This window comes from Mauremys mutica, unplaced genomic scaffold (assembly GCF_020497125.1).
Source record: "Mauremys mutica isolate MM-2020 ecotype Southern unplaced genomic scaffold, ASM2049712v1 Super-Scaffold_100404, whole genome shotgun sequence".
Taxonomy (NCBI): Eukaryota; Metazoa; Chordata; order Testudines; family Geoemydidae; genus Mauremys; species Mauremys mutica.
The window spans coordinates 235-70,088 of record NW_025423332.1 but is presented as its reverse complement, the minus strand read 5'-3'; the positions used below and the strand labels follow the sequence as shown (position 1 = coordinate 70,088).

Sequence of the window (69,854 nt, the reverse complement as noted above, 5' to 3'; positions counted from 1 at the left end):
AGTAAATAAAGTTGAGGAGATAGTTATTAACCTCCCAAAAATACACTAAAGATCCCTCAACATAACACGTGAAGGTGAAATATGAACAGAGACAAACCTTGTCAGCAAAGGCTCATTTCCCAACCAATCCTCAAAATGACCTGTGCTCTACAGAGGAGGTAATAAGTGAAGGGGGCATTTTTGACTCCTTAGTGTCCCTGGGCTGGAATTCTACATTCCACAGAGCCAAATGAGGGGGTGGTGCCACTTCGTTAATGAAAACTAGTGCTCCAGGTGAAGCTTGAGCTCACAACCTCAGCATAGCTCCTCTCAGCACTGCTTTATAAGTACTGTGCACTAATCAATTGTGCTACTAGAGCACCTGTTAATTGCTATTCTCCCACTTCCCTAGGTTGATAAAGCCAAGGAGTGACCCCAAACCATTCTCAATGGGGTTGAGAGCAGGTAGTGACAAGTGTTGTACTTGTTGGGGTGGATTCTTCTTAAGGGTTCCAGGCACCATTTGGCCCTTTTGTTCTTTCCTGTGTAATAACAGAGCTGGTTAAGACTCAATGGAGAGTCTTGCTGCAGACCAACAGATCTGAAATCACTGATAACCAGCTCTAAGCATTAGTCCTTCTGCCAAAAAACTTACTACGTGGTCCCTGGGAAGGGAGGTGGAAGGATGCCATATCTTACACATATCATATCACCATAACGGGCCTCCTCCAGTATCCCACAATGCCTGCCGTGAACTTGCCTGCCCTGCATTCCTGCTACAGAGCCATGGGCCCCTCCCCTTTCATCGCTCTGGGAAGTTCTGACAGCTGAGCCTGCTGCTCTGCTCCGGCAGCCAGGAGCAAATCACTGCCGTGGATGCTGCTCTCTCCCGCACTGCGAACACAGAGCCGGCAGCAGGAGCTTCTTTACAGTGGAGGGGGGCCACTGGCATCCGAACTGTGACACACCCAGGACATCCCTTCCCTCGAGGAGGCTCTTACCTTCTAAACAGGGACGGCTGGTCTCTAGTAAACTCACTAAAAGGGAAGGAGAAAACTCGAAAGAGGTTCCTCCTGGCGCTCACGTCCGTGAACCCGAATACTCTCTCAGTCCTCAAAGAGAGACCTGGAGAAGGAGACTTGCTGAAGCAAAGCCACAGGGGTCTCTGAGGTTTCCCTGGCCCCTCGCCCCTGTCCTGCCTGGCTGATGTCAGCATCTCCCTGTGAGGTCACCACCTCCCCACCACCTTTGACCAATAGTCTGAGGTCCTGCAAAAGGCCTTTGTGATGTCACTGCCACACCCCTCCCTTGCTGGGCTAATGTCCTGCCCCTGGCCAGGCACTTTGGAGGTTTGAGCTACTCCCTGTGGATCACCCCACTCAAGGAGCGTTCGTTCTAGGAAGCAAGCCGGCTAGACAGGAAAACATCAGACGCTGCTCCCAATGCTACACTCATGGTACGTTTACACTACGGGACTATTCCAAATTTGCATAAACCGGTTTTGTAAAACAGATTTTATAAAATCGAGTGCACGCGGCCACACTAAACACATTAAATCGGTGGTGTGCGTCCATGGTCCGAGGCTAGCGTCGATTTCTGGAGCGTTGCACTGTGGGTAGCTATCCCGTAGCTATCCCATAGTTCCCGCAGCCTTCCCCGCCCCTTGGCATTTCCGGGTTGAGATCCCAGTGCCTGATGGGGCAAAAATCATTTTCGTGCGTGGTTCTGGGTACAGCCTCACCCCTCCCTCCCTCCCTCCTTCCCTCCCTCCCTGACAGCAGCAGACAACCGTTTCGCGCCTTTTTTGCTTGGTGAACCATGCAGACGCCATAGCACAGCAAGCATGGACCCTGCTCAGCTCCATACCGCAATCGTGGATGTTTTAAACACCTCGCGCACTCTCGTGCAGTATATGCTGAACCAGGACCTTCGAACCGAGGCGAGTAAGAGGCGGATACGGCAGCGCGGCGATGACAGTGATGAGGACGTGGACACAGAATTATCTCAAACCGCGGGCCCCGGCGCTTTGGAGATCCTGATGGTAATGGGGCAGATTCTATCCATTGAACGCCGATTTTGGGCCCGGGAAACAAGCACTTACTGGTGGGACCGCATTGTGTTGCAGGTGTGGGACGATTCCCAGTGGCTGCGAAACTTTCGCATGCGTAAGGGCACTTTCATGGAACTTTGTGACTTGCTTGCCCCTGCCCTGAAACGCCAGAATACCAAGATGAGAGCAGCCCTCACAGTAGAGAAGCGAGTGGCGATAGCCCTGTGGAAGCTTGCAATGCCAGACAGCTACCGGTCAGTCGGGAATCAATTTGGAGTTGGAAAATCTACTGTGGGGGCTGCTGTGATGCAAGTAGCCAAAGCAATCACTAAGCTGCTGCTACGAAAGGTTGTGACTCTGGGAAACGTGCAGGCCATAGTGGATGGCTTTGCTGCAATGGGATTCCCTAACTGTGGGGGGGCGATAGATGGAACCCATATCCCTATCTTGGCACCGCAGCACCAGGGCACCCAGTACGTAAACCGGAAGGGGTACTTTTCAATGGTGCTGCAAGCACTGGTGGATCACAAGGGACGTTTCACAAACATCCACGCGGGATGGCCAGGGAGGGTTCATGACGCTCGCGTATTCAGAAGCACTACTCTGTTTAAACGGCTGCAGCAAGGGACTTACTTCCCAGACCAGAAAATAACAGTTGGGGATGTTGAAATGCCTGTCGTTATCCTGGGGGACCCAGCCTACCCCTTGATGCCATGGCTCATGAAGCCATACACAGGCAGCCTGGACAGTGGTCAGGATCTGTTCAATTACAGGCTGAGCAAGTGCAGAATGGTGGTGGAATGTGCATTTGGCCGTTTAAAGGCGCGCTGGCGGACATTACTGACTCGCTCAGACCTCAGCCAAACCAATGTCCCCTATGTTATTGCTGCTTGCTGTATTCTCCACAATCTCTGTGAGAGTAAGGGGGAGACCTTTATGGCGGGGTGGGAGGCTGAGGCAAATCACCTGGCCGCTGATTACGCGCAGCCAGACACCAGGGAGATTAGAAGAGCACACCAGGAAGCGGTGCGCATCAGAGAAGCTTTGAAAACGAGCTTCATCAATGGCCAGGGTACAGTGTGACTGCTGTGTTTGTTGATGAACACCCAACCCCCTTGATTGACTCAGTCCCTGTAAGCAACTCCCCCTCCCCCTTCGAGTACAGCTTACTTATGCAAATAAAGTCACTCTCATTTAAAAAGCATGAATTCTTTATTGATTCATTATAAAAAGAGGGAGAGAAGTAAGGGTGTGCTTTGGGAGGAGGAAAGGAGGGATGGAGAAGGCCATTAAAAAAAATTCAGAGTAACGGCATCCTTCTGGTTGGGCTGTCCACGGGGGTGGAGTGGGCGGGTGCACGGAGCCTCCCCCCACGCGTTCTTACACGTCTGGGTGAGGAGGCTAAGGAACATGGTGAGGGGGGAGGGTGGTTATACAGGGGCTGCAGCGGCACTCTGTGATCCTGCTGCCGTTCCTGAAGCTCCACAAGACGCCGGAGCATGTCAGTTTGATCACGCAGCAGCCCCAGAGTTGCATCCCGCCACCGCTGATCTTCCTGCCGCCACCGCTGATTTTCCTGCCGGTCTTCCTGCCGCCACCTCTCATCTCGGTTGTCCCTCCTGTCCTCACGTTCATCCCTCCTGTCCTCACGTTCACTGGCCTCTTTCCTGTAATTTGAAACCACGTCCTTCCACTCATTCAGATGAGCTCTTTCATTGCGTGTAACTTCCATAATATCCGAGAACATCTCATCTCGCGTCTTCTTTTTCCTCCGCCTTATCTGTGCTAGCCTTTGGGATGGAGGAGGGACGCTTGAAAAATTTGCAGCTGCATGAGGGAGATAAATATTTAGAAAGATACATTTTACAGAACAATGGTTATACTCTTTCACAGTGAAAAGCACTATTCACGTTACATAGCACATGTGATTTCCCTACAAGGTCGCATTTTTCATCTTAATAGTGACTGCTTGCATCTCTGGGGTTACAGATCTCAGACACAGGTCCAGGCATCAGGATTCAGCTTGCATGCGGCCATGGTAAGCCACTGTCTCAGTGATTTACCCCTCCCTCCCCAACGCATGGCTAATACCACGCTAGCTCCCTGCTAATCAACAACCTTCCCCCTCCCCCCCACCCACTGCTTGTCCGGTAGCTTGGGGAAGATCGCCTCGCCGGTGACCAAACAGAAAAGATCATCGGCATTTCACTCCTCCCCTCCCCCCGCTTCGCTACGTGCAGGAAAGTGTTTTTTTTAAGCTGCTGCATTCCACGAACCCAGTAGAAAAATGGCCACCCCCCTTACTTAAATTCCTGATTTTTAACCAGGTTATCCTGAACGATATCACTTTGCTGAGGATAACAGAACAAGATAAAGAGCGGATGCTTCTTGAATGCCAGCAGTCACCGGGACCATACGCTGCTATGCTTTGCCACGCAATGATCCCTGATTACTTGCTACATGCATGGCATGGTAAAGTGTCCTACCATGGTGGGCGGAACAAGGATGCCTTGCCCAGAAACCTTCTGCAAAGGCTTCTGGAGTACCTACAGGAGCGCTTCATCGAGATGTCCCTGGAGGATTTCCTCTCAATCCCCGGACATGTTAACAAACTTTTCTAAGTAACTATACTGTCTGCGAATGCATCCCAAGTCCTCAGGGCAAATCAATCATTAAAAAAGGCTTGCTTAAAAAACACTGTTTGCTATTTGCAAAGGTACACTCACCAGAGCTCCCTTCCAGGGCATCATTCTCTGGAATAGTTGCTTGTGAGGGCTGGGAGCAGGGTAATTCCGTCAGGGTGATAAAAAGCTCCTGGCTGCTGGGGGTCACGGAGTGCTGTGTGCTCTCTGCGAGGTCTTCCTCTTCTTCTTCCTCTTCATCTTCCCCGTCTGCATAATCCTCAGACATGGCAGAGATTACAACCCCCACCTCGGAATCCATGGTCAGGGGTGGGGTACTTGTGGCGCAGCCCCCTAAAATTGCATGCAGCTCATCATAGAAGCGGCATGTTTTTCGACCTGCCCCGGACCTTCCGTTTGCTTCTTTGGTTTTCTGGTAGGCTTGTCTGAGCTCCTTAACTTTCACTCTGCACTGCACGGAGTCCCTGCTGTGGCCTTTAGCCGTCATAGCCTTAGAAATTCTTTCAAATACTTTTTCATTTCGTCTTTTGGAACACAGTTCTGTTAGCACTGAATCCTCTCCCCATATAGCGATCAGATCCAGTACCTCCCGAGCGGTCCATGCTGGGGCTCTTTTTCGATTCTCAGGAGACTGCATTGTTAACTGTGCTGATGAGCTGTGCATGGTCACCTGTGATGATGAGCTCTCCACGCTGTCGAAGCAGGAAATGAATTTCAAAAGTTCGCGGGGCTTTTCCTGTCTACCTGGCCAGTGCATCCGAGTTGAGAATGCTGTCCAGAGCGGTCAGTGGTGCACTGTGGGATAGCTCCCGGAGGCCAATACCGTCGATTGCGGCCACACTAACCCTATTCCGATATGTTAATACCGATTTTAGCGCTACTCCTCTCGTCGGGCAGGAGTACAGAAACCGATTTAAAGAGCCATTAAAATCGATATAAGGTGCCTCCTAGTGTGGACGGTTGTGGCGTTAAATCGGTTTTATGCTCCTAAAACCGATTTAAACGCCTAGTGTAGACCAGGCCTCAGTTTTTCAGAAATTAGTCGACTTTATGGCCAGAAGAGACCATTAGAGCATCTAATCTGACCCCCTGCATATCACAGGCCTCCTGTATGACACAAGAGCTACTTTTGGGGCAAACACATTCCAGAAAGGCATCTAGTCTCCATTAGATGACACCAGGAGATGGCAAATCCACCACTTTCCTTGGTAGCTTGTTCCTGTGGTGAATCATCCTGGTTGTTGAATATTTGTGTCTTATTTCTAATATGAATTTGTCTCTTTTCACCTTCCAGCCACTGGGTCTTGTTATGCCTTTCTCTGCTAGATTAAAGAGCCCTTTAATACCCAATCTTTTGTCTCCATTAAGGCCCTTCAACACTTCAATGAAGTCACCTTTCAATCTTCTTTTGATAAGCTAAACAGGTTGAGCTCATTCAATAGCTCACTAGAAGGCATTTTTCTCCAGCCCTCAGAACACTTTGTGGCTTTTTGGTCATCAGACTCCTGAACTGCAGCTGGATGTGGCTCTTGTTCTTCTGCACAGCACAGCTCCTGGAGAAGAGGGATCTGCAAATGTACATTCATATGATACCTTTGTTTAACTGATGAAAACATAAACTAGACACTTAGAGGACTGGAACTGATTTCAGCTGATGGACAGCTTTGCTAGGTTTTTATGCATTTGGACAGTGAAATGTTGAGTGTTTACATTGATATCAAGCACTCCTGTATAGAGGAGCCCCTGAACATAATGGACAATGGAAATGAAAATGTTTTCCTTTTTTTTAAAAAAAGAAAGAGGGTTATAAGAGAACACTGGGGTTTGAACTGAGGACTATTTGAACTGCAGTTAAGCACTCTACCACTGAGCAATATCCCCATGACACTAAGAGTGTGGAATTGTGATCTCCAGGACTTTGAAGGACAAACCCAGATTCATCGAGCTCCTTTGCCATTCCCAGACCACAGGTGGTTTTAAAAATGGGGTTTGATTAAACTTCTTAAATATGGCAAACACCACAGCTTGCGCACCCACCGATATAGCTTCTCCCACCGACATAGCTGCCACCTCTTGGGAAGTGGATTAACTACACCCACAGGAAAACTCTCTCCCCTCAGCATAGAGCAGTGGTTCTCAAACTGAGAGTCAGGACCCCAAAGTGGGATGTGACCCTGTTTTAATGGGGTCGCCAGGGCTGCCATTAGACTTGTTGGTGCCTGGGGCTGAAACCAAAAGTCTGAGCCCCACCACCCAGGGCTGAATCCCTCAAGCTCTGGTTTTGCCCTCCCCTAACTGGGGCAGGGCTCAGGCTTTGTCTCCCCTGCCTCTGCCCAGTGTAGAGGGGCTTGGTGCGTCTTTCTAGGGTCATGTAGTAATTTTTTTTTGCAAAAAGGGGTTATAGTGAAAGGAAGTTTGAGAAACCCTGGCATAGAGCCTCTGAATATGTCTAGACTTGGCTCCTTGTGGCAGATCAGAAAATGAAAGTTCAGCCATGGAGACACCACACACCAGCCTTGCCTAGCAGGCAAAAATCAAACCTCTACAGGAAGATGCCTGTTGCTTTGTAACCCATCTCCCTAAGCCCTCAGCCACCACCACTTAACAAAGGGGCTTTTCTACACGATGGTTCTGTTCTCACTGAAGGGTCATTTCCAATTGTTTGCTCAGACCAGCATTAGGGAAAATGGTGCCCTGGGCAAAGCTTGTACTTTGGCACTTCCCCACTGCCCCTGGACGATCCCCACTCCCCCTTTACCGCTAGCTCCTGCACTCCCAACCCTTGCACCTCCTTCACCCCAACTCCTGCCCCCTCCTGTGCCCCCTTTGCCCTTAACTCCCTGGGCCACCAGCCATTGCCCCTCTCCTGCAGCCCCTTCACATGGCTCCAGTGCTGGGGGCCCCGCACTTGTTCTCCCTTTCCCTGGGCTTTGGCATCACTAGCCCCTGCTTAGCGAGTAGGGTTCAGTGGTTCCCAAAATGTGGGGCATGACTCCTAGGGGGACACAGAGGAACATTTATGGAGTCAATGAAATCAGTTGAGCTTCTTCAGTCTCTCGCTGGAGACATTTCCCTTGTTTTTAAAGGGAAAAATCCTGATCTTTCCAACGGGAGCTGCTGCTTCAATGTTCAGTTTGGGGAGGGATTTGGCTGCACTCAGAGATCTGCCCGCGGGTTACAATCTGCGATCCGAAGGGTCGAACGCAAACAGCGTTTAGATGGGAGCATCAGTGCCGCCCCCGTGTGGCCAAAGGTTAGAACTGACCAGCAGAGTTTACAGCTGGAGCCTGGGATGCTCCTGAACAAACTGGGCCCAAAGCCTCTCGCGTGGGACCCTCGCTGTGCGGTAGGAGGCGGAGGGAAGCTGATTGTCAGGGCTCAGGGCTGCACCCTGCCATGCTGAGCCGGTGTCTGTGCTAAGCTCGGCATCAATCAGGTGATTCTGGGCAGTTCGGGGTCCCCGGGCTCCCACAGGAGGGTGAAGCAGGTCACCCCTGGAGCAGGTAAAAGCTGCAGGGTGACAGTGGGGTTGCTGCCCCTGGGAACAGCTGCTGTAGCACCACCTGGGCAGGACAGGGAGAGCCAGTCATACCCCACCCAGCCTGTATCGGGGGATGGGAGCACTCACACCCTGGGGACCCACCCACCAGAGATCTACTGGGGGGGAGAGTGGCACCCACACACCCAGGATGTTGTGGGGGAGGGACAAGGGCATCCACACTCCGGGATCCTCTGCAGAGGGACGGACACCCACACAGCCAGGATTCTGTATGGGGGGCAGAGGTACCCGGACACCTGGGTGGGGGAAGGGGGCACCGAAACAGCCGGGATCTTACCTGGCAGGACAGCGACACCTGCAGCTCGACATGAGACGGGGGCGGGGGAAGCAGGAGCATTTCCCAGTCCCAGGCTGTCCCCGTCTGGCCAAGGCACAGAGCTCACAAGCAGAGTTTAAAGCTCCAGCTGCCAGACCACAAAACAAGCCGGGCTCTGTGGCTGGTGCCTGTCATCCCAGCTCCTGGGGAGGCTGAGGTCGGCGGATTGCTTGAGCTCAGGAGTTCTGGGCTGTAAGGGGCTGTGCTGATCAGGTGTCCGCACTAAGTTCAGCATCAATATGGTGATCCTGGGGAAGCTTGGGGTCCCCAGGTTGCCTAAAGAGGGGTGAACCGGCCCAGGTCGGAAACGGAGCAGGTCAAAACTCCTGTGCTGATCAGTAGTGGGATCGCACCTGTGAATAACCCCTGCAGCGTAGCCTGGGCAAGACAGTGAGATACAGTCTCTTTTTACAGGTTTCAGAGTAGCAGCCGTGTTAGTCTGTATCCGCAAAAAGAACAGGAGTACTTGTGGCACCTTAAAGACTAACAAATTTATTTTAGCATGAGCTTTCGTGAGCTGCAGCTCACTTCTTCGGATGCATAGACACCCCTACCCCGCAGAGCCTGGCTGGGGGGATGGGAGCACCCACAGGATGGGGATTCTGACTTGGGGGGAGGGACACCCCCTGCAACACAGATCTTGAAAATAGAAACAGCGACACCCACACACCACAGATCCTGGATGGGGTCAGGGGAACCACACACAGGAGCTAGTTCATGGGGTGGGGGACACACCCTTATGCTCCGTTGCACCATTCTTAATGAGAAGAACGGGGGCATCCACACAACACGGATCCTTAACGGGCGGGGGGTCACCCACACACTCCACTATTAACCAGGAGGGACAGGGGCACCAGACACCCCCAGTAACATGGGGAACACCGACATCCACCAGATCCCTCATGGGGAGTAAGACAGAAGGGATTGTAATGGGGCCCGGCGCACCCACGCACTGGGGATTGTTAAGGGTTGAAGGGACAGGGACACCCACACACACTGAGATCACGGCCTTGAAGGAACGTAAACCCTCCACAGAAGGACCTGGTCTGTTCCATGATGGCAGCCCAGCCTGGGTGAGTCAAAGTCTCTTTTTATACAGGCACGCCCCAGAGATCCTGACTAGGGGAGAGAGACACCCACCCCCCAGAGATCCTTAATGGTCTAGGGTGCACCCACACACCAGGGATTCTTATGGGTGGGAGGAATGGAGACAGCCAGACACACTGAGATCACTTCCTCCCAGGAGCATGGGCCAGACAGGGAGACACAATTCCCCTTTACAGATCTGCCAGACAACCTGCCTCCCACCCCCTCCACACAATGTTCTTATTTGGAGGTGAAGCCAGGGAAATCACATGGAGGATTCTTACCTGGGGAACTGGGGGGACCCACTTACCACCAGAGATTCTTAAGGGCAGGAGGAACAGGGACTCCCACCTCTGTAGCATGGGGGTGGGTCGCCTGCTGGGATCATCTGGGCATATTTCACCTCGTCATCTCCCTGCCATTGCCTTGGGGGCCCCTTGTTCGCTGCCTCTGGTACCCAGTTTAGCCTCCTTCCTGAGGGCTGAAACGCTCTGATCTGTCTAAGGTCTGTGGGATCAATACGTGTCATGGTGTAATTCTGTGTTATTCGGGGGTCAGACTAGCTGAGCTAATGGCCCCTTCTGCCCTTAAACGCCATGAAAACATTTCCCTGGTTTCTCCTTGCGCCTGACAGACACCACGGTGAGGGGCCCAATAGAAGATCCTGGACACAGCGCTCTGGCTCTTACTTTACTTGGGGACGTCAGCGCTTTCCTAGCAAAGCTGCTGCTAAAGCGCTGGATTTGGGGAACTGTTCGGCTCCGATTCAGAGATCTGCCTGCGGGGTGTGAACCTGCCACGAGGAGCGGGAAACGCAACCAGCAACGGGAGGCGTTGGCTGAGCTCCAGGCTGCCCCCGTGTGGCCAAAGCTTAGATCTGAGCAGCGGAGTTTAAAGCTGGCGCTGGGAAGGACCTGAACACACGGGGCACGAAGGCTCCTGCGTGTAACACTTGTTGGGTGGGCAGCTGGGCGTAGCTGATTGCCAGGGTTCAGGGCTGCAACCCGGGGTGCTGAGCAGGTGTCTGTGCTCAGGTTGGCCTTGCTATGATGGTTTCTGGAAAGTTTGGGGTTACCAGTCTCCCTAAAGAGAGAGGAGCCAGGTCAGCCCACGAAAGGAGGCTAGCAAAACTCTGGTACCAAATGGCCGTGGGACTGCCCCTGTGAAGAGCCACTGCAGCCCCGCCAGGGAGAGCCGGTCTCTCTTTATGCAGCCCCACCCCCCCCGCCACCATTCCTCAGGATGAGGGTTGTGCTCAAAGATCTGTGCCCCGTGTTTTCACCTCCATGTGAAGCACACAGTGCAAATAACCCTCAGCGCCTCAGCTCAGTGCCAGGCTCCACTTCCACCGGCTCATGCAAGATGGTGCAGAGGAGCCCCTGGGTGGCTGTGGGCCTGGGGAGGGTGGCTTTTGATTTTTCGGCCGTACCGCTACGGGCAGCAAGGCCAAAAGTCAGATGGCCGACTCTCCCGTCCACCACGCTCATCAGGAGCCATTAGTCGACAGGCTCGGAGAATGCGGGCAGCGTCCCCCACTACCTCTCGCATGCAAAGCGAGCGCTCTGCCGCTTGAGCTAATTCCCTGCAGCTGGCCTGACTCTCAGGCACCGGGCAAAAAAAGGCAAGAGCTCTGTGGCCTTAAGCAGAACACAGCCTGAAATGGGGGGGAGGGGGGCGCTACCCAGAGCTGGGGAAGGGAGTCCGAGTCCCAGCCACGCTCCTCGGCACAAACACCAACGCTCCCTCCCTGGAGTGTGTCTGGGCTGAGAGTTAGCCCCTGAAACAAGCACCAAGCTTCAGAAGACAACACAGGGATAGATCACTTGACGATTGCCTGCTCTGGCCATTGCCTCTGAAGCGCCTGGCATCGGTTACTGTCAGAAGACGGGATAGTGGCCTAGATGGACCATCGGTCTCACCCAGGAGGGCCGTTCCTATCTTCACCACTTTCCTCTAACCCAAGCAAAGCCAGGAGCAGGCCCAGCTCAGCAACTCTAGCAGACTCCCTGGCCCCTGGCCCAGCATACAGCAAAGCGACCCTGCCTCCGCCAGGATAGACAGCCACCAACTCCCTCTTCCAGACCAATGCAGCCCTTCCCCGCTTTGCCTGTCTCCAAGCTGTCTGCGTGCTCTGCTCTGCTCTGCTCCACGGCTGCCATGCTGCCTGAGATCAGGAGGCTGCGAGGTCTCACGGTCTCAGCTGAGCTGGTATCGCGTGCCACCCCGCCCATCTCCTCATTCCCTTCATGGACCCCTGGGATGTGAGTAATTCTGTATTTGAGTGGCTCTCCCTCCCGGCCAATGAGCTTGGCGGTGACTAGCAGGGAGGGAGGAGGAAAGGGATTGTGCTCCAGTGAGAGCTCAGAAAGAAAGGTGCAGGTCCCCCACTAGAGCCCAGCCCAGCAGAGCAAAGCAGAGCAGAGCAGGCTGGAGAATGTGTGTATGGGTCTGACTACTTCTCCCCTGCTCTTCCATTTGAGCTAACTTCCCCCAGCTGTCTCCAGCCTCCCAGTCAGCGCAAGGGGGAGAAGGGCCGGGGAGGAAGAGCTTTGTGCTCCGCAAGGGCTGGCTTTCTGGGAAGCCAAGCGGGGAGAGGGATGGAGGCCACTGGAGGAGCTGAGCCGGCTGACTGTCCATGGCTTCTAAAAGAAGGGCAAGAGAAGCTCCTGGGGCTGCCTTGGCGCTGGAGAATGCGGGCATTGATCCCGCTGCCTCTCGCATGCAAAGCGAGCGCTCTACCACTTGAGCTAATGCCTCTACCTTGGCAGGTAGCGTCTCGATCCATCCATTCGATAACGGAGGCCACATCGTTCCCCGCGCCAGCCAGTGACTCCTTCCAAAAGGGTCAGGCAAGGCAGGCTTTGCCGTTGGCCGGCTAGCTCAGTTGGTTAGAGCGTGGTGCTAATAACGCCAAGGTCATGGGTTCAAGCCCCATGCTGGCCACTCCGGGAGGGAGAGGGTGGCTTCTGCTCTCTTGGCTGACTGCTAGGGGTGGCAGAGGCCAAAACCAGGTGGGCCTGGAGCGGGCAAGAGCCCTGCTGGGCGCAGGCGCCGGGCAGGACCAAGCTCGTGACACTTCCTTGGGCTCCCCTCCCTGGGCACCTCGCTCCACCTGCTGCCTGAAAGGAACTTGGAGACGGGTGAGCCCGGCTGGCTGCCTTCCAGGCTCATAGGAGGCCAGGCTTGAGCTGCCCGCCCACGAAGCCAAAATCGCAGGCCTGCCGGCTCGCCCCCAGTGTCCACAGAGGGTTGACCTGATGGCCCGAATTCTTGCCGGCCGCCAGCTCCACCCAAATGGACCTGACGCCGGATCACGCTCCCCAGCCCAAGCCACAGAGGAAGGCTTAATACTCGGCACCCCAACCTAGGGGAGAGGCTTCACACTCCGCCGGCGCAGGTTGACCTTTGGGACTTCCCTGGACACCATCCTCCCACCGCCCACAGCCAGACCCCCCAAGCCCACCCCTCCGACAGGAAGGAGCAGGAGGACCACTCCGCCCAGGGGCACCACCACTCGAAGTCAGCTTCCCTTGCTTTCTCTTCTACCCCTTTCCTCCCAAGTTATGCGCGCCTCACGGGAGCCGGCCCTGGGAAGACGCAGGCACCGCACTCTGACTGGCGCAAGCCAAACGCCCACACCGAGAGTTTAGCACGGGCTCTTGAGGCACTGGAGGAACCCCATGCAGACGCACTGACGGAGCTAAGCTTTACGGCCAAGGGCACTACCTGTGCAGAAAGCCAACTTGCTTGTGAAAAAGACGCCTCTTTCGGCTCCCCTTCCAAACTTCCAAATGCCTCCCAATGGGAAAACACACACACTGAAACACCCAAACGGTCCTAACGCTGGGGCCAGGCGAAAAAGAAAAGCAAGGAAAAGATTTCTAAATGGCCACCCTGCCAGAGTCGTACAGTTCCGCAAGTGAAACCCATGGGAGGGACATTACACAGAAAAGGGGAATGGAAAGCTTCCCAAATTGAGATGCTGTGGAAAGCTACAGCCCCATCGCTACTCCTACTCTGCACACTTCTTGCAACAGCTGATGAACGGCCAGGTGCTTTTCGCATCCAAGCCCACACCAGGGAAAGACCTTGAGAAGCTTCCCGTGGCTTGCCTGGTTCAGCTGGTCAGAGTGCGGCACTCGTGGAGGCCAGATGGTGCAGAGGAGCCCCTGGGTGGCTGTGGGCCTGGGGAGGATGGCTTTTGATTTTTTGGCCTGACCGCTACGGGCAGCAAGGCCAAAAGTCAGATGGCCGACTCTCCCGTCCACCACGCTCATCAGGAGCCCTTAGTCGACAGGCTCGGAGAATGCGGGCATCGCCCCCCACTACCTCTTGCATGCAAAGCAAGCGCTCTACCACTTGAGCTAATTCCCCTACCTTGGCAGGTGGCGTCTCGATCCATCCATTCGATAACGGAGGCCACATCGTTCCCCGCGCCAGCCAGTGACTCCTTCCAAAAGGGTCAGGCAAGGCAGCCTTCACTGTTGGCCGGCTAGCTCAGTTGGTTAGAGCATGGTGCTAATAATGCCAAGGTTATGGGTTCAAGCCCCTTGCTGGCCACTCCAGGAGGGAGAGGGTGGCTTCTGCTCTTTTGGCTGACTGCTAGGGGTGGCAGAGGCCAAAACCAGGTGGGCCGGGAGCGGGCAAGAGCCCTGCTGGGCGCAGGCGCCGGGCAGGACCAAGTTCCTGACACCTCCTTGGGCTCCCCTCCCTGGGCTACTCGCTCCACCTGCTGCCTGAAAGGAACTTGGAGACGGGTGGGCCCGGCCGGCTGCCTTCCAGGCTCATAGGAGGCCAGGCTTGAGCTGCCCGCCCGCGAAGCCAAAATCGTAGGCCTGCTGGCTCGCCCCCATTGTCCACAGAGGGTTGACCTGATGGCCCGAATTCTTGCCGGTCGCCAGCTCCACCCAAATGTACCCGACGCCGGATCACGCTCCCCAGCCCAAGCCACAGAGGAAGGCTTAATACTCGGCACCCCAACCTAGGGGAGAGGCTTCACACTCCGCCGGCGCAGTGTCCCCTTTGGGACTCCCCTGGACACCATCCTCCCACCGCCCACAGCCAGACCCCCCAAGCCCACCCCTCCGACAGGAAGGAGCAGGAGGACCACTCCGCCCAGGGGCACCACCACTTGAAGTCAGCTTCACTTGCTTTCTCTTCTACCCCTTTCCTCCCAAGTTATGCGCGCCTCACGGGAGCCGGCCCTGGGAAGACGCAGGCACGGCACTCTGACTGGCGCAAGCCAAACGCCCACACCGAGAGTTTAGCACGGGCTCTTGAGGCACTGGAGGAACCCCATGCAGACGCACTGACGGAGCTAAGCTTTACGGCCAAGGGCCCTACCTGTGCAGAAAGCCAACTTGCTTGTGAAAAAGACTCCTCTTTCGGCTCCCCTTCCAAACTTCCAAATGCCTCCCAATGGGAAAACACACACACTGAAACACCCAAACGGTCCTAACGCTGGGGCCAGGTGAAAAAGAAAAGCAAGGAAAAGATTTCTAAATGGCCACCCTGCCAGAGTCGGACAGCTCCGCAAGTGAAACCCATGGGAGGGACATTACACAGAAAAGGGGAATGGAAAGCTGCCCAAATTGAGATGCTGTGGAAAGCTACAGCCCCATCGCTACTCCTACTCTGCACACTTCTTGCAACAGCTGGTGAACGGCCAGGTGCTTTTCGCATCCAAGCCCACACCAGGGGAAGACCTTGAGAAGTTTCCCGTGGCTTGCCTGGTTCAGCTGGTCAGAGTGCGGCACTCGTGGAGGCAAGATGGTGCAGAGGAGCCCCTGGGTGGCTGTGGGCCTGGGGAGGATGGCTTTTGATTTTTCGGCCTGACCGCTACGGACAGCAAGGCCAAAAGTCAGATGGCCGAATTTCCCGTCCACCACGCTCATCAGGAGCCCTTAGTCGACAGGCTGGGAGAATGCGGGCATCGCCCCGTCATATGTTTATTCCCCACTTCGAACTTTAGCATCCACAAGATGGGGACCTGCATGGGCCCCTCTCAACTTAAATCCTAGTTTAGATCTGGTAAAGCTGCCACCCTCTAGAAGTTCCAGTGTCTAGCACACGCCCTGTTCCCCCAAACCTTCCCTGGGGAACACAGATCCAAACTCCTTGACTCGTAACCCTAAGGGAAATAAACCATTCCCCCACCTTCTTCCCCCTCTCCTAGTTGTTGGGAAAGATACCTTGATTCAAACTCCTTGAATCAAACCAAGAGGGATTCACTTTTCCCCCTCCACTTCCCCTGAAAATCCAAACAAGGGAAGAAATCAATCAGGTTCTAAAAAGAAAATGATTTTATTAAAAGAAAGAAAGAAAGTACACTATCTCTGTAACACCAGGATGGAAAAACCACGAGGCGTGCTGCAGGATAGCCCCTCCCCACCAAAAAGCAATGCCGTGACCCGGATTCGAACCGAGGTTGCTGCGGCCACGGCGCAGAGTACTAACCACTATACGATCATGGCCAGGCGCTGGGGGTACAGAAAGCAGCACACTGGAAAATGCTCAGCTCTGTGCTCTCGGGGCGGCCACCTACCTCGCCGGCGGCCACAGGTCTTTCTCAAGTCTCCCCATTACAGTCACAGGTCAAATGCTGAGCAAAGGAAAAAAGACAGGAAGCCAATCCCATGCCTGTCCCTTTTTCTGTCTTCCTCCACCCCTGGACCAAGTCCCTCCCCGTTTGTCTGGGTCATTGTCCTCATGCCCCTGGCCAGCCTATTTCCCTTTGCCGCTCTGAAACGTGCCCCCACGGGCAGGCCCCGAAGCTGGGCCCGGGGGCGGAAGGCCAGGGAGAGGCTTTTGCTAGGGCCAGCATGTCCTTGCGAGGTAATTGTCTCTCTGGAGGTGAAAGTCATCAGTGCGGGGTGTGAAGGGAAGTGGCCGTCAAAGGAGAATGCAAGGCATGTGGTGGGCAGGCCAGGGATTTCTTTGTCCCCCCTTCAAAAGGGGTCACCCTCCCCATCGGGGAATCGAACCCCGGTCTCCCGCGTGACAGGCGGGGATACTCACCACTATACTAATGAGGAAAGGGGCATGGTGAGTGGCCCCAGCTCCCACAGACCAGCCTTGGTCAACGTACACCTACACCGTCGCATGGGCCCCAGCAGGCAACAGCACCCCTGGCCCTCTTCTGCTTCCCAAAGGCGTTGGCCGCAGCAACAGCCCTGGGAAAAGCCCTGGCCCTCCTCACCTGCCCTTGCCCAGCACGACGCCTTTCCGGGCCTACACCGCTCCTCACACAACACCCGCCTGGGACCTTGCCCTCCCCTACCAGCTCAGCAGCACCTTTCTTCCTCTCAAAACCTCCTCTTGCCACCCTCCCCCTTCCACACTTCACACTCACCTCATCACAGACTCACCCACGGCCCCTTTGGCTTCCCAAGCGCCTCTGGAGGGACGCAGCTTCCCAGGCACGCAGATCCGGCTGATGGCTCCCAAGTGTGCAAGTCCGTTCCCGCAGAGCTGCCCCATAGGGTGACATTGAAGAAACTGTGGAAAATGGGACAGGGGTGGGGGGGGTAATAGGCTCCTATATAAGAAAAAGTCCTCCCGGACCTGCCTGTCCCTTTAAACATGGGACATCTGGTCACCCTGGAGCAGCCCCACACTCCTGCTCCCTGGTTAGTGCGTTTGTAACCCGGGGGCTGAAGCCGACGCGAGAAAGGGAATTGAGCGAGCTCGGAGCTCTCCGGCGCCACCTGTTGGGAGCAGAGGGAAATGACTGAGCGGCGTCCTGGCTAATTTAAATATCACCTGGTTCTCTGCTGGGTGGCTCCACGGCAGAGCTCGGGTGTGGCCTGAGTGTGGCAGCACCTTATTTGCATATTAAAAGCGGCAGTTTGGGGCCATTGGGGTAAAATATGAGTAAGTTTTGGGGTTGGGACCCACATGTTTAGTGCAGGCTGTGGGGAGCCGGGCTGAGCAGAGCCTGCCCCGACGGGGTGTGTGGTCACCCTGAGCTGGGAGCGTGTGGCCAGACATGGGGAAGGGGCTGCGGGAGAAGCTTGGTTGTAGGAAGCAGAAAGTGTGTTTTTTGGTGAGGTTTTTGTTACCTAATGAAGAGCAGTGGTCGGGGAGGGGAATTGAGACTCTGCTTTGGGGGTTGCTGTGGGGTGTGACACGAGCCACCCGGTGCTGGCTGCTGCTGTGGGGCATAGGACAGGTGGGGGGTGGGGGGGCTGTTTGGGGGCTTGAGATGAGGTGCAGTTCCTGGTTGGCTGGTGCCAGCCTGCCTAGTGTTTTTTGACAGCTAATCACCCATTGGCCCTTGCGTGGGGCGGGTCTCTGAAAGCTGGTCTCCCATTGGGCCCTCCCCAACTGACGTTTCTGACAGGCTCAGCTCCCATTGGTGACGTTGTCTGACAGCGATGCAGGGCGGAGCCGCCAGGGCCATGTGCGCTCAGAGCTCAGCGCCGCCCGCGAAAAGCTGCGCGAGGCCGCGCGGGGCCGGGTCCCGCTGCCGGGCGGAGGAACCGAGACTGCAGCAGCGGCGCCGCCTCCCGCCTGGCGAGAAGCCGCAGCGCCGGGGGGGGGTCACAGGGTGCGAGGCGCTTCCGGGCACGGCTGTTTTCTGCCGGTCACGGGGTGACAGGTCCTGCCCGGGGCGGCCGGGGGGTCCCGATGGCAGCTGGGGGCTCTGGCGTCCGCCCGCGGCGGCTGGGAGCTACGGGGCCACCTGCAATGGCCGGGGGCTGCGGCTTCTCCTCACCCCCCAGCCCCGGTGACTGGGAGCTCCAGGCTCTGCCTGCGGTGTCTGAGCGCTGGGGGCTCCTCTCCTGCCTGGCGCGGCCGGGAGCTCCAGGGGCTTCGGCGCTGCAGGGTCTGTGAGCAATGATGTGGGGCTGCGGGGTCCTACCGCCATCAAGGCCTGTTGGGAAATCCTGGGTCCATCCGCAGTGGCTGGGAGCTCTGGGGTCCACTCGTAGGAGCTGCAGGGTCCATAGGCAGTGGGGTGGAGCTGTGGGGGCTCCCCCGCCACCCATGGCTGCTGGGAGCTCCAGGGTCTGCCTGTGGGAGCTGTGGGGCGATGAGGGGTTTGGGATGGAGGAGGGGGCTCCAGGCTGCAGGGTGGGGCTGAGGGATTCAGAGTGTAGGAGGGGGCTGTGGGTTGAGGCAGGGGGTCGGGGTCCAGGACGGGGTGATGGCTCTGGGGTGAGGACAGGGATGAGGGGTTCCAGGTGTGGGAGAAAGCTCTGGGCTGGGGCACGGGGGTGAGGGCTCTGGGGTGCAAGAGGGGACTCGTGGGTTTGGGGGGTTTGCGGGGCTGGGGCAGGGGATTGGGGTGCAGACTTACCTCGGGCGGCTCCTGCTCAGCGGCGCAGCAGGGGGGAGCTACTGGCCAGTTCCAGGGCGCAGCGCGGTGCCCTAGGACACGTAGGGACCAGCCTGCCTGAGACCCGCAGCACCGCTGACCGGACTTATAACCCCGTCACCCCACTGGGAGCTCCAGGGTCCCCCTGTCCCATGTGGTGGCTGGGAGCTCTGGGATCCACCCACAGCAGCTGAGAGCTGTGGGGTCCATCCGTGGTGGCATGGGCCTGTGGGAGCCCCTTCCGACACTGGTGGCTGATAGCTGTGGGGCCCCCACCAGCTGACAGCTCCAGTCTTGCTGCCCCAGGGCAGAGGTGGAAAATGTCGCTGAGATCTCTGAAAGTCACAAATTCTGTGACCCCCCTTTATATAATCTTAGACTTAATAGTTGTTGACTGTCTCTCTCAATCTAGTGGTCTGCTCTAGCGCGGATGGGACAGGGAAGACAGAAGCTCACCCCCCAGCACAGGTTTGGGCAGAAATGGCTCTTGAGCTATTTGCTGTGCATGCAGAGGACTTGTCCAGGCCGGTGGAGCAGCTCAACCAGATGAGGAGCTGGAAGAAGGAGACCTGAGCAGCCTGGACATCCCACTTTTTCTCCACAGCCACTGCCTGTCAGCAGGATTCCTCCTTCTCCTCCTCAGTGAGACCAAATCTAAGCACCTAGACAGCCGGTCCGTCCGCTGCACCCCAATCCCTCATGCCAGAGCCTCCCTGCCAAAGTCCTGTACCTGGCTCCAGAGAATTGTCTCACATCTCGCTGGGAACTCGACTTCTTGTGCCCAGAGAGTCTCGGCCCCACTCAGCAGAGGACCTGAGAAACACAGTATCTGCCTTTTCCAAATAAGTGCTTGGAAAGGTTTTGTTCCTATGACCACGTGGCCTAACGGATAAGGCGTCTGACTTCGGATCAGGCAATTGAGGGTTCGAGTCCCTTCGTGGTTGTGCTTGTGCAGTTTTACCTTTGTGCTGAACGTCCTGCTCCCTTCAGGGCTGGAACCTCTTCTTGGCCGCTCAGGCCAATGCTCTGGCTTCAGCTAGAGCCCCGGGAAGGAGTTGGGGGGTGGGTGTCACAAAGGCTGGGGCATGAGCCCCAGGTGCTTCCAGTCTCACCTTTGCTGTTCCTGACTTGCCAAAGAAAATGGGTGGCTACCCGGGCTAGCGTGTGGAGCAGTTTCCCTCTTCCAAGTGTGCGCCTGTCCCTGTGCTGGAGGGTACTTGCTAAATAGCACCTTGGGAGCCTGGGTGTTTCTCTGCTTCTCACCAGCTGGGGAAAAGCCTCTTGAGGTAAAATCTCCTGCCCCACTGCCAAAGTGAGCACCGTGAGTGGGAACGGTCAGAGGCCCCACCAGGGGGGCTGGCCCTGCTTTCCTACCATCTTCTGATGTTGGCCACAAAGCATCAGCAGCTGGCTGTGGGTGGTTTTCAGTGGGTGTTTGCCATGCCAGGGAGCAGCCTGTCTGGGCGTCTCTGTGGCTGCTGCTGGCCACGCATAGGCATGGTTCTCCCCTCCTCTTGCCCTGCCCTTGGTTGCTCTGTGGCTTTTAAGCCTTCCCTTGGAGCTGTCAGCACCAGCCACCTCTGTCCTAGGTGCCCAGAGGAGGAGAGGTGCTGGGCTCCAGCCTGGGACTCTTCCTCCCTCCTGCCTTTCCCTGACTATGAAACCTGGCCCTGGCACTCCTTCCTTCAAGCGCCATGTGGGCAAGAGGAAAAGTGTGGTAGAAAGCACAAGGGCCAAACTTGTGGGCATCAGAAATCCCAAACACCCAGTCAAACCATAGTCACTTCTAGACCCCATTCCAACCAAAGACCTGGCTCCAGTGGGTATGAGTCACTCAGCACAAGGTAAACAACTCATTCTTAGACAGCAAAGCACTTGGATCTCCAGGGATTTACCACAAGGTCTCACTCAGATTTGAACTCAGATTTCAGCATGCCAACCATTACACCATGGGCCCAGCTTGTGCTAGTTTTTCTGAACATTGGTGACCCTATCATAGAATACCAGGGTTGGAAGGGACCTCAGGAGGTATCTAGTCCAATCCCCTGCTCAAAGCAAGGCAAATCTACAGAAAGACTTTTGTCCCAGATCCCTAAATGGCCCCCTCAGGGACTGAGCTCACAAACCTGGGTTTAGCAGACCAATACTCAAACCACTGAGCTCTCCCTCCCTCACAGGGCCAGCTTGTGTAAGGGGACTGTTGGCCCTTTACTAAAACTGAGTGGGGTTTTTTAGGTTGGTTAGTTCCCAGTCCCAATAGAAGGGGGAAGGGTCAATGGGAAATCAGGCCCCTGAGACTGACAGGCCCCTGGGGCAATGGTCACCAACTGGTAAGGAACAAGTGAGAATTTGTTAATGAGTAAAATTCCTGGTGAAAATTGGCAAAGCTGTGGAGAGTTTGAAAAGTTCCAGTGAATGTACACATGAAGATACAAACAGAGAGACAAACACACACAGAGAGAATGAGAACATCACAGACTGCACAGGCCCACACAGACATAAACAAAAACCAAACCCGCCCAGCACACAGAGCCATAGACACATAAGGGAAAGCCACACAAAACATAGAACAAATCCACACCAAAAAATACAGCAAAAGCTCACAACAAGAAAGCACAAAAACCACATACCAAAAGAATACTTAGCAAAAAACAATCTGCATGCAAAAGTCACACACACACACACACACAGACACACACACACACACACAAAACTATGCAAGGCATCCACAAAATCACACAGGACCCACATGCACATCAACACGACAGACAACAAAACCCCAACATACAGAAAGCCAGGCAGGGTTTGAGTCTCACAGCGAAGAGGATGAGCACACAGGTGGTTTGGGGAGCAAAGACTGAGGGGGATTCGGGGGCAGTGCTCTGGGCTCTGCCTGACCCCTCCTGACACAGGCGGCTGGTGGAGAGCAGAGCCTGGTAGATCTGTGGAATCTGCCCTGCTCTCTGTAAAGCAAGGGGACCTCGGTGTCTTCTGAGCTGCAATTGTATTTTCTGCAGGGCAAAATGATTGGCAGAAGCCATTTGCTTAAATGGAACAAGGGGTGTAGATGAGATTTGAACTCACAACCTCAGCATGACTCCACTCAGCACTGCTCTGTAAGTCCTGGGCACTAACCCATTGCACCACTGGACCTTGTTTTCAGGAGTTTGGCTCCATGTTTCATGGATGGATTAGTGGAGTGTGGGGGGGGTTGCATTAGCTAAAACAAATCCATATTAAAGGCTGCAGGATGGCAGCAGCAGAGGTGGGGAGCCTCCTTCCATGTGCTAGAGCTGGTTCCCCCTTCCGTTGCTGAGGGGAAGGTTGGTGCTTTGAGCCCACCCAGTGCTGGAATGTCACATGGGTGAGATTAACGGGACTCTTGGGAAGGGAGGGGAAGTCTTTTCTATTCCTGCCTAGCTCCATTGGTCTCCTGTGGCCCTTTCGGCTCTCTGCTCCCCTGTTGGGGAGATGCAGAGACAAGCCCCCATCTGGGTGAGTCACCGAGAGGCTGTGTCCCATGGCGTGTGGGGGAGAGGGGGAGGGGTGGGATGGGGTCAAGGGGAGAAGGTTGTGTGTGACAGTGTGTGGGGGAGGAGGAGGGTGTGTTCCTTAGGATATAAATGATGGAAAACACGGGCAGTGACAGTGAAGCCCCGTGTCTGAGTGTTATGACCCTGTGTGGTGCTGCCGTTCACCTTCCCCTCCTATGGGCTCAGCTTTCATTGAATCCAGCATTTTTTCACCTGTCCTCACCACAGAAGTGTCCCACATGCCTCAGCTACTGAGTGTCCCTCTTAGAGACGCCGAGGACTGGAACTGATTTCAGCTGCTGGACAGCTCTGCTAGGACTTTATTCATTTGCACAGGAAAATGCTGAGAGTTTAAATTCATTTCAGCCCCCCGCCCCCATTCAGCGAACTCCTGAACATACTGGAGATGGGTCTGGAAATCAATTTTCATTCGAAAAGTTTTTAAAGGGAATCACAGAGACACTGGCCGGCTGAGGGCTGAGGCAGAGGCAGCCGCGTGGGTGTTGCAGGTCAGGAGGGGGGAGGGGGGAGAAGGCACATGTGCTTTGCAGCCTTCCTTTCCCTCCCCTCCCCCCAGCACTCACCTGGAGGAGACGCCGAGGGAGCTTCCGGTCCGGTGGGAGACAGGAATCTCTGCCGTGACCTCACTCACCTGAGCAGCTGCTGGGGCTTCCAGCCGTGAGTGTTTGACCCTGTGATTCCCCGCAGGTTTGTAATATTGGGCTGGTTTTGTGGTTTTCGTGGTGTTGCTGTTTGAGGATGAGTTGGTGCCTGTCTGTGTCTGGTTCCAAACTAAAGCCGGGATCATGTAACCCAGGAAAAAAGCCCCGAGCCGGTACTTAGTGCTGTGAACTCCAGGTGAGAGAGAGAGGGAGGTTTGGAGGAGGAAACCAAATACATCAAGAGGGGAGAATGCAAAAGGTCTGCAACACGGCAGACTGAGACTTCTCTCCCCCGCCCCCCCCCCCCGGCAAGAGGGGAAACTGAGGCACGGAGTGATCTGATTCCCCTCTCCAAATTATTTTGCACAGGAAGGTGACTGGGGCTTCTATCCAGACCAGTTCCCTTCCCATCAACTCTGCTTTCCCTGCTGCAATACCGCTGTAGGGGCTGAATATTTCCATAAAACTATGGCTCCTTTGTTTGCCCTACATCAATAAATTAGACCGTCTTGGGGGGGGCTATCCCCCCCCAAAGCTGTGTGGATATTAAGGTTTTTTTGAGGGGGGGCATGATAATATTCCAGACCAATCAAATGCCCAGCTCAGCTTTCTAGCCATCCAGCAGCTCTAGGCAGGGAAGGAAGGTGCTCTTGGTGCAGAGTGGTTGCAAAACAGGGGTGAATTTAGCGGGGGGAGTCCGGTTGAAATCCCGCCTGATGCAGCCATACAGAATCGCTGGCAGCGCTGGGAGAGGCCAGGAGTGGAAACAGGTGGCCTGGGGGTGGGGGGACATTTGCCCTCAGTCCTGGGCTCTGGGATGGACTAGGCTGGGTGGTGGGTTCAATCTAGTCTTCCAGCCTGTTGCTCTCACTGAGGTTTGTGGTTTTCATCTGGCTCCACCGAAAAGAGCAAACAAGCCCAGTAGAAAAGCGGGGTGAGAGAGGCGGGAAAGGGTGTGTAATGGGTTAAAGTGACCCATCAATGAAAGAGTAAAACCAGAGTTTGACTGGGTTTCCCCCCAGCCACCACTCCTGCAAACACTGGGCAAGGGGCAGCCCCGTTCCCCACCGAGGCTGTGGTGAGGGGCAGCAGAGGAGGAAGGAAGCCACATGTGATGGCAGTCCCCTCCCCTCCCCCTCCCGCACCCAGCACCCCCTCTCCGGCCCCCAAACTCTGTCCCAGAGCCTGCACCCAGCCCTCCGCACTCCCTCCCAGAGCCTGCACCCCTCCACCCTTCCTGCACCCCACCCCGTGCCCCAGCCCAGAGCCTGCACCCAGCCCTCCGCACTCCCTCCCAGAGCCTGCACCCCTCCACCCTTCCTGCACCCCACCCCGTGCCCCAGCCCAGAGCCTGCACCCAGCACCCAAACTCCATCCCACTCAGCCTGGGCAAAGCTCTCCTCCGTCTGGCTCCCAGCCCCTCTCCAAGGGTTGCAGCTGTCTGGAAGTGCTGCCTTCCACACCTTCCTAATTCACACCTCATCCATTCAACAGGGCAATTGATTACAAAGTGGGGGGAAGATCTTATTCTACTCCAAGCAAAAAGACATTTTTCTTTTACCTTAATTACACTACATTTGGGGCCTGCTATAACATATTACCAAGGTTCACTACAAAGTCATATAAAAGTTACACAAAAATGCATAATGCAGAGATTTATCTATAACTGCATTGATTGACTGCAGTGTGCAGTAATATAGTGACCCTGGGGCTTTGAATGAGGCATTATACTTGATGGGGAGGGTGAGGGGGCAAGTGGCGGGTAGGCACAGAGGCGAGCAGTGAGGCAGCAGGGGCTCTAGGGGTGGGCATGGGGGTTTCTGGCAGGGGAGGGAGAAGGTGAAAGGAGGCAAGTGGTGGGTGGGGGACTGACTAGGAGGGATGCAGCAAGCCAGCGGGGGGCTAGGGGGTGAAGAGGGGTGTGATGGTGGGGCTGAGCAGGGAGGGGACAGGTCCTATTTTACTGCTGTGATCTGGTCACCCCATGTGTGCTGTTTCTTCCTGCCCCCCGCCCCCACCGAACCTTGTTTCAATGGGGCGGAGCTGGGGAAGGAGGGTTTGTTTCCACGGGGCCGGGTGGCACTGGGGGGGGGAGGGGGCAATTTTATATTAATAAGGAAATATTTATAAATTTTAATAAAATAAACAGTGAAGAAAATCAGTTGGAGAACTATCAAAACAAATTATTTTCCTAATATGAAAGTGCAAATCAGCTAATTAATATATGATGCAATGTATGTAATAGATAATTGTGTTATTATTTATATAGTCATGGAAAGTAAATAATACATGGAAGAAATGAAAGGGGTTTTTAAAGGGTTTTTTTTGTTTTAGTCATCCCTTCCGGGGCCTCATCAAAACTTTTCGAATTGGGCCCCGCACTTCCTGAAGCCGCCCTGACAATGAGGCTAATCATCTAGTGGAACAAGCTCTGCAAGGGACGTGGTTAATGCCCCATCACTGCCCTGTGTAAATCAAGACTGCAGCTCTTGCTGCGGGACACCTGGTGTGTGAGTGTCCCTGTTCCCCCTTCAGAACCTCTGGTACATGGTGCTTCCCTGCTCCCAGTTCAAGATCCCCATCATGTGGGTGCTTCCATCCAGGATCTCTGGTGGGTGTCTCTGTCCCCCACCCCATGAACTAGCTCCACTGTGTGGTTTCCCCCGCCTGCCCCCATCCGGGATCTGTGAGTGTCTCTGTTCCCCTTTTCAAGATCCGTGTTGCAGGGGGGCGTCCCTACCCCCAAGTCAGACTCCCCATCGTGTGGGTGCTCCCATCCCCCCCTCCAGGCTCTGTATAAAAAGAGACCGTGTCTCACTGTCTTGGCCAGGTTATGCTGCAGGGGCTATTCACAGGCATGATCCCACTACTGATTAGGGTGACCAGATGTCCCGATTTTATAGGGACAGTCCCGATTTTTGGGTCTTTTTCTTATATAGGCTCCTATTACCCCCCCACCCCGTCCCGATTTTTCACATTTGCTGTCTGGTCACCCTACTACTGATCAGCATGGGAGTTTTGACCTGCTCTGTTTCTGACCTGGGCCAGTTCACCCCTCCTTAGGCAATCTGGGGACCCCAAGCTCACCATATTGATGCCGAACTTAGTGCGGACACCCGATCGGCACAGCCCCCTAGAGCCCAGAACTCCTGAGCTCAAGCGATCCGCTAGCCTCAGCCTCCCCAGGTGCTGGGATCACAGGCACCAGCCACAGAGCCCAGCTTGTTTTGCAGCCTGGCAGCTGGAGCTTTAAACTCTGCTTGTGAGCTCTGTGCCTTGGCCAGACGGGGACAGCCTGGAACTGGGAAATGCTCCTGCTTCCCCCGCCCCTGTCTCATGTCGGGGTGCAGGCACTGCTGTCGTCCCAGGTAAGATCCCGGATGTTTCGGTGCCCCCTTCCCCCGCCCAGGTGTCCGGGTACCTCTCCCCCCCATACAGAATCCTGGATGTGTGGGTGTCCATCCCTCTGCAGAGGATCCCAGAGTGTGGATGCCCTTGTCCCCCCCTACAAGATCCTGGGTGTGTGGGTGCCACTCTCCCCCCCAGTAGATCCCTGGCGGGTGGGTCCCCAGGGTGTGAGTGCTCCCAGCCCCCGTTACAGGCTGGGGGGGCGTATAACTGGCTCTCCCTGTCCTGCCCAGGCGGTGCTACAGCAGCTGTTCACAGGGGCAGCAACCCCACTGTCACCCTGCAGCTTTAACCTGCTCCAGGGGTGACCTGCTTCACCCTCCTGTGGGAGCCCGGGGACCCCGAACTGCCCAGAATCACCTGATTGATGCCGAGCTTAGCACAGACACCGGCTCAGCATGGCAGGGAGCTGCCCTGAGCCCTGACAATCAGCTTCCCTCCGCCTCCTGCTGCACAGCGAGGGTCCCACGCGAGAGGCTTCGTGCCCAGTTTGTTCAGGAGCGTCCCAGGCTCCAGCTGTAAACTCTGCTGGTCAGTTCTAATCTTTGGCCACACGGGGGCGGCACTAACGGTCCCATCTAAACGCTGTTTGCGTTCGACCCTTCGGATCCCAGATTGTAACCCGCGGGCAGATCTCTGAGTGCAGCCAACTCCCTCCCCAAACTGAACATTGAAGCAGCAGCTCCCATTGGAAAGATCAGGATTTTTGCCTTTAAAAACAAGGGAAATGTCTGCAGCGAGAGACTGAGGAAGCTCAATTGATTTCATTGACTGGAGGTTAAGAGGCGATTTAATCACTGGTTTAAATACGTTTTACAAATTCCCAGAGGGGGGAATATGTGATTTGAAGGGTTCTTTAATTCACCAGACAAAGACTGAACAAGACCCCCTTGGCTTGCAGTCGATGCCAGAAAATCCCAACTGGAAATGACCATTTTTTAACCGTGAGGCTAATTATCTAGTGGAACAAGCTCCGTAAGGGAGGTGGTAAATTCCCCATCACTTGCAGTTTGTAAATCAAGACTGCAGCTCTTGCTGCAAGACACCTGGTGTGTGGGTGTCCCTGTTCTGCATTTCAGGATCCCTGGTCCATGGTGCCTCCCTCCCACCAGTTCAGGATCCCCACAGTGGGTGCTACCATCCCCCCATACAGTCTCTGCGGGGGAGGGGAGGTGTCTAAAAAGAGACCGTGTCTCACTGCCTTGCCCAGGCTATGCTGCAGGGGCTATTCACAGGCGCGATCCCACTACTGATCAGCACGGGAGTTTTGACCTGCTCCGTTTCCGACCTGGGCCGGTTCACCCCTCCTTAGGCAACCTGGGGACCCCAAGCTTCCCTGGGATCACCATATTGATGTCAAACTTACTGTGGAAACCCGATCGGCACAGCCCCCTGACTGGGCCAGAGAGAGCAGCAGGTTTCCCATATTGTTTCCTGCTCTTGTTTTCTTGACTAGTTTCTCCTCTGCACCAACTTGCTCTTTTGCTTTGGGAACCTGGCTAGGTCAGTTGGCAGAACATCAGACTTTTAATCTGAGGGTCCAGGGTTCAAGTCCCTGGTCAGGTAATAAACTATTCACCAAGATCTTCAGCTGTCTTGCTGGAGTCCTCTTTGATGTTACTTTTTCTCTTCAGGATTTTCCCTTTCCTCAGAAGGGCCTTTTTGTGTGTGGGTTTGAAGGGGCAACTTCCTGACAGCCCCTCTGTCCTTGCAGCCTGGAGGAATAAAGGTCTCTGTGCATAGAGCATGTTCCTTCCCTGCACACTCACACACACACACACACACACACACACACACACAAACACACAGAATACCCCTAAGGAATTAGAATCACCTGCTGCCTTCCCCTGTCCTGCTGGATCCCCAAACGAGAATGCTCTTCAGCCTAAACTCATGTCCCCTCTTTTCCCAGTGCCCCTCAATCCCAACCCTCAGTCCCTCCTATGCTCACTGCTCCTCACTCCCAACCAGAGCCTGCTCCTCTTCACACTTCTCCTCTGTCCCAACCCACAGCCCCCTCCTATTACCAGTGCCCCTCAATCCCAACCCACAGCCCCTTCCTATTCCCAGTGCCCCTCAATCCCAACCCACAGGCCCCCCTCCTCACGCTGCTTCTCAATCCCAACCCACAGCTCCCTCCATCCCTCCAGCAGCAGGTGCTTCAGACCCCCTCAGGAAGATTTTCTTGCAAGATTTCGTGTATGAGTCTGCATGTGGATTTTACAGTATGTTGGAAATAGGTTGGGTTGCTTGCCGAAATGATCACTTGTGGCTGGTGTTGGATTCCCAGTCTCCATGTTACAGGGGCAGGAGTAAAATAAAGGGTTGTTATCCTTGTTGTGTGACTCGAGGGCAGCAGAACTGGGCTTGGCAGACCCTGATGGAGGGACTCACCCTCAATTCAATAACACTTGCTAGGCAGGGGACAGGGGTTCCAAAGCCAAGGGGGTTGTGTCCTGGGTCCTAATACTAAAATTTAGGTGTTAGACCAACCCTAACACAGGGTGGCAGTGGAGGGATGAGTGAGTCCCTAGACAACATAGTGAGTACGGAGCCTTCTTATTTTCCCCCTTTTCCACCCAGGATGGGGCGTGAACTGTACAGAGGCACCTCTGGGCTTGCACTGACTAAGGACAACAGCTGTGAGTGGGGTGCAGAGAGGGGATGGCTCATGTTAAAGGACGTTTGGTTGCTGGACTTATGAACCGTAGGGAGAAGGACACTGCCCAGCTTATTTGGGGGGTGGGTCTTTCCCTCGTGGTTTATGTTTATGTGTTGGGGCTGCTGACATGACTTCTGCTAACCCTGGGCTTACATTGCAGTGTAGACATATCCTGAGAGGGCATCTATACTGTGACAAAATCCCGCTGGCCTGGATGGTCTGATTTGGGCTCCTGGGGCTCAGGTTGTGGAGCTAAAAACTACAGCATAGACATCTGGGCTCAGACTGGAGCCCAGGCTCGGAGACCCTCACCCCTCGTGGGGTCTCGGAGGCTGGGCTGAAGCCCAAGTGTCTATGCTGTAATTTTATAACCCTGCAGCACAAGCCTCACAAGCCTGAATCAACTGACCCAGGGTTTGAGAATAGTGACTTGGGTGTGTTAATGGCAGTGTAGACATAATGCTAGGCTATGTCCACACTGCAATGAAACACCCACGGCTGTCCCGTGCCAGTGCAGGCTCCCAGGCTAGGGCTGTGGGGTGGAAATTTGCACTGTAGATATCTCGGCTCAGGCTCAATACCGGGCTCTGGGAGCCCTCAAGGTTGGGAGGGAGTTTAGCAAGCAAACAAGGTAAAATGGCAGTGGAGTATTACCCTGGACTCAATGGCATTTCTCCATTGGTCTGTCTGCTTTGGGGCAGGGACAATAACACGTCCTGCTGCATTCGTTATTTCAAAGGGCGGTTTAGGATTTTCATTCTCACACACGGTGCACAAAGCAGGACTCAACCCTCGGTGTAAACTAAATGAGCTGCCCACAGGTTCTGGCAGCCACAACGAGCCATTCAGTGTGAGAGCCCAGATCTGCCCCTGTCCCAGAGGAAGCAGGATCATCTGTGAAAGGCTGGAACACTGACCTATCAGCTCTTAACTCCCAAACTTTCAGTAAGTCTGTTATCAGTGCCTGTGAATATATTTTAAACAACTATACTGGGCTGGACCAAAGAGCACAGTGTTTTGTCCTCCCACAGTAGCCAATACTAGGTTGCCCAATAGTTAGTCAACAAGGCACCACTAGCAATTGAACCCAGAATCTCCTGTTCACAAGACAGGTGTTTTAACCAGCTAAGCCATGGTGCCTGCCTATGGCAACAACACTGTGTCTGCCCACACCTGACTCCCTGCCATCCCCACTGGGGCCTGAAAAGCTTTGCTTGTGTTTGGATTCTGCAAAGCAAAGGAGCAGGTGAGGTTTTCCTTGCAAGCTGTGTGTGTGTTTGTGTGTGTGAATCTTTGGCCAGGTCTGCACTACAAGGTTACTTCAGCATCATTATATTGCTCAGATGTGTGAAAAACACACAACGCTCCCTCGGTCAGCAGTTTTTGGCTGGTGCACACACTGCAATACCACGTCTGGCGACAAAATTGCCCTGTTTTGGTGACAAAATAAAACTACCTCGACGAGAGGCCTAGTGCTTTTTGCAGCAAACTTAAAGTGACAAATGTCAGTGTAAATGCTGCTGGTCATTATATCACCATAACTGGCCTCCACCAGTATTCCACCATGCCTGCCGTGAACTCACCTGCCCTGCATTCCTGCTACAGAGGCTGGGTCCCTCCCCTTTCATAGCTCCAGAAAGTTCTGACAGCTGAGCCACTATCTATACCGGGATTAGCTTGATAGAACTGCATTGCCAGCCTAAGTAATGTAATTACACCAACCTAATTTTGTAGTGTAGACCTGTCCAAAGAATCACACACACAACTTGGGAGCAAAACTTCATCTGCTTCTCTGCTTTATAGAATACAAACATGAACAACACTTCTCAGGGCCCAGTGGGGATTGGCAGAGAGTCAGGTGTGGGCCATCTTTATCCCAGGAGAGATGGACTCTAAGGGTACGTCTCCATTGCAGTGTAAGCCCAGGTGTGGCATGCTGTGCTCAGAGCAGCACCGGGAAGCCCCATATTCACCACTCTCATATAATGATGACATGGTTTGTTCAAAGTCTGCCTTGTGACGTATCATTTCAAAAGTCTTGATCTGTTGAACATTAATATCGTGTTGGATTGTGTGTGCTCGCATTGGTTGGGAAGTTATGAAGTTTTGCTCTGTGTGCGTTACTGAGATATGTTATGAGGTTGAGAAATGCCCCCACCAGCCTTTCAGGTGTGACAAGGGAGGAGCCAGACTCGCTGCTGGCCCATTGAAGGGATCCACACTCCCAAAGACTATCCCAGGAACCATGTACAATGCAGACTTCTCCGAGATAGCACAGAGACAATGGACACTGCTTGACTCACATGGTAACAAAGGAGCTTCCTAGCAAGTTGGAAGAAACTATGAAAGAGGGGAAGAGACATCATGACTTGGCCTCTCTCCCCCACAACTCAGCAGGTGGAAACACACCTGGAGGACAAAGACTGAACTGATTCAGAAATCAGAAGAGAATAATAACAATAATACTTTCAAACCAAAGTCCCCAAACAGACTAGTATTAGTTTTTCAGCAGAAAATTTTCAGTTTGGGGAATTTTGTTTTCTCAGTCAGACCTTGCCAAGGGAAGCAGGGAGAAAATGTTGGAGTTGCCTCCTTCAGAACAGCTTGGCCTAGACATTAGCTCTGGTTCACTGCTCTGGCCTTGCTCGGGTTGAGGGTATTTTAATAATTTGGGCAGGTCCCAGGGTGTTTGGGGGAGATGATGAGGATGTTCCCTTTTGAGATAAAAACTAAGAAATACAGCACTAGAGAATTTCTTTTTTAAAGAAATCTGGGATTTAGACATTTTATTTAAAGCAAGGGAGTTCTGAGTTTCTGAGAAGGTTTTTGTTTGCAAGAAGCAACATTGTTTGAGCTGTCATTGTACCAAAGGGGGAGATGGTTGTCTACAAAGGAGGGGTGAAAACTAAACGCATCCGATGAGGATGGGATTTGAACCCATGCGTGCAGAGCACAATGGATTAGCAGTCCATCACCTTAACCACTCGGCCACCTCATCTGAGCTGTTAGAAAACTGGACAGGAGGAGAAATCTAAGGCCAGCAGAGCTCGGGACAATAAGGAGTTTTTAAATACTAAGCGGAAGCAGGGGCTGAATGAGCTCCCCCCTCACATCTAGTGAGGAGCTGGGGGAAAGACTTCAGGAACAGACCGTGTTTGCACAGACACACCTACTCTGCCTAGCTATGCAGCATGATGGGGCCGCTTTCCCAAAATGACCACTTTTGGCTGGTGGCGGGTTACAAATCACTTTAGGAGTGAATAGAATGAAATGTTATTATCCTTCCTGCATGAGTGAAGGGCAGCAGAACACACCTAGTCCGTCCTGATGGAGGGCTGGGTGGGTGAGGAATAGCTTTTATTGGACTGCATAGATGTGATTGAGAACATCACCCTAAGCCAGTGGTCCCCAAACATTTCACACTGTGCCCTCTTATCCATGGCTGTGGACCCTCAGAAGGTGCGATCAAGATCTCGGGTTGGGAGATGGTCTGTTGCTTGCTGGGGAGAGAGGTGCAGACAGAGGTAAGGGGGTGGAGGCCGAGCTGGGAGCCAGAGCCCCAGGCTGAGGGTGGGGTTGGGGAAGAGCTGGGACAGAGTGGGGCTGAGTGCTGCTCCCTCCATGGGGGCTGGCTCAGGCCCTGAGGTGCCCCCATGAATGTTCCTCTGTGTCCCCCTAGGAGTCATGCCCCACAATTTGGGAACCACTGAACCCTACTCGCTAAGCAGGGGCTAGTGATGCCAAAGCCCAGGGAAAGGGAGAACAAGTGCGGGGCCCCAGCACTGGAGCCATGTGAAGGGGCTGCAGGAGAGGGGCAATGGCTGGTGGCCCAGGGAGTTAAGGGCACAGGAGCGGGCAGGAGTTAGGGGTGAAGGAGGTGCAAGGGTTGGGAGTGCAGGAGCTAGCGGTAAAGGGGGAGTGGGGATCGTCCAGGGGCAATGGGGAAGTGCCAAAGTACAAGCTTTGCCCAGGGCACCATTTCCCCTAACGCTGGTCTGAGCAAACCATTGGAAATGACCCTTCAGTGAGACCAGAACCATAGTGTAGAAAAGGCCCTTTGTTAAGTGGTGGTGGCTGAGGGCTTAGGGAGATGGGTTAGAAAGCAACAGGCATCTTTCTGTGGAGGTTTGATTCTTGCCTGCTAGGCAAGTGTGGTGTGTGGTGTCTCCATGGCTGTACTTTCAGTGTCTGATCTGCCACAGGGAGCCAAGTCTAGACATATTCAGAGGCTCTATGCCAGGGTTTCTCAAACTTCCTTTCACTGCAACCCCCTTCTGCCAAAAAAATCTTACTACATGGCCCTGGAAAGAGGGACCAAGCCCCTCCACACTGGGCAGAGGCAGGGGAAACAAAGCCTGAGCCCTGCCCCAGTGAGGGGAGGGCAAAACCAGAGCTTGAGGGATTCAGACCTGGGTGGTGGGGCTCAGACTTTTGGCTTCAGCTCCAGGCCCCAACAAGTCTAATGCCAGCCCTGGCGACCCTATTAAATCAGAGTCACGTCCCACTTTGGGGTCCTGACTCACAGTTTGAGAACCACTGCTCTGTGCTGAGGGGAGAGAGTTTTCCTGTGGGTGTAGTTAAGCCACTTTGCAAGAGGTGGCAGCTGTGTCAGTGGGAGAAGCTATATCGGTGGGTGCGCAAGCTGTGGTGTTTGCCACATTTAAGAAGTTTAATCAAACCCCATTTTTAAAACCACCTGTGGTCTGGGAATGGCAAAGGACCTCAATGAAGCAGGGTTTGTCCTTCTCAGGTCATTGTGGCTGTATAGCTCAGTGGTAGAGTGCTTAACTGCAGCTTAAGTGATCCTCAAGTGGTCAGATTAGATGCTCTAATCGTCTCTTCTGGCCATAAAGTTGACTAATTTCTGAAAAACTGAGTGTAGCATTGGGAGCAGCGTCTGATGTTTTCTTGTCTAGGCGGCTTGCTTCCTAGAACGAACGCTCCTTGAGTGGGGTGATCCACAGGGAGTAGCTCAAACCTCCAAAGTGCCTGGGCAGGGGCAGGACATTAGCACAGCAAGGGAGGGATGTGGCAGTGACAGCACAAAGGCCTTTTGCAGGACCTCAGACTATTGGTCAAAGGTGGTGGGGAGGTGGTGACCTCACAGAGAGATGCTGACATCAGCCAGGCAGGACAGGGGCGAGGGGCCAGGGAAACCTCAGAGACCCCTGTGGCTTTGCTTCAGCAAGTCTCCTTCTCCAGGTCTCTCTTTGAGGGCTGAGAGAGTATTCGGGTTCACGGACGTGAGCGCCAGGAGGAACCTCTTTCGACTTTTCTCCTTCCCTTTTAGTGATTTTACTAGAAAACAGCCGTCCCTGTTTAGAAGGTAAGAGCCTCCTCGAGGTCTGAAACCTTTTCGGTCTGATCCATCTGGTGACAGTTGAATTCTAGGCATGGAAAACACGAGCTTAAGGAGGCAGAATTTTATTTCACACTTGGGATTTTGTCCCATAGAATCAGTGGGGACATTAGGGTTTGTCCTTTTTGTTTCACCTTTTCCTCCATCCATCCCTCCCTCCTTTCTCTTTGTCTCTTGCTTCTTTTGTCCTTTCTCCTGTTCCCCTCCCAACACCAGGAGCGAGGTGTGTGTGTGTGTGTGTGTGTGTGTGTGTGTGTGTGTGTGTGTGTTGCGGGGGAGTGCTCGGCAGCTCCCACTCTGGGAGGCCCACCCAAAAATGTGGGGCTGAAATAGTGCTCGGGCAGTGATACCCACTGGTGGCCTGGGCCATCCTTTGGGCTCTCTGGTGAGAACCCTCAGCCTCCCGTCCTCAGTCTCTACCCTGATTGGCTGAGCAGGGGGTTATTGACAGGGAGGAGACTCAGGTCCTTGTTGTTCTCTTTTAAGACCAAGGAAATAAGTCATAACCTGTTCTATGTTTGATGAATTTTGCTGCTTCGCTGCATTAATGGTCTCTGAGCAGTTCATGATTCTCTCTAACATTGCAGTTCTCCTCAAATACTTGCTGACTAATTACTGTGCACTGTTGTTGGTCTGGAGCTCAACTGAGAGCACTTTATTCAGGTCATTCAACGTCTGAAAGTCAAGATCTGATGGTTAGTTTGAAAATCAGGGCTCTTGTGTCCTACTCCCAACTCTTCCACTGACTGGCTGTGTGACGTAAGACAAGTCAATTCTCCTTTCTCAGCCTTAGCTTGTCCCTCTTTCAAGTAGGGATACTAATGATCCGCTCCTACCAGGGCCGGCTCCAGGCCCCAACATGCCAAGCACATGCTTTGGGCAGCATGCCGCAGGGGGCGCTCCACTGGTTGGTGGGAGGGCGGCAGGCGGCTCCAGTTGACCTCCCGAGGCGTGCCTGCGGATGCTCCACCGGAGCCGCGGGACCAGCGGACCCTCCGCAGGCACGTCTGCAGGAGGTCCACCAGAGCCGTGGGACCGGCGACCGCCAGAGCGCCCCCCCGTGGAGTGCTGCCATGCTTGGGGCGGCGAAATTCCTAGAGCCACTCCTGGCTCCTACCTACATCACGGTATGTGGAGGCAGGGCTGGCTCTAGGTTTTTTGCCTCCCCAAGCAAAAAAATTTTTGTCTGCCCCCCGCATCTCCTTGCTGCCTGAGCCCTGGGCTCTCCCCTCCCCACACCTGCACCCCCTGCCTCCCCAGCTCTGGACCTCCCTCCACTCGCACCCCCCTGCTGCCCCAGCCCTGGGCTCTACCTCCTGACCCTCACCCCCCTGCCAACCCAGTCCTGGGCTCTCCCCCACACACACCCCGTGCTGCCCCAGCTCTCGACTCTCCCCTTCCCCACTACCAGTGATCCCCCACTCACACACCCCCTGCTGCCCCAGCCCTGGGCTCCTCCCCCCACTTGCACCCTCCTTCCGCCCCAGCCCTGGGTCACTGGTAACTTGCTCCCAGTTTAATAGAATAGAAAAAAGAGAGGATTGAATGTGTAACAGGGAATTTGGTAAATCTTGGTTATTTTAGTTTTGCAACAGGTCCTGTCCACCCCCAGTAGAGTTTTCAGTCGCAATGGCAACTTACTTACCAAATGTAACACAGACTAGTCCATGCCTCCCAAGTGGACGTGGTTCTTGTTCTTCTGCACATTGTAGCCCATGGAGGCCAAGGACCTGCAAATGTGTCTTCATGTGCCTTTGTTTCATTGATGAAAACAAACCTAGACACTTAGAGGATTGGAATTGATTTCATTGGAGGGACATGTTTGCTAGGTTTTTATGCATTTGCACAGGAAAATGTTGAGTGTTTCTGTTCATTTCAGGCATCCCTAGTCAGTGGAGCTCCTGAACATAATGAAAATGGAAATAATTGTTTTTGTTGAAGGACCAGGTTTACAAGGGGATACTTGGGTTTGAACCAAGGACTACTTGATTTGCAGTCAAACACTCTACCACTGAGTTCTACTCCCTGACATTTGTGTGGGCAAGTCAGTGATCTTAAGGATCTTGAAACCTGAGAGTGGCGTTCGTTTCTTCCACACCAGTGTTGCTGTCTGTGCATCCCGGAGCTATGGGGTGAGTGGGGAAGGCCCACAACTAGCTTGTTAGTATCAGCAAAGGAGCAGCCGACATCAGGCCCAACGAGACGTGCTGGTGGCCCATTAAGAAGAATCCACTCTCCCAGAGACTTCTCGGCGAGGGCACGGTACATAATGGGGGCTACCTACCCGCCACGTCCCAGCAAGGGTCTTTCTAGTCCCACTTTAGTGTTACCCAATTTCTAATCAGTCTTTGGCCCAGATTCCCTCCCTGAGCGGCACCAGCACATGCCTGGGCCCCCTGCTAGTGTTAAATCTGCCTTGAGCTGGGACCCAGCTTGGCAAAGAGCCTGCAGCCCCCTCTGTGCTGGGGAGTGAGAGCAGCCCTGGCACTGGGCAGGGCAGCCCTGAGGGAATGAACCCAATGTGCCCGTGAGGCCCTGATCCAGAACCTCTGCCAGGCAGCTTGTGCTGCTCGGGCGTCTCTAGTCTCCAGCAAGGATTCAAAGCTTCTCTGCTCCAGGGGAACCCCTGGGGGAGGGAGGCAGGGCTCCTGCAGGATAAATCTTCCTGCTGGCAGAGCTCCGGTCCCCTCCTCATGGGCACAGGGCGTTGCACACGGCACCCACCACATGCACACACCCCTTTGTGAGGAGAATCAGCTCTGGGATACTGGGGTCAACCCCCCCCAACCTCCTCCCTGCAAACCTTCTCCTGGCTTCAGTGAGGGAATGGGGGCGTGAGGGGCTAGTGCGGTAACAGCAGCAGCGTGGCTGTGGGGCTCGGCCGGTGGCTGGGGCCAGTCACCTGTGCATGAACCCAGCCGACCCCAGGAGATGGACCCGGGTCACCAGCCCAACCCACCACGCGGCTGCTGCCGCTGCCCTGTTAGTGCGCGAGCTCCCACAGACCACGCTGGGGAGAGACCCCAGCTGCAGGGGAGACGCCCCTGAGTGCCTGGCAGGGCCCAGCTCCTGGCTGACCTGCACTGCTGGGGGTCAGGGGGCTGGGTGACAGGGGGGCATTGGCTCTGGGGTGGGACTGTCACTTCCCCCCCTGCCAAGCCAACAGGATCACAGCAAACGAAACCACCTCGGCCGGCAGGGGAAGAGTTCAGTCCAGGGCCTGGTGCATTCTGGGAGCAGGGGCGGTGCAGACAAAGGGCAGATACGGGGCAGCTCTGAACACTCTGCACAGAACTGCCTGTCCTGTCCCGCAGCCCCTGGTACAGGGGGCTTTTAGCCATAGTTTTAATCAGGCCAATACATTGAAACAAACCCCTGTTAAATCATTGCTCAGCCCGAGTCCTTCACCCACATTCCTTAGGACAATGGGTGTTTCATTTCCTGCCTCAATTTCCCACAGAGACACAATTTCCTTTGCACAGATCCGTGAACAGCAAAACCTCCCTGTGTCTCTGGTCTGAGCCAGGGCCTTCGATTCCAGTGACCCCTTCTCTCCTGCAATGGCGATGGTCAGACAGAGGGGACGTGGCACCTGCATCCCTGCCAGGGAGATGTTGGCTCGGCTCTTTCTTTTCTGCTCCTGTTGTTAGTCCATGAAACATCAAGGGTGGAATGCAAGGCTGAGTTCATGCACCAGCCCCCTGAAAAAATTTCAGTGCCCCAGAGAAATCCTGCCCCCTGCTATTGGAACGATGTGCTGGAGATTTGAATGGGAAAGGGACTGTCTGAATTGTCAGAGTGGGGAATGAACAACAATCTACAGCAATGTCATTAACACAAACACACTCTCATCTTGCTCCAGCCGGAAGGGAAATGGGCAGGAATTCTTGCTGTTCACCTAAGGACACACTTACACTGATGTGCAGCAGTGAGTGTGCTGGGGAAGCTGGTCTGAGCAAACAATTTGAAGTGACAATTCAGTGAGAACAGAATCATCATGAAATGATACAGCTGTACATCCAATAGCTGTGGCCAAGTGGTTAAGGCGATGGGCTAGGAATCCATTGGGGTCTACCCGCGCATGTTCAAATCCTGCCAACTATGCAAGTACTGTGTTGTTGTTATTATTACTGTAGACTTAGTGCCTGAGCATCCAGAGTGCAAACTGGAGCCACATCTACTTTCACTCTGTCTACACTTAAAATGCTGCTGTGGCACTGCTATAGCACTCTGGAGTAGACAGTGACTGGAGGGGTTTTCCCATCCCTGTAATAGCTGCATTGACAGAACAATTCTTCCTTTTCTTTAGCACTATCTAACCCGGGCTTAGGTCACCTTAACTCTATGGGTTTGGGGGGGTTTCAAACCCTGAGAGACGTCGCTCTGCCAGTTCAGTGCCCAGCGTACACCAGCCCTTAGATCCCTCTTGGTATTTCAATGCAGGCACTGACCTGTGAGAGGGAAACATCAGCTCGCAAACACAGAGACTGAATTCCCCACATTTAATCTCGCTGCACTTTCCAGAAAGTCACAAAATTCAATTGATTCTTTCTAGGACAGAGAAAAAAATAAGTGACACTAAAGTTTTTGGCTTGGGTAAATAAAAGTAAGTGTTTAAGCAATATAGTAAAAATCTGTACTGATTCCTCTAACTAACACGAAGGCGTGTAATAGGAACAGACAAATCTTGTCAGTGACGACTAATTTCACAAATGATCTTCCCATTATTAATTTCCACGCTGCCCCCACTGGAGGTCTGGGCATCTCCAGTGTCATTGCTCTGCATTCACCTTCCCCTAGAATTGTTCTCGGACATTCGCCTTCCTCTGCAGCATGGGGCACGGGGTCACTTGCTGGAGGATTCCCTGCACCTTGAGGTCTCTAAGCCACGATTTGAGGACTTCAATAACTCAGACATAGGATAGGGGTTTGTTACAGGAGTGGGTGGGTGAGATTCTGTGGCCTGCATTGTGCAGGCGGTCAGATTAGATGATCATAATGGTCCCTTCTGACCTTAAGTCTATGAATCTATGAATCTAGTCCCAAATTTGGAAAACTGTGCAGTTCAGCATGAGAATAGTGACCCCCGTCTCCTTCCTGCACCTGCTCTACATTGCTCCACAGCAGCTTCGCCACCTGCAGAGTCACCCCAGCACTGCAGTGCAGCCGCCCAGGGTTCAGCAGGGGCCCCTGGCAAGGACAGTGGGTGCAGCTAACAGCCCGGTGTGCCTGGCCCTGAGGCAGCTGTGAAAAAGCAACACTCCCCCCACACAAGTACAGAGACTGAATTCCCCAACTTTAACATCATGACCCCCTGTAGAAACCCACACGTGTCAGTTGTATTGTCACAGGGAGATACAAAAATCAAGTGACACCAATTTTTAAGTTGAGTAAATAAAGTTGAGGAGATAGTTATTAACCTCACAAAAATATACTAAAGATCCCTCAACATAACACCTGAAGGTGAAATATGAACAGAGACAAACCTTGTCAGCAAAGGCTCATTTCCCAAACGATCCTCAAAATGTTACTAATTCCCACCCTTCCTCCAGAGGAGCTCTGTGCAGTGTAACTGTTCTGCAGGCAGCTTCCCATTCAATGCTGTTGTGGGACATTCCCAGACCTGGAAATGTACCAAAGACAGAATTTGAAGAGCAAACCTGCCTCCCCGCACCAGGCGGGATTTGTCCCTGTCACTTAGTGTTTGTCAATAGTACAGACGCCCTGGGCAGGACTCCAGGCTCTGCTTGAGGGATCCTGGCACAGGGGCTGGTGGCAGAGAAAGGATTGTAGATTCTGACCTGAGCTCTGGAGAGGAGGTAATAATTGAAGGGGGCCTTTATTGACTCCTCCTCAGGTTCTCCTGGGCTGGAATTCTACATTCCACAGGGCCAAATGAGGGGGTGATGCCACTTGGTTAATGAAAACCAGTGCTCCAGGTGAGGTTTGAACTCACAACCTCAGCATAGCTCCTCTCAGCACTGCTCTATAAGTACTGTGCGCTAACCCATTGCGCCACTGGAGCACCTGCTAATTGTGATTCTCTGAGACCCCTAGGCTGATAAAGCCAAGTTGTGACCCCAAAACATTCTCCATGGGGTTGAGAGCAGGTAGCGACAAGTGTTGTACTTGGTGGGGTGGATTCTTCTTAAGGTTTCCAGGCCCCATTTGACCCTTTTGTTCTTCCCTGTGTAATAACAGAGCTGGTTAAGACTCAATGCAGAGTCTTGCTGCAGACCAACAGATCTCAAATCACTGATAACCAGCTCTACGCATTAGTCCTGCTTTGGGACAGTGTCTCTCATGCAAGAAACTGCCCAGTCTGCGCTAGCAGTGAGGCTCCCTCACTAACAGCTGAAATCAGGGAGAGCTGTGTGAAGTGCAGGGACCCAGGGGTGCCTGAACAGGGGGGAACAACACCCCAGGGCTTTTAAACATGGGAGGGCTCTGCCTTGCCACTTTGTAATGACCGTAAGGGCGAGTGAGGGGGGGAGGGGACGGAGAGCAGTGAGCGGGAGGAGGGGTCTGTGGGGAAGAGGCAGCGTAGGAGCGGGTCCTTGGGGAGAGGGGTGGGGCAGGGGTGTTGCCTCGAGTGGAAGGGGTGGGGCTACTGCTCGGGCTCTGGTGGATGTTACTTTTAGGCAGGGCTGCCGGGGGGGACACAAATGGGGCAATTTGCCCCAGGCCCCGACCCCGCAGGGCCCCCGTGAGCCCTGGCCTAGAATCCCTTCCCTGGCTAGAGGCACCTTTTTAATTTTTACTCACCCGGCAGCAGTCTGGGTCTTCGGTACTGCTGAAGATGCGGAGCGAGTGAAGGACCCGCTGCCACTGAAGACTCGGATGCCGCCCAGTGAGTACAAGCACTGCAGCAGGTGGCGCCTTTTTTTATGTCCGCTCCCCCGCTTTGCCCCAGACCCCCGAATCCTCTGGGCGGCCCTGCTTTTAGGGAGCCTGTTCCGCTCCTGGTAGGACCACAAGACGCCCCAGAGCAGAGAGGGTGGCCAGCAGAGCGGTGACAGGGGGGAACGGCAAGTGGCCGGCAATGTGGCCAGACAGCGGAGGGAGAAAGGGGCTTTCCCCCCAGGAGGTGAGAGGTGAACTCTGGGTTTTCACTGACTCAGGACAGCAGCTGTGGGTGAGGTGCAGTGAAGGGAGGGGCACATCCACAGAGCTTCTGGTGTCTGGATTTAGGAGCCTGAGGCAAAAGGCCACTTCCCAGCGCACTGTGGGTGGGTGTTTTGCTCATAGTGTTGTGTTATGAATCCTGATTGTGGTGTTTTCCCAAGTTAATACAAGGTGATTTTCCTCCTTTTTCTTAAAGTTTCTTTTCTACACTCAGTGCATGTGAGTGGGGAAAGTATCGCCTCTTAGAGGCACCCAGTGGCCAGGGTTAGTTTCCCCAGGTTACTGGGTGGGGGCTTAAGCAGATTGTGTGTTGTATTGTTGAAGAGGAGCCCCAAGCACCCAAACAGGGAATTGTAACTTCAACCTTCAGAGTAAGAGCCAGAGGTGCTGCCAGCTGAGCTAGCCAGGCCGCCTAAATGTATTAACCCCTTTCACCGCAAGAGCAAACACCGGGTACTTCTGTGCTTCTCAGCAGCTGGGAAAGAGCCTCTTGGGGGAAATATCTCCTGCCCCACTGCCAAAAGGAGCCCATTGAGTGGGAACGGTCAGAGGCCCCACCTGCTTTCCAACCACCTTGTGATGCTGGCCGGCCGCAGAACGAATGCTGGTCTGTGAGTGGCCTTCAGTGGGGGTTCGGCATGGCAGGGAGCAGAGAGCAGGCTGGCCGGGTGTCTCTGTGGCTGTCTGCTGGCCACACATAGGCATGGTTCTCCCCTCCTCTTGCCCTGCCCTCGGTTGCTCTGTGGCTTTTAAGCCTTCCCTTGGAGCTGTCAGCACCTGCTGCCTCTGCTCCAGGTGCCCAGAGGAGGAGAGGTGCTGGGCTCCAGCCTGGGACTCTGCCTCCCTCCTGCCTAGCCCTGACTATGAAGCCTGGCCCTGGCCCTGCTTCCTTTAAATGCCATGTGGGCAAGAGGAAGAGTGTGGCAGCTGCAGGGACCAAAGTTGTGGGCATCAGGTGAAGCAGCGAGAAAAAACCATATGGTCAAACCACAGGACTCTCTAGCCAGACTGTTAAGTTCTAGGACCCCAACCTATAGCCGCCAGCCCATTGATCCAGCCAGACCAAAGACCTGTCTCCAGTGGGCATCAGTCACCCAGCGTGAGGGAAAAAAAACTCACAGGCGATGCTGCAGGACTTGGAACCACTGGTTTCTTTAATGTTGTGGTGTTTGCCCAACTGCCGGAACAAAGCCGCCAACTCCTCCCTCACCGACTCCCACCAATCCCCCTGGTTGCCATTGAACCTTCTGATGCTTTCCCGTTCTGCCAACACCGCCAGGACTTGCCGTCCTGCCCCTTTATCTTGCAAGCTCTGGATGTTCAGCTTCCAATATCCTCTGCCCTGGATCAGGGAATTGCCCACATTGAGCACACGGTGAGAGCTGCATGATCCAAACAGTCCATTGGCACCACCCTGCACTGGGCTGTCGACGTGCTCTCCTTCATGTAAATCCGGTCAGTGCGACTCCTGGCCTGTCCCCACAGAAAGGTGTATCCCCTCTGCAGCTGGTGTGAGCTCAGATCAGAGGAATAGGAGGCTACCGCCTGCCCTCCACTGGTTCCACTGTGGAGAAACACGTCCTCTAAGCCAACCTTGCTACAGACCTGCACCAGGTAGTGCTCACCATAGATGAGTTTCCTCTGACGGTCGGGAAAACAGGACCAGCAGTCCTCAGGCCGGCTGCAACAATTGAAATCCCCCCCAACACCAAAAACAGTGCGGTCCAGAGGAAGGGAGCCAGTTCCTTTATAGAACTTTCCTTTTACACCTTAACTGGGGACCATACACACTAATATAGCCGTAACCAGTGCTGCAGAGAACAAAGCCCACCAGTAATGCTCTCCCTGGTGGGAGCTCCAGCCCCTTCTGTACTCGCACCATGAATGTGAAGAGCAAGACTCCAACCCCATCATTCTTCACTGGCCTGGAGGACCAGAGAGATGGGCCCTTCCACCAATCATTCTCTGCCCATCAAGCTACCCTAGAGTTGTTAATGTGCATTTCCTCAACACCCACCATGTCCAAGTCCAGCTGCTCCAAGGCAATGAACACCTAGCATCTCCTCCTGGGCCCCCAAATCCCTGCCACCTTCCCATTTTCACAGATGCCCGTTCCAGGGCACTGCCCTTACTCAGCTGCACAGAGGAGTTTTCATCCCCTATTCCTGCCTGTCACTACCCAGCACCCCCTCTGGCACCATTCCTGGGGGCCACCCTGCCTCACTCTGTTCCTGCCATATTGGGTCCACCAATAACTCACATAGGAGAGACAGCTCCCATCCTTCATTGTTAAGGGTCAGGCCAGCCAACTAGGGGCAGAAGCCCACAGGTTTTTTTTTCCTATTGCAGAGCCCAAGCTCAGGGACTCACCTTGGGTGCAGGCACCTCTGTGCTCCCAGAAAACAAGCCATCCCTGTACAAAGAGGTATAAAAGGGCCTGCCAAAGCCTGGGATTGAACCAGGGACCTTTAGATCTTCAGTCTAACGCTCGCCCAACTGAGCTACTTTGGCAGCTGCATTGTAGTGTTTTGGCCTGTTGCTCCTCTGCCCGGGATGTTTTTGCAGCAGTTGCACACAAAAAGGACGTCATTGTGAGCGGCCCATGAAGACAAGACTCGCTTTTGCCTGCCTTGCTCAGCTTGACTTGCTGCCTCACCCTGTTCCTGCCCTAGTGCCCGGGTTGACCTGGTGGTGGAAGGGGACTGGGGGCCAGTGGCGCGGGGAGGAAGTTGAGCTGGACCCTGAGCAAGACTAGACCCTGGCGGTGAGAGTCTGGCCACCGCTTGCCGCCCCACCCTGTTGTCCTGGCTTCCCCCACTGGGCGTCATTTCGGGAAGCAGCAGCAGCAGCACCAGCCCCCCAGTAGCACAGGGGCACTCAATGCACTTCCTGTGGGGAAATGGCTCCTTGGCGTCCAGCTGCTAGAGTGAGAGGCAGGGGAGAGCAGTGTCTGGCTCACCGTGGGGGAGAGAAGAGACCTGGTGAGTGCGGATCTCCCTCAGCCTCCCCCGCAAGGCTGGTCAGTTGTATTGTCACTGTGATAGTCGGTGCTTCCCTTCAGGGCCAGCCCTAGAGGGGTCTGGGGTCCAGGACAAATCCTCCCCTTTCCACCCTAGGCCCTGCCCCTACTCCACCCCTTCCCCCAAGTCCCCACCCCTGTCCCATCTCTTCCCAGCTTGCACCTTCCTGCCCCATTCCTCTCCTTCTCCCACCTCTTTTTGTCCCTGCTCCTCCCCCTCCCCGCCAGGGGCGGCTCTAGGAATTTGGCCGCCCCAAGCACGGCGGCACGCTGCAGGGGGCGGCTCCGGGGGACCTCTTGCAGACGTGCCTGCGGAGGGTCCGCTGGTCCCGCGGCTCTGGTGGAGCTTCCGCATGCATGACTGCGGAAGGTCTACCGGAGCCGCCTGCCGGCCTCCTGGCAAAATGCCACCCCAAGCGCGCGCTTGGCGTGCTGGGGTCTGGAGCCGGCCCTGCTCCCCGCCCAGCGCCTCCTGCACCCCACTGAACAGCTGATCACTGGCAGGTGGAAGTCACTGAAGGGGAAGAGGAGGAGCTTGTCGGCAAGGCCTGTAGTGGGGGGGGGGAGCTGGCTGCCAGTGGGGGCTGAGCACCTATTTTTTCTCTGTTGGTTCTGCAGCCCCGTAGCTCCCATGGAGTCGCTGACTTGGCTCCTTTCGCACTCTAGAGAGGAGAGGAACCAGGGCTATGGCTGATCTATGGGGCACCACGTGAGTGGCAGACGGTTCAGGTGCTGAGAATTTGCCTGACCCCTCAGGGACACAGTGTGAGGTGGTGTCCCAGGCATCTCTATGAAAGGAGCAGAACAGGATTTCCTTGGGGTGGGAAGTGTCTCAGGGGGCTTTACAGAGGTGTTGCCCGGGTTCAAGACTGGCTAAAACACAGGCCTCGCTGTGATGAGAATTTGAACCTGCGCAGGGGAACTCTAGTGGATTTCAACTCCAACACCTTAATGTAATTACACCAACCTAATTTTGTAGTGTAGACCTGTCCAAAGAATCACACACCCACCTTGGGAGCAAAACTTCACCTGCTCCTCTGCTTTACAGAATCCAAACACGAGCAACACTTGTCAGGGCCCAGTGGGGATTGGCACAGAGTCAGGTGTGTACAGACACGGTACTTTAAGTAACAGCAGGCACCATGGCTTAGCTGGTTAAAACACCTGTTTTGTAAACAGAAGATCCTGGGTTCAACTCCCAGTGGTGTGTTGGGGAGTGGCTTTTAGGGCACCTGGTATTGGCTACTGTCAGAAGACAAAAATCAGAGCTACATAGACTCCTATGCTGCCCCTTCCTCATGCCCTTACGGTCATTACAAAGTGGTAAGGCAGAGCCCTCCCATTTTTAAAAGTCCTGGGGTGTTGTTCTCCCCTGTTCAGGCAACCCTGGGTCCCTGCACTTCACACAGCTCTCCCTGATTTCAGCTGTTAGTGAGGGAGCCTCACTGCTAGCGCAGATTGGGCAGTTTGTTGCATGAGAGACACTGTCCCAAAGCAGGACTAACGCTTAGAGCTGGTTATCAGTGATTTGAGATCTGTTGGTCTGCAGCAGGACGCTCCATTGAGTCTTAACCAGCTCTGTTATTACACAGGGAAGAACAAAAGGGTCAAATGGGGCCTGGAACCCTTAAGAAGAATCCACCCCACCGAGTACAACACTTGTCGTTACCTGCTCTCAACACCACTGAGAATGTTTTGGGGTCACTCCTCGCCTTTATCAGCCTAGGGAACTGGGAGAAGAGCAATTAACAGGTGCTCCAGTGGCGCAATTGGTTAGCGCACAGTACTTATAGGGCAGTGCTGAGATGAGCTATGCTGAGGTTGTAAGTTCAAACCTCACCTGGAGCGCTGGTTTTCATTAGCCAAGTGGCATCACCCCCTTGTTTGGCCCTGTGGAATGTAGAATTCCAGCCCTGGGGACACTGAGGGAAGGGAGGAGTCAGAAATGCCCCTTCACTTATTACCTCCTCTCAAGAGCACAGGTCAGAATCTACAATCCTTTCTCCCCCCACAGCCCCTGGGCCAGGATCCCTCAAGCAGAGCCTGGAGTCCTGCCCCTGGCGTCTGTACTATTGACAAAGACTAAGTGACAGGGACAAAACACTCAAATCCCGCCTGGTGCGGGGAGCCAGGTTTGCTCTTCAAATTCTGTCGTTGGTACATTTCCAGGCCTGGGAATGTCCCACAACAGCATTGAATGGGAAGCTGCCTGCAGAACAGTTACACTGCCCAGAGCTCCTGTGGAGGAGGGGTGGGAATTAGTAACATTTTGAGGATCGTTTGGGAAATGAGCCTTTGCTGACAAGGTTTGTCTCTGTTCATAGTTCACCTTCAGGTGTTATGTTGAGGGATCTTTAGTATATTTTTGTGAGGTTAATAACTCTCTCCTCAACTTTATTTACTCAACTTAAAAATTGGTGTCACTTGATTTTTGCATCTCCCTGTGAAAATACAACTGACACGTGTGGCTTTCTACAGGGGGTCATGATGTTAAAGTTAAGGAATTCAGTCTCTGTACTTCTGTGGGGGGGGGTTGCTTTTTTACAGCTGCTTCAGGGCCAGGCACACTGGGCTGTTAGCTGCACCCACTGTCCTTGCCAGGGGCCCCTGCTAAACCCTGGGCGGCTGCACTGCCGTGCTGGGGTGACTCTGCAGGGGGAGAAGCTGCTGTGGAGCAATGTAGAGCAGGTGCAGGAAGGAGCCGGGGTCACTATTCTCATGCTGAACTGCACAGTTTTCCAAATTTGGGACTAGATTCATAGATTCATAGACTTAAGGTCAGAAGGGACCATTATGATCATCTAGTCTGACCTCCTGCACAATGCAGGCCACGGAATCTCACCCACCCACTCCTGTAACAAACCCCTGACCTATGTCTGAGGTATTGAAGTCCTCAAATTGTGGCTTTAAGACCTCAAGGTGCAGGGAATCCTCCAGCAAGTGACCCGAGCCCCAGGCTGCAGAGGAAAGCGAATGTCCGAGAACAATTCTAGGGGAAGGTGAACGCAGAGCAATGACACTGGAGGTGCCCAGACCTCCAATAGGGGCAATGTGGAAATTAATAATGGGAAGATCATTTGTGAAATTAGTCGTCACTGACAAGCTTTGTCTCTGTTCCTATTTCACGCTGTGGTGTTAGTTAGAGGAAGCAGTACAGATTTTTACTATATTAATTAAACACTTAATTTTATTTAACCAAGCCAAAAACTTAGTATCACTTATTTTTTCTCTCTCCTAGCAAGAATGAATTGAATTTTGTGACTTTCTGGAAAGTGCAGTGAGATTAAATGTGGGGAATTCAGTCTCTGTGAGCTGATGTTTTCCTCTCACATGTCAGTGCCTGCACTGAAATACCCAGAGGGATCTAAGGGCTGGTGTATGCTGGGCACTGAACTGGCAAAGCGACATCTCTCAGGGTGTGACCCCCACCCCACCGATCCCATCCCATCCCATATAGTTAAGGTGACCTAAGACCGGGTTAGATAGTGCTAAAGAAAAGGAAGAATTGTTCTGTCCATGCAGCTATTAGAGGGATGGGAAAATCCCTCCAGTCACTGTCTACTCCAAAGTGCTATAGCAGTGCCACAGCAGCGTTTTAAGTGTAGACAGAGTGAAACTAGATTTATCTCCAGTTCGCACTGTGGATGCTCAGGCACTAAGACTGCAATAATAACAACAGCAGCACAGCGCTTGCGTAGTTGGCAGGATTCAAACCTGCGCAGGGAGACCCCAATGGATTTCTAGTCCATCGCCTTAATCACTCGGCCACAACTACTTGACGTGTATTCATTTTACTGCATGATGATTTTGTTCTCACTGAATTGTCACTTCAAATTGTTTGCTCAGACCAACTTCCCCAGCATACTCATGGATGTGCATTAGTGTAAGTGTGTCAATGGCTGAACAGTGAGAATTCCTGCCCATTTCCCTTCCGGTTGGAGCATGATTAGAGGGTGTTTGTGTGAACGACATTGCTGTAGATTGTTGTTCATTCCCCACTCTGACAATTCAGACAGTCCCTTTCCTAGTCAAATCTCCAGCACATCGTTCCAATAGCAGGGGGCAGGATTTTCTCCAGTATGTTCAGGAGTTCGCCGAATGGGGGCAGGGGGCTTGAAATGAATTTAAACACTCAGCATTTTCCTGTACAAATGAATAAAGACCTAGCAGAGCTGTCCAGCAGCTGAAATCAGTTCTGGTTGGCATCTCTAAGAGGGACACTCAGTAGCTGAGGCATGTGGTGAACGGCAGCACCACACAGGGTCATAACACTCAGACACGGGGCTTCACTGTCACTGCCCCTGTGTTTTCTACCATTTCTATCCTAAGAACACACCCTCCCCCTCCCGCACACACTGTCACACACAACCTTCTCCCCTTGAGCCCCATTCAACCCTCCCCCTCTCCCCCACACACGCCATGGGACACAGCCTCTCGGTGACTCACCCAGATGGGGGCTTGTCTCTGCATCTCCCCAACAGGGGAGCAGAGAGCCGAAAGGGCCACAGGAGACCAATGGAGCTAGGCAGGGATAGAAAAGAGTTCCCCTCCCTTCTCTTCTCTTCTCAAGAGTCTTGTTAATCTCACCCATGAGACATTCCAGCACCGGGTGGGCTCAAAGCACCAACCTTCCCCTGAGCAACGGAAGGGGAACCAGCTCTAGCACATGGAAGGAGGCTCCTCACCTCTGCTGCTGCCATCCTGCAGCCTTTAATATGAATTTGTTTTAGCTAATGCAACCCCCCCACTCCGCTAATCCATCCATGAATCAAGGAGACAAGACCCTCAGGTGGGCACCAGAGGTGCAATGGGTTAGTGCACAGGACTTATAATAGCAGTGTTGAGAGGACCGGCTGATGGCTCTCTTTACAAACAGACGCCATCAGACTGAGCCATGAGGCGTGCTGCAGGATAGCCCTTCCCCACCAAAAATTAATGCCGTGACCCGGATTCGAACTGAGGTTGCTGCGGCCACGGCGCAGAGTACTAACCACTATACGATAACGGCCAGGCGCTGGGGGGCGCAGGCAGCAGTTTAGCGCAAAATGCTCAGCTCTGCGCTCTCGGGGCGGCCACCTACCTCACCGGCGGCCACAGGTATTTCTCAAGTTTCCCCATTACAGTCACAGGTCAAATGCTGAGCAAAGGAAAAAAGACAGGAAGCCAATCCCATGCCTGTCCCTTTTTCTGTCTTCCTCCACCCCTGGACCAAGTCCCTCCCCGTTCGTCTGGGCCATTGTCCTCATGCCCCTGGCCAGCCTATTTCCCTTTGCCGCTCTGAAACGTGCCCCCACGTGCAGGCCCCGAAGCTGGGCCACCAGGGAGAGGCTTTGGCTAGGGCCAGCGTGTCCTTGCGAGGTAATTGTCTCTCTGGAGGTGAAAGTCATCAGTTCGGGGTGCGAAGGGAAGTGCCCGTAGAAGGAGAATGCAAGGCATGTGGTGAGCAGGCCAGGGATTTCTTTGTTTCCCCCTTGAAAAGGGGTCACCCTCCCCATTGGGGAATGGAAGCCCAGTCTCCCACATGACAGGCGAGGATACTCACCACTATACTAATGAGGAAAGGGGCAGGGGAGGGGCCCCAGCTCCCACAGACCAGCTATGGTCAGCGTACACCTACACCGTCGCATGGGCCCCAGCAGGCAACAGCACCCCTGGCCCTCTTCTGCTTCCCAAAGGCTTTGGCCGCAGCAACAGCCCTGGGAAAAGCCCTGGCCCTCCTCACCTGCCCTTGCCCGGCAGGACGCCTTTTCGGGCCTACACAGCTCCTCACACAACACCCGCCTGGGACCTTGCCCTCCCCTACCAGCTCAGCAGCACCTTTTTTCCTCTCAAAACCTCCTCTTGACACCCTCCCCCTTCCACACTTCACACTCACCTCATCACAAACTCACCCACGGCCCCTTTGGCTTCTCAAGCGCCTCTGGAGGGACGCAGCTTCCCAGGCACGCAGATCCTTCCCTTCAACACGCACTGGACGGACATTCGAAACACAGCCCTTTCCAGGAGGGAATGTGCCGCTTTTGGACCCTGGCGCCCAGCAAGAAGTCCTGGGACTCTTTTTCTGATGGATGGACCCCACTGACTTGCCTTTACCAAGCAGAAACTAAGGACCGGCTGATGGCTCTCTTTGCAAACGGACGCCATCAGACTGAGCCACGAGGCGCGCTGCAGGATAGCCCCTCCCCACCAAAAAGCAATGCTGTGACCCGAATTCGAACCGAGGTTGCTGCGGCCACGGCGCAGAGTACTAACCACTATACGATCACGGCCAGGCGCTGGGGGCGCAGGCAGCAACCCAGTGGAAAATGCTCAGCTCTGCGCTCTCGGGGCAGCCACCTACCTCGCCGGCGGCCACAGGTATTTCTCAAGTCTCCCCATTACAGTCACAGGTCAAATGCTGAGCAAAGGAAAAAAGACAGGAAGCCAATCCCATGCCTGTCCCTTTTTCTGTCTTCCTCCACCGCTGGACCAAGTCCCTCCCCGTTTGTCTGTGCCATTGTCCTCATGCCCCTGGCCAGCCTATTTCCCTTTGCCGCTCTGAAACGTGCCCCCACGTGCAGGCCCCAGGGGAGGCTTTGGCTAGGGTGAGCGTGTCCTTGCGAGGTAATTGTCTCTCTGGAGGTGAAAGTCATCATACTGAGTGTAGCATTGGGAGCAGCATCTGATGTTTTCCTGTCTAGCCGGCTTGCTGCCTAGAACGAACGCTCCTTGAGTGGGGTGATCCACAGGGAGTAGCTCAAACTTCCAAAGTGCCTGGGCAGGGGCAGGATATTAGCACAGCAAGGGAGGGGTGTGGCAGTGACATCACAAAGGCCTTTTGCAGGACCTCAGCCTATTGGTCAAAGGTGGTGGGGAGCTGGTGACCTCACAGAGAGATGCTGACATCAGCCAGGCAGGACAGCCCTCCACCACCATGTGCAGTGAGTAGGGACACAGTGAAGCACACACCACACTTGCTGGCTCAGCCTTGTGCATGGTGGGGTGGCCACCTCCCTGTTGATGACACCTGGTCCCACCATCTCCATGGAGCTCCAGGCTGCCCTGCTGCCATCCCTGTCTGTGTTGTCTTCTCTAGCAATTGACTGGAAGGTGAGCATTGGCCGCATGCCATGTAGCCGTGTTGTCTCCAAGGGTGAAAGCAGGAGGAATGGTGCCTTCATAGCCCACCCAATATTCCATAACATAATTAAGGAAAATATTTCTCAATGACCTCTCAGTAAAACATCAGAAGCAGCCAGTGTCCGCATCAGTCTGCGAGCATTGGTATTTTCTTGAAATTTGTCAGACCAACCTAACTGACACCTAACACACATTTGAAGTTCTTCTTTTCACACTGTTGCTCATTCTCAGGTTCTGCTTTGTCTCCAGACAGATCCATTCTCTTTCAGGACAGCCTTGCTCTTTCTGTCTGTTTCACTCACTGAGGTGTTGGAGTAAACACTCCCCTTCCTTCTATTCTCAGACAAACACTAGTATTAAGTGTTTGCTACTGATGGGTCTAGAAAGCATTTGTCAAGTGGAAGATACTGTTTCTGGGGGATTGCTCCCAAGATCCAGTACTTTGGGTTCAAACGTCTCCCAGCTTCCTTGGTGAAAATAGCACCAAGGCTTCTTTGCAATGTACAAGAAGAAAAGAGTTTTTCACCCCAGATGAGACTTGAACCCACAATCTCTGGCTTAGGAAGCCAATGCCTTATCCATTAGGCCACTGGGGCCCTGAAAGCCAGTAGAAAGAGGGATGGAAATTCCCTCTCAGGATTGCACATTCCTCACATTCATTCAGAAGCCAAATACCCCAATTAATCGCCTTACAGAAACATCTGCATCCCCTGACAGCGAGGCAACTGGGCAGGTCACTGACAGAGCTAAGCACCACCTTTCTGCCAGCCATCCTTAGAGAAGAACCCCACCCTAGAGTCACCCCTCCCTCCTTCAGCACCTCCACGTCTGTGGCTCTGAGCGGCAGTAGGATGATTGGGGGCAAATCCGGGGCTGGAATGGGGGTAAGGTCGGCCTGTAAGGAGTAACCAGATGGGGCAGACCCAGGGGGAGGCTGTGGGTTGCTGGTTGGTTGTTGGGATCCGAGCTCTAGATCAAAGCTGCACAGCGACCTGACACCCAGGGTTATAAGGCCGAAATAGTGACCCCCATACTGGCTTTGGTGACCCCAAACCCTTGTTACTAAGGGCATTGAGGAGCCTCTGTCCCTTAATAACTTCTGGGAGCTCCCCAGCAGGCTGCGGGCGTCAGCCTCCTCCTCCCACACAGGTTAGACTCTTGGCGCTGTGCCAGCCGCCCCCTCGCTTGCAGGCCCAGTGTAAGAAGCAGGAGGCACGGTGCTGGCAGAAGAGGGTTTTGATTAATCGACCTCTGTGTGATGGGCACAGGACGCTTCCACTCAGTAGCATAGCTGGGGGGGAGCAGGGGGAGCAGCTAAGGGCGTTGGGTTCCTCCGGTGGGGGTGTGGAGCAGCCGTTCGTTTTCCTGTTCGCACTCCTCTGCGGTGTGAAAATCGGGGAGGGGAGGCAGAAGCCCCACTTCCCTCCCGACATGACGCCCAGTGGGGAAAGCCAGGACAACAGGGTGGGCGGCAGGTGGTGGCCAGACTCTCCCCGCCAGGGTCTAGTCTAGCTCAGGGTCCAGCTCAACTTCCTCCCCGCACCACTGGCCCCCAGTCCCCTTCCACCACCAGGTCAACCCGGGCACTAGGGCAGGAACGGGGTGAGGCAGCAAGTCAAGCTGAGCAAGGCAGGCAAAAGCAAGTCTTGTCTTCATGGGCCGCTCACAATGACGTCCTTTTTGTGTGCAACTGCTGCAAAAACATCCCGAACAGAGAATCAACAGGCCAAAACACTGCTACCCAACTGCCAAAGTAGCTCAGTTGGGAGAGTGTTGGACTGAAGATCTGAAGGTCTCTGGTTCAATCTCAGGCTTTGGCAGGCCCTTTGATCCTTCTTTGTGCAGGGGGGGCTTGTTTTCTGGGAGGGTGGCAGCAGCACCTTTATCTGGGGCAAGTACCTGATTTTGAGCTCCCTAGCAGGACAACAGAGAGCAGGGGCTTCTCCCCCTAGTTGGCCCTCCTGACCTATAAGGATGAGAGATGGGAGCTGTCTTTCCCACATGACTTATTTGTCGACCCAAAATGGCGGGAACAGAGTTAGGCAGGACGGCCCTCGGAGATGGTGCCAGAGGGGGCAGGGACTTGTGAGGAAAGCTCCTTTGCAAAGCTGAGTGACGACAGTGCTGGGGAAGGGGCATCTGGCACGTGGAATGTGGCAGGGATTCAGAGGCCCAAGAGGAGGCACTTGATGTTAAGGTGTGAAAAGAAAGATCTATGGTAGGAACTGGCTCCCTTCCTCTGGACCACACAGTGTTTAGTGTTGGGGCGGATTTTAATTGTCTCAGCCAGCCTGAGAACCGCTGGTCCCGTTTTCTCGACTGTGAGAGGAAACGTTTTTACAATGAGCACTACCTGGCGCAGGTCTGTAGCGAGGTTGGCTTAGAGGACTTGTTTCTCCATAGCAGAACCAGTGGAGGGTGGGCGGTAGCCTCCTAGTCCTCTGACCCGAGCTCACAGCAGCTGCAGAGGGGATAAACCTTTCTGCAGGGACAGGCCAGGAGTCGCACTGAGCGGATTTACGTGAAGGAGAGCACATCAATATGGCTAACCTATGAGGCATGGGGCACTAGGTAAGTGGCAGAGGCTTCAAGCGCTGAGAGTTTGCATGACACCTCAGGGACACAGTGTGAGGGGGTGTCCCAGGTATCTCAGTGAAAGGAGCAGAACAGGATTTACTTGGGGTGGGGAGAGAATTGAGAGTGTCTCAGGGGGTTGGACAGAGGTATTGCCCGGGTGAGAGACTGGCTAAAACACAGGCCTCACTGTGAGTAGGATTTGAACCTGAGCAGGGGATCCCTATTGGAGTTAAACGCCAACACCTTAACCACTCGGCCATCACAGCTGTGAGCACAAAACTACCCCAACGCCAGAGAAACTGGTAAAGAATCACAACGCCCAGGCCTGAAGTCATCTGAACTACAGAATTCCCACCGCAAACCTGGCACCCAAAGCACAGGGGGGGATTGGGGGTTTGTTCTCTTTGCTTAGCCATGTGCAGTCGCACAGAGAGCGTGTTTAACAGTCTCCCCTCCCACAGAGCGGGAAGGGGAAATGATTCTTAACTTGCAGCCTGATGTGAGTGAGGATGTCTGGACCAAGGGGCCAGGGACTGGCCTTTGCTAGAGAAACCACTGTCAAGTTTTAGCCAATTAGGACAAGGCAGCAAAGAAGAACAACCTCAGGTCTCAGTAACTGCTACAGGTAGCAAAGTCCTACAGGGAGCAGTTTCTGGCACTACACCTGCTCAGCTCTGCTCCCCGGCTCTTCTCAGGCTCCTGCTCTCTCCTTAGCTCTGCCCCACTCTGGCCCAGGCAGCTCCAGCTCCCTGGACGGGACCCCCTGGCCTGGTGACTCCCTCATTACACTGCCTGGTCTGTCAGTGCAGCTAACTTGGAGCTTTGGCCTCTCCCCATTGCCCCTGGGGACTGTCAGTCTCAGGGGCCTGATTTCCCATTGGCCCTTCCCCCCTCTATTGGTGCTGGGAACTAGGCAACCAAACTCCCCCCCCACACACACACACTAAGTTTTAGTAAAGGGCCAAGAGCCCCCTTACACAAACCAGCCCCATGAGTGTCACTGATGTGCAGAGAAGGTAGCATGAGCTGGTCCCATGGTGTAACGGGCAGCACTCAGGACTCTGAATCCTGCAATCTGAGTTCAAATCTCAGTGGGACCTTGTGCTGGCTTGTGGTAAAGCCCTGGAGCTCACAGTGCTCAACTTCCCTGTCTCCAGCTGTGCAAGAGCCAGTCTTTCCCCTCCTGCTGGGTGACTCCCACCTCCTAGAGCTGTGTCTCTGGCTGGGGTGGCCACAATAGGTTGGGGCTCTAGAACTTGCTACCCTGATGGTTGGGATTCTTGGTGCTTCACTTGGTGCCCACAAGTTTGGCCCTGGTGCTTCCTGCCACACTTTTCCTGGGGCCCACATGGCGCTTGAAGAAAGGAGGGTCAGGGCCAGGATTGATAGTCAGGGCTTGGCAGGAGGGAAGAAGATTCCCAGGCTGGAGCCTCACACACCTTCCCTCCTCCTCTGGGCACCTAGAGCACAGGCAGCCCAGCTCTGTCTGCTGGACACCTCGGCAGAGTAGGTGAGTTGATGTAAATACAGTCTGATCCCAAAGCCTCCCCCAACCCTGGCTCGTCACTAGCTGTCAGGGCAGAGCTCATTCACACCTTGCCTCCAAATCATCATTTGAAATTCTGAGGTTGGCCAACATTGCCGAAGCCAATGCACCGACATTGTCAGCAAACACAACAGCTGGGTGAGGAAACCCGACTTTGTCCAGACTTTTCAAACCTATTTTACTTTCTCAGGTAAAAGTATTTTTCATACATTGGATCTGCTTTTAAACTGTGTGTTAACGTTTCAATTTCCATTCAGATTTGCAACCAGTGACAACATTGGCACCGCTGCATGTAACTACCTGACCACTGGGGGGTGTTGGGGAAATTCGGGGAAGGGGTGCACAGCCCCCTGGCTGGGGGGCGTATAGGGAATGCCGGTTTCACTGAATTGAGTCTCCTACTGCAGCACCTCAGTAGGTCACATCAGAGAGGAGCTGCAGTGTCTAGGCAGTGGGATGCCTGTGCCTTTAAGAGCCCAGCCCTGGGAAGCCCATGCTGAGAGGTGCTGCCTGTGGGAGGGGAAATAGAAAAGCCCCTCTGCTCCCCCCACCCTGTTTTTGCAAACACTGGAGTCTCAGCCCCCCGGGGTAACTGTTACCCCTCTGCCCCTGCCTGTGCCGGGGTTTAACCCTCTGGCAGCGCCTCCCCCTGGGCTGAACTCCGGCTCCTTCCCCCGTCCCTGACTTTGCCCTTCAGCCCCTCTCCTAACTCTGCCTCCAGCTGCTTGACCCCCCCGACCAGTCAATTTCCACCCCCTGCTCAGACCCTGGCCACCCCCCTCCTCTGATTTGACCCCCTTTGCCCCTCTTTAATCCCTGTAAAAAGTAGGGGGGGCTGGGTCCCATTCTCAGGGGGGGCAGGGCTCCTGGCCCCTCCCTGCCCAATGCTCAAAGCGCCCCAAGATCTTGCGGATGTTTGCCGAGTGCTGCAGGGTCACCTGCAGGGGGGAGAGATACGTGGTTAGGGGGTGATGCAGCCAAGGATGCCTCACCCAAAACTGAGATGCAGCCACCTCTGGGGTGAGTTACACAAGTCAGCAAATGAATTTGGAACAGGAAATGCACCGAAAGGACCAAGGCAGCTGCAGGAGGTGGAGAAAACCAGAAAAAGCAGGAGCCCTGGATCCCAGCCCTGCCCCTCCCTCACTCTACCCACTAACCTCCACTCCCAGAGTTGGGGGGAGAACCCAGGAGTCCTGGTCCCCAGCCTTGCCCACTCCCATATTCCATTCAACAGCTGCTCCCCCAATTGCACGGCAGCGCCATGGGGCACACCGGGACCTGCCTGTTTGCACAGGACGGGCGATGCCAGTGCCCCAGGGTGGGGAGAGATGATGCTAAGGGAGAAGCAGGCAGCAGACAGCCTCCACGACAGAGAAAGAAGTGCTAGGGGGCGCCGTGCTGCAAGGAGTGAGGGGGGTTGGCAGGGAATGGGAGGATCTCCCCTCACAGCAGGTGCATCTGTGCCACCCGCAATTCCTCCCCAGCCCTACCCCGGCCCAGGCTAATCCCGGCCCAGCTACCAGGGTTAAATTTGGCCTGGATTCCCCAGCTGCTGGGGGAGGGGCATGGGGCTGGGGAGCATGAGCCTCTACTCCCCCTTCCCCCGACACAGCTGCATGGGAACTGACCAAAGGAGCCTGCAGCACTGCTGCCTAGAGGAAACTGAGGCACCAGCCAGTGACAGACACATCATGGCTCTCCTCAGCCTCATCCTCTTTTCCATATACAACCCGGGGTATGTGAGGAGGGTAAACTCAGGGCAGTTGCATAGTTAACCTGTGGAACTCCTTGCCACAGGATGTTGTGAAGGCCAAGACTATAACAGGGTTAAAAAAAAAAAGAACTGGCTAAATTAATAGAGGACAGGTCCATCAAGGGCTATTAGCCAGAGTGGACAGGGATGGTGCCTGTAGCCTCTGTTTGCCAGAAGCTGGGAATGGGCGACAGGGGATGGATCACTTGCTGATTCCTGGGTCTGGTCATTCCCCTGGGGCACCTGGCACTGGCCGCTGGCAGAAGACAGGAGGATACTGGGTGAGATGGACTTTGCGTCTGAACCAGTCTGGCCGTTCTTACGTCTCCCTTGGCACAGCAGTGACACCCAGTGGGCAGTCAGAGTAATGCACAGAAGGTGTTTCCCTTGGAGCAGCAGTGACACCACGTGGTGATTCAGGGTAATGCACAGAAGGTGTTTCCCTTGATACAGCAGTGACACCCAGTGGCCAGGTGGCGTAATGCACAGCGCGTGTCTGCCTTCTAGGAGCAGTGACTCCCACGGACCAGTCACGGTAATGCACAGAGTGTGTTTCCCACCAATCTGGGTAATGCACAGAGCATGTTTCCCATGGAGCAGCAGTGACACCCAGTGACCAGCAGGTGGCATCAGACTCTTCTCGGTTGGGTGGGGGACTGAGGGGGGCTAGAGAAAAAAATTGGAGGGGCTGTGCCCCCCCACCACCTGCCCCACCCTTCACGGGGGGCCATGCCTCCCATGCCTCTGCTCCTTCCCAGTTAAAAGCCAAGCTCATCGCCTCTCCCCCCCCGGCCAGGGGTTAGAGCAATAAAACCTTTATTAAAATAAAGTAGTAAACAGGGTTTACTTTAAATAATCTAAATCTGTCCAAATTTTAGTATTAAATTCAAAGTTCTTAAAGATCCCATCAATAACCAAAACCAACATGAAAAATTGAAACAAAAAACAATGCTTAATTTAAAACCCAAACATTAAGAAAAACTTTGTTTTTAAAAATAAAAACTAACAAATACCATAAATTAATAATTTCAACATTTTATCAAAAAGGTGTGCTACAGCAGGATGATAAAAGAACATAAAATAAACAAGCCTGACCACTAAAACCTCCTATAAAGGAATCAAATCCTTGAATACTGGCCAAATCTGTATAAAATATGCAGAACTATGTCAAAATTGGTGTTGCAGGTCAGCCATTCGAATCCAGAAAATGTCAATTAAAAGCTCCATTCCAATTAAAAAAAACAAAACAACCCAATAAACCAAAACAGTCACAGCCTGAAACAAACCTACACAGAAGCAAAATTAAACATGTGCCAACATTGGAACAAACGATGTAAATTTCTAATTCTAACTTCTTGTTTCTCCCAGGAGGAAAGTGTTTTGCATCTCAGTAACCAGGCTGTCACTGCAGCTTTCCTTTCACTAAATAAGAAGTGGCAGTATCATAGCCAATGAGGTTAATCCGAGGCGTGATTATTGCTAGTTGAAAACTTTTCCCAATGCCCTCAGTTTTCTCTATGAGAAATTGAAATTGTATCTTTGCACTAATATCCCAAATCTGCAAGTCCATCCTCTCAGAGCAGCCCCACACCCTGAGCCCAGGGGAGAATCTCAACTGGTTTGTGCATTTGTAACCCTGGGGCCTGAAGCTGATGAGAGAAAGGGAAGTGAGTGATCTTGGAGGTTTCCGATACCACCTGCTGGGAGCAGAGGGAATTGACTGAACAACATCCTGGCTAATTTTCACCTTGTTCTCTGCCAGCAGGCTCCACTGGAGAGCTCGGGAGTGACTTGACCATGGCAGCACCCTATGTACATTTTGGAGCCATTGGGGTTAAATGTGAGTACTTTTGGGGTTGGGACCCACATGAGAAGGGATGTGCACAAACTGGAGAGAGTCCAGCAGAGGGCAATAAAAATGATTAGGGGACTGGGGCACATGACTTAAGAGGACCTACAGGCCATATCCTGTATGTTAAGCTAAGGCAAAGTTAGCATCTCTATAGTGTGACCTTTTACTCAGAAAGGAAAATTGACCTTTATCTTGTTAATTACAGAGAGAAGTACCCACGCCTGTCTAAGACCTTTACCTAGACCAATCGACAATGGAGAATGGCATAAGGGGTTTTTCAGTGTTGTACCCACTGATAGGGAAAATTTGCCCCACCTGTCCAGCCTAGGTTATTATTTGCTTGCAGCATTTATTGTATTAGGCCCAAAGGCCTATAGTCTAGACAACTGTTATATATAAAGCCAAGGTTTGCATTTCTGCTTTTAATATGTTTATCTGTACAGAGGGCATTCAGGGAAAATGAGGAACCAAAAGAAGGAAATAAGAAAGGAGTGTTCAGCTTGTTTTTAGATTGCTTTATGAATTTTAGCCTGTATAATGTAACCACAAAGAAAGGGTCTTAAGACTGGCAGACCACCAACGAAAACTGCCCAGAAACAATAAAAGGAAACACCATATATGGGAGAAAACTGAAGTAGCTTGCTAATGGTACAATTGATACTCCCAAATAAGGAACTTTTAAGTAAATGCTAATTTGCGGTTTTAACCTTTATAAGCTTGGTAAAATTTGTAACAGGCAGAGGGGAGCTTAACCCTCTCCCTGCATGCATGCTTGTACTATAATAAAAGTGCCTCCGGCTGCCTGATCCAAAATTCAAAGGTGTGGTCGATTTTTCCACAACACCACAGAATTAACATGTACACCACAAGGGAACTTATGTGCATATGTACATGTCATCAACACGCACAAACATACTAGCCTATGAAGTAAGCGTACCCTAACGTTTTGTGGGTAAGGAATGAAATTTGGGCATAGGAGGAAGGATTTCCGGCACTTGTGCCCTATAAAAGAGGTAACCCACCTCGCTAGAGCACATCGCTCTATCATTCTGTCTTACTTCCTCCACTCTCTCTCTATCTAATATCAGTAGGCTGTACTTGTTCTTAAACTTTAAGTTTCAAAGTAACTCGGCTAAGCTCGGTTTCCCTAAGTTTTTATTCTTTGTTTATTAGGATTTGATTTTAAGTTTAACTTATTCAAGTAAACCCAAAGTAACATTAGCTTTTTCTAAGCACTGCATCTTTCACTCAAGAATTGAGAAACCTGAACTGCAAGGCTGGTTCTGTGTCTCTTACCACCAGGTTATCAAGGAAGGGTGTGAGTATATTAACCAAAACTGTGTTGCATATAATGCCATATGTATCTTTTGAATAGCAGTAATGCAACTGTAACTTTATAACTCAATTAAATTAAATAAAATGTAAACTAATAAATTAAATTTTCATCATATTTTCCAAATTAATATTATTAGTACACCCTAAATCAGGCTACATGGGACAGAGAGTTGGAGTGCAGGGGGATGAGAGCACTGGCTCTGGGGGTGCAGGCTTTGGGGTGGGGTTGGAATGAGAGGTTCAGGGTGCAGTAGAGGGCTCAACGTTAGGGCAGAGAATTGGGCTGTGAGGGCTCTGGAACAAGGCCAGGAAAAAGAGAATTGAGGCGGGTCTGTGTCCCAGCTCTGCTAAGGGCCTTGGCTGATTTTCCCAAAGTGCTTCCTTCTGAATCCAGCACATTGCCCCCCCCCCGCCCCCGGTCACTGCCCACCCCCGTGTGGGGGCACCAGCACTGTGCCGGGTCGTGATGGGAAATTGTCCAAGCTGGCCCAGGAGAGACGTGTGTGTCCCTGCTGCCCCCTGCTGGTGGGGCTGAGCCCCGCTGTGTGTGTGGTGGCTTTGCAGGATTTTGTATCCTGCAGCAAGTGACACACACACACAGACACATTGATGCACAAAGGGACTCACGCAATCCCAAGAACACTCACACACAACACACCCAGAGGGGCATGCTAGCCCAACCCGCAAAGAGAGAAACAATCACACCCCCAGCCACACTCACAATCACACACAGACACACACACACCAGAATATTCGCAATTGTGCTCAGAGACACAACCGCACACAGTTCACTCCCACTGCTCCCAACACAAGGACCTCCTGCCCCACACAGCGTGTGCTGAGGCCTGTGGAACTCACTGCCACTGGACTGCTACCCGTGAGAATGGACCTTTCCAGGAGACCAATAGACATGGCCGTGGCGACAGAGGGGGCTGGCTCCCAGGGTCTGACCGGGGCTGAGACTGGTTCTTACCTAGAGGGGTCTATCCAGCCGGGGCAGCGTGACCCACACACAAACCCACCAGAAGTGCCTTTCTTAGCGGGTCTCCCAGGCCATCCCCCACCCTGCCCCGGTTGGGTAACAAAGGGGCAGTACAGGACTCTGGGCCGTGTCACAACCCGGCCCCAGCCCCTCGCTCCCACATGCTGGCGAGTTGGGTAACTGCCGAGGGATTGCACAAGAGAGAGTCAGAGCCAGGGAGAGAACCCAGGAGTCCTGGCTCCCCCCCGACACACACTCTAACCACTGGACCCCACTCCCCTCCCAGGGCTGGAGATAGAACCCAGGAATTCTGACCACCAGCCCCCCTCCCCCGCTCTGACCACTAGACCCCACACTCCCCTTTTAGATTTTAGTCCCCCTGCCTCTTCTATCCACCCACCCCACCTGTCCATCCCTTTGCTGCAGGTTTTTGGGGTGTCACCCCTGCTCTGCACTCCCCCAGTGCAGCCCAAGGCTTTTCCTCCCCCCAGCCACACATCCTCTCCCCCCTCGTGCTGGATCATCTGCTTGGCCCCCTGCCCCCTCTCGGGGCGCGCTGTGCGGCGTGGCTGGGGATTGTGCAATGGCCCAGCACCAGGCAACGCAGAATGTAAACCACAGGTCCTGCCCCACCTCACCTGAACTGCTCTCCAGGTGCATCGCAGCCCAGTGCCCCGCACCTGGGCCCTCCTGCCCCACAGGGGGTGAGCTGCAGCCGCCGCCACACTCCGCAGAGGGGAGAAGGGTCAGGCCAGCCAGCCCTTGTAAGATGGGGAAATCACCACTGGGGTCGACGGTATGGGGGCTGTGACATACAGAGAAACGGTTGTTGCACCGGCAGAGGGCAGCTGAGCATTCGCACACACATACACGCACACACAATTGCAAACATACAGAAACAAATATGTATCCAGCCACACACACACATGGACTATATTGTATGGACTATATTGTCGTCTTTGCTTCTCTGTGCTAATCTAAGGACTTTCCATGCTGTGTTTCAGTTGACTAATAAACCCTGCTCTGTTTTAACAGTCTGCCCAGTGTCACAGCACAAACTTGCTCTGTGCATTGACTGAGGAACAGTCTCTGAACAGGAGTGTCGTTCAGCTGGGCCTGTTGGCAGAGCTCACAGGTGGAAATAGGAGTGTTGAAGCCAGAGGAATAGCAGCAATTTCCGGAAAACACTGGCCCTAGTCATAACATTAAATACAATAGTCTCAAGATCTATACCTGTGTTCATCAGATCTGTCCCTCTGCCTTCACATAGTTCACTCTGCTGGTGGGTTCCACCTCTTCCCTCATCTGTGTCTGTCTTGTCTAGTTAGACTGTAAATTCTTCAGGGCATGGGCCATCTTCTATTCTGGGTTTGTGCTGTGCCTAGCACAACAGGGGCCCATGGTTTGTTGGCTCTTAGGCACTAAGGTCATGAATGTGAGTTATAATAATAACTCTCCTGCCACTTTGAGTCAAGGAAGCCGGCCTTGGGGTGTTACGTCTTAAAAATGAGCTGGGGTTAAAACCGTGGAATATTCCTTGTGACAAGTATCCCACAAATTCCACTGACCTCCCTTGTTTTCTTTCCCTTCCCAGGGTTTCCAGTTTCCAAACCTGATGTGATCTCGCAGCTGGAATGAGGGGAAGAGCCGTGGGTCTCAGACCTCTATGGCTCTAGAAGAAAGTGCTCCCGAGAGCTGTGTGCACAGGTGAGGAATTGGGTGAACCATCTCAACAACTGTCTGTGAATACAGGAAACCTTTGGGATGCCCTACACAGACTCTGCAAGTTGTAAGCGCTCCAAGTTCAGGATTGTTCCCTGCAGATGTGGAATCATTAGGCAGATGTCACTCATGGCTTCCCTCCTATCCTGACTGACAGTTGGCAGCAGGTCCCTCCCCAATCTCACTTTCCCCTGAGAGTTCTGGTGAGATGCAGACCCAGAACGGATCCCTTCCTCTCTCTGCTCTGGGGAATGGTTTGGGGAAAATCAGCTCCTGATAGCTTTGATCTCTCCCGCACGTATTTTGGTTTGTTCACACCTTTTTCCATTCCTCTCTCTGAGATTTCTTTTCTCTCCGGCACAGGGAGTGACCTATGTCTGGATTCTCTCTGTCTCCCATCAGGTGATGGGATGGCGAGTGGGAACGAGGAGACACCCCAGCAGGAAGATGCTGAGCAAGTAGAACCACATGGGACGTTATCAGAAAGATCCAAAGGAAATGTTTCCGGGAGTTGTGCACTCCCAGAAAAAGCAAAAGCCTGTGAGACTCAGCAGAGTCCAGAGGAAAACTTCAGTAGCCACTCAGCCCTTATTACACGCGAGAGCATCAACTTGGAAGAGACACACTACACATGGCATGAGTGCGGGAAAAGCTTCAATGGGAGCTCAGACCTTCTCACACATCAGAGAATCCACAGGGGAGAGAAGTCCTACACGTGCTCTGAGTGCGGGAAGAGTTTTAAGCAGAGCTCTGCCCTGATCACACATCAGAGAATCCACACAGGGGAGGTGCCCTACACATGCTCTGAGTGTGGGGAACGCTTCAGTTATAGCTCAGCCCTCGTCTCTTATCAGAGAATCCACAGTGGAGAGACGTCCTACACGTGCTCTGAGTGTGGGAAAAGTTTCAATCAGAGCTCAAACCTTGTTAGACATCAGAAAATCCACATATGAGAGACCTGTAAGAAATGCCTTGATTCCGGCTGGACAAAGATTGTTTTTAAAAAAATCACAATTGCGAATTCTCACAGAGCGACCTTTGCACCATGTTCCCCGTGGTCTCTCAGCTCCCCTAGATGAGTTGCCTGCTTCTGCCTTTTGCAGCTCCCTGTTCTTTACTCCCCATCACCGTCCCAATCCCCCTGTTGTTCAGCTCGTTAGGTCAGTATTTTTTCTAAAGGGCTGGGAAGACGAGTCCCTAGCAAATGGCTTGGAACTAAGCACGATACCCCTGCATTTGGCTACCAAAGCAGTTGTGGCCCGGGCCCTGCAGGAGGTGACTCCTGAGGATATCGCCTTCCTAATCAGGTGCGTGTTGCCGATTATTTGGGAAATGCAATTCCTGTCTAGGTAGGGATGGGGAAAATGGAAGTGATGTTTCTGTTCAGTTCACCCCTGGGAGATGCTGCAAATATGCAGAAAATGAAATCCGTGTTGAATGTGACATAGCTGCAGAAAGAGACCTGTTTTCCATAGAGACCTGACATTTGGTGTTTTACAAGGATTCTAAGCCTCACCTGAATTTAGTCCCTAACTTAAATCTGTGCCACCAGATTAAAGAAATGAAAGGGCATATTTGGGGGAGTTGTACCTCACTATCGGTATTGATACATTGTGTGGTTGGTGAAGAATTCTACACCAGAGACGTGTAAAATTACTCCAAGAAAGGTCAAAGATTCAACAAGAACTCAGGGAGAAACTGCAGATTTTGATTTTCACCCCAGAGATGGAAGCTATGGTGACCTGTGGCCCAGGTAAACTATTTTTAGAACGCTGCTCCCTAGTTAAGTGGCATTGATCACACTCCTAAAGGATGCCATGATTAAATTGGGAACAACTGTCTTTTACCATTTGGATCCAAAGTTTCATGAAGCACAGAGAGAAACAGCTGATTCCTTCCGAGCCATTCCATGCCTGTGGGTCCCTATCTGGCTGACTTGCTGGACAAGAAGCAGCTCCATGCTGGGCAAATGATGGTAGCCAATGAGGGAATGTATCAGATTCCAAGTTCAGACCACAGGATATATGAATGCTGAGTCTTGACTCCATGGTTTCGTCTCTTAGTTTTGCTATTAAGTCTTAAGCATTTGTATCACTTCTCCACCTCCTGCTACTTTGAAAGATTAGAAAGTGTGGAAATAGAGCACAGGTGGTTTTCTCGTGATGCAACCTACCCACGTAGCGTGAGAGCCCTTCCACCCACACTCATGGGAGAAGACCCAGGACGAAATGAACTCACAGAAATGGAAGGCTCCTAGGTTATTGTAGAATGTGATTTCACACAAAGCTCACTGGTGGAAATCGGAATTAAGAGAAAACTGCCCTATAGGTTTGTATTTTATAATCTTTGAATAAATTGTTACCAACAACAATGAAATTAAACATGAAGTTAATTAGTGTAAAGTAAGAGGCTGATTATGTGATAACTTTCAGTGTTACAATATAATTCAGGTTTTCTTCTAGTTCTCTCCCTGCCCCTCCTACTATATCGGAAATGGTGGCTAATCTTGAAAAGTAAAACCTCACTCCAAAGGAATTAGAGTGGGGGAACATGGGAGAGAAATAGCATGTATGAAACTAGAGCCCCAGTGTAGACTGTAATTATTTCTATATCAAATGGAATTTATTTTGATAAACTTTAAAATATTTTTTTTCAAGAGGAAAATTGCTTGAGTCAAGATGTGTAACCTTCTACTGAGTTAGAGGGTAACAGCCACAGAGTTCCCCAATTCGCTTGTTTGCTAAACAAAGACACGTCGGGCAGGAGACGTCAGAATTTAAAGTGGTGATGGATGCAGGACGATTGATTTTTGCAACCAGTTATTTTTATGGGTGCTGAGGTCCCTTTTCCTTTTGAGGAGGCAGCTGTTAGAGCCCAGCTGCTTAACCCTCAGGCCTGGCCATGGAAACCTCCCCGTAACTGGCCTTATGTGTCTTTCATGTTTGATACCTTTGGGGTTCGCACGTCCACACTACATGCGGTTTACGGCAGCAGATACTTTGAGAAAACTGCCGGGCTCAGACGGGCTGTTCCAAACTGACGTTTGCCCAAACTCTGCCTCACTTCATCTAGAGTGGGTCATGTGACGAAGTCTCCATGGCAACTAATGGCCAGGCCCTTCCCCCCTGCAGGGGGATGCTAAAGGGGGGGGGGAGAACAAAGAGATCAGGTGACCTCCTGGCCTGGGAAGGAGACAGAGCCCAGAGAGGAGGGGCTGGAGGGGGGTTGGCAGTTTTGGAAGCTGGCTGGGAAATGGAGGGGAGCCCCCATGGGGCTCGGGCCTCCCAACGGGGCTGTGGCCTCCCTGGGGCCCCAGATGGACCTAGCTAAGGGGGGTCCTGTTGTCTGTACCGGCAAGACCTGGTTTGGACAGTGTTCCTGTCATCTAAATAAACCTCTGTGTTACTGGCTGGCTGAGAGTCACGTCTGACTGCGCAGTGGTGGGGGGCAGGAACCTCTGGCTTCCCCAGGACTCCGCCTGGGCGGACTCACTGTGGGAAGCGCACGGAGGGGCAGAGGATGCTGAATGCTCCAAGGAGAGACCCAGGAGGTGAAGCCGTGGGAGCTTCTTACCCTGCAGACAGTCTGCTCCAAGGGAGAGGAGGCTCCCCAGAGTCCTGCCTGGCTTTGTGGGGAGCAGTTCCAGAGCATCGCCCGCGGACTCTGTGATACCCCTCACTCCCGACCGCAGCCCCTGCTATCCCAGTCCTGACCTCCAGATTCACAGCTCTGCTGGTGCCCCTCACTCCCGACCTGCAGCCCCCTGGCCTCCCCGCTGAGCTCCCCAGTCACTGCGCTGCTGGTGCCCCTCACTCCCGACTCGCAGCCCCTGCCATCCCAGTCCTGACCTCCAGACTCACAGCTCTGCTGATGCCCCTCACTCCCGACCTGCAGTCCCCTGGACTCCCTGCTGAGTTCCCCAGTCACTGTGCTGCCGGTGCCCCTCACTGCCAACCCGCAGCCCCTGCTATCCCAGTCCTAACCTCCAGACTCACAGCTCTGCTGGTGCCCCTCACTCCCGACCCGCAGCCCCCTGTGCTCCCTCCAGCTCTAGTGGTGCCCCTCACTCCCGACCCGCAGCCCCCTGTGCTCCCTGCAGCTCTGATGGTGCCCCTCACTCCCGACCCGCAGCCCCTGCTATCCCAGTCCTGACCTCCAGACTCACAGCTCTGCTGGTGCCCCTCACTCCCAACCCGCAGCCCCCTGGGCTCCCTCCAGCTCTGACGGTGCCCCTCACTCCCGACCTGCAGCCCCTGCCATCCCAGTCCTGACCTCCAGACTCACATCTCTGCTGGTGCCCCTCACTCCTGACCCGCAGCCCCCTGGGTTTCCCCCAGCTCTACCAGTGCCCCTCACTCCCGACCCGCAGCCCTCTGGGCTACCTCCAGCTCTGATGGTGCCCCTCACTCCCGACCCGCAGCCCCTGCTATCCAAGTCCTGATCTCCAGACTCACAGGTCCGCTGGTGCCCCTCACTCCCAACCCGCAGCCCCCTGGGCTCCCTCCAGCTCTGACGGTGCCCCTCACTCCCGACCTGCAGCCCCTGCTATCCCAGTCCTGACCTCCAGACTCACATCTCTGCTGGTGCCCCTCACTCCTGACCCGCAGCCCCCTGGGTTTCCCCCAGCTCTACCAGTGCCCCTCACTCCCGACCCGCAGCCCTCTGGGCTACCTCCAGCTCTGATGGTGCCCCTCACTCTCGACCCGCAGCCCCTGCTATCCAAGTCCTGATCTCCAGACTCACAGGTCCGCTGGTGCCCCTCACTCCTGACCCACAGCCCCCTAGGCTCCCCGCTGAGCTCCGCAGTCACTGCGATGCCAGTGCCCCTCACTCCTGACCTGCAGCCCCCTGCGCTCCTTCCAGTTCTGACAGTGCCCCTCACTCCCGACCAGCAGCCCTCTGGGCTCCCTCCAGCTCTGGTGGTGTTCCTCACTCCTGACCCGCAGCCCCTGCTATCACAGCCCTGACCTCCAGACTCACAGATCTGCTGATGCCCCTCACTCCCGACCCACAGCTCCCTGAGCTCCCCCATCTCTAGCGGTGCCCCTCACTCCCGACCCGCAGCTCCCTGGGCTTCCCCCAGCTCTACCAGTGCCCCTCACTCCCGACCTGCAGCCCCTGCCATCCCATTCCTGACCTCCTGTGACGGTATGAGTATAATATAATATTTCATTGAAAGGTGACAGGGCCAGAAAGAGTTAATCAACTCACCTCACCCACTGACCTGACCCATGGGTGAACCTTAAGGACTGGTTAGGAAGATCTATAAATGAACAGAGCTTTGAAATGCAAGTCTGCATTGTTAGAGGTAGAAGGGGAGATGTTTGCTCAGGACTTGTAGTGTCAGCAAACAAGTCTTGTCTATTGCTGTAGTTTTAATTCAAAGATCAGAAAAGGAATATTAATATTTATGATGATACTTGAGTGAAATAGTATTATTGTCTCTGTGTCTCTTTGAAGGTTGTGCTAACCTGGATCTGAACTGATTAATGGATAAATTACCCTGTGCTAATTGCCAGGATGTTTGGGAGAAGGAGTTAAGCCCATTGTTTTATCAGGCCATGTCATAGGTCTCACCCCCACTTAGAGCTGTTGGGTTCCAAAATGGGGACCTGCCTTGGTTTCCCTCTAAACTCAAATCCTAGTTTAGATCTGGTAAAAGCTGCCACCACCCAATAAGGTACGTGTATTGGGACACAGTCCTTCCCCCAAATCCTTGGGGATCCCAAGAGCCCCAAATCCATGGAGTTCTTACACCCAGGAGAAATAAACCATTCCCCCCTGCTTCCTCCCCCTCCCTTTTCCTAGGAGAGATACCGGGATCTAACTACAGAGGGATGCCTCCCTCCTCCCCTTTCCCTGAGAATCCACCCAAGGAAAGATCAACCAAGTCCTTTATAGAAAAGATTTATTAAAGAATAAAAAGAAAGTCACTGTCTCTGTAACCAAGATGGAACAATATACAGGGTCTAAACTTATCAATCTCTGGAGAGAAGTCCCCCTCCTTTCTTTCTCAGTAAAAGCAATAACAGTACAGAATTAAAGAAATTCTATAGCAAAACACAGAATTGCAAATACAGAAATAAAAGTATAAGAATACTAGTTCCTTGCTAATACTCACTAGCTTGAATAGAAGAATTTATTGCAGAAACCTGGGAGGACTTGATTAAGATGTCTGGACTCTCTTAATTCCCAAGAGAGACTCTCTAAAACAAAGAACAGGAAAAAAAAACTTCCCTCCACAGG

At 53.5% G+C, this 69,854-nt stretch overlaps 11 non-coding genes and 1 pseudogene across 11 annotated transcripts; 6 read left to right on the top strand and 6 right to left on the bottom strand.

The window, feature by feature from the left end:
• Positions 1-12,501: 12,501 nt before the first annotated feature.
• On the top strand, positions 12,502-12,575 carry TRNAI-AAU. The gene has a single exon. It is a non-coding gene; the product is annotated as a tRNA-Ile (tRNA).
• A 1,543-nt stretch (positions 12,576-14,118) lies between these two features.
• Positions 14,119-14,192, top strand: TRNAI-AAU. Its single transcript has one exon. It is a non-coding gene; the product is annotated as a tRNA-Ile (tRNA).
• A 2,402-nt stretch (positions 14,193-16,594) lies between these two features.
• Positions 16,595-16,666, bottom strand: TRNAD-GUC. Its single transcript has one exon. It is a non-coding gene; the product is annotated as a tRNA-Asp (tRNA).
• Positions 16,667-32,132: 15,466 nt separating this feature from the next.
• On the bottom strand, positions 32,133-32,214 carry TRNAS-GCU. The gene has a single exon. It is a non-coding gene; the product is annotated as a tRNA-Ser (tRNA).
• Positions 32,215-38,597: 6,383 nt separating this feature from the next.
• Positions 38,598-38,679, top strand: TRNAP-AGG. Its single transcript has one exon. It is a non-coding gene; the product is annotated as a tRNA-Pro (tRNA).
• A 1,827-nt stretch (positions 38,680-40,506) lies between these two features.
• On the bottom strand, positions 40,507-40,600 carry TRNAI-UAU. The gene is made up of 2 exons: positions 40,563-40,600; positions 40,507-40,542 (listed from the first exon to the last, which is right to left on the bottom strand). It is a non-coding gene; the product is annotated as a tRNA-Ile (tRNA).
• Positions 40,601-44,138: 3,538 nt separating this feature from the next.
• TRNAF-GAA lies at positions 44,139-44,211 on the bottom strand. Its single transcript has one exon. It is a non-coding gene; the product is annotated as a tRNA-Phe (tRNA).
• A 2,262-nt stretch (positions 44,212-46,473) lies between these two features.
• On the top strand, positions 46,474-46,567 carry TRNAI-UAU. Its single transcript has 2 exons — positions 46,474-46,511; positions 46,532-46,567. It is a non-coding gene; the product is annotated as a tRNA-Ile (tRNA).
• A 1,845-nt stretch (positions 46,568-48,412) lies between these two features.
• TRNAS-AGA lies at positions 48,413-48,494 on the bottom strand. The gene has a single exon. It is a non-coding gene; the product is annotated as a tRNA-Ser (tRNA).
• Positions 48,495-52,361: 3,867 nt separating this feature from the next.
• TRNAR-CCU lies at positions 52,362-52,434 on the bottom strand. Its single transcript has one exon. It is a non-coding gene; the product is annotated as a tRNA-Arg (tRNA).
• A 3,009-nt stretch (positions 52,435-55,443) lies between these two features.
• On the top strand, positions 55,444-55,515 carry TRNAQ-CUG. The gene has a single exon. It is a non-coding gene; the product is annotated as a tRNA-Gln (tRNA).
• Positions 55,516-59,139: 3,624 nt separating this feature from the next.
• On the top strand, positions 59,140-59,261 carry LOC123361179 (annotated as a pseudogene).
• Positions 59,262-69,854: the final 10,593 nt, after the last annotated feature.